Source organism: Cnephaeus nilssonii (assembly GCF_951640355.1).
Source record: "Cnephaeus nilssonii genome assembly, chromosome: 5".
Lineage (NCBI taxonomy): Eukaryota > Metazoa > Chordata > Mammalia > Chiroptera > Vespertilionidae > Cnephaeus > Cnephaeus nilssonii.
The window spans coordinates 22,237,347-22,293,187 of record NC_137076.1 but is presented as its reverse complement, the minus strand read 5'-3'; the positions used below and the strand labels follow the sequence as shown (position 1 = coordinate 22,293,187).

The 55,841-nt window shown below is 54.7% G+C and overlaps 4 protein-coding genes across 10 annotated transcripts; 2 read left to right on the top strand and 2 right to left on the bottom strand.

Moving 5' to 3' along the window:
- Window positions 1-1,625: 1,625 nt before the first annotated feature.
- Window positions 1,626-6,590, top strand: PODNL1 (podocan like 1; the record flags this gene model as incomplete). The annotated part of the gene is given in 10 exon segments (XM_079770831.1): window positions 1,626-1,673; window positions 1,676-1,981; window positions 2,433-2,526; window positions 2,832-2,896; window positions 3,011-3,120; window positions 3,354-3,510; window positions 3,772-3,887; window positions 4,355-5,012; window positions 5,701-5,849; window positions 5,990-6,590. Coding segments are annotated over 10 exon segments (1,854 nt in total). The 3' UTR covers window positions 6,141-6,590.
- A 226-nt stretch (window positions 6,591-6,816) lies between these two features.
- On the bottom strand, window positions 6,817-22,206 carry CC2D1A (coiled-coil and C2 domain containing 1A). 6 transcript variants are annotated; one of them, XM_079772853.1, is made up of 29 exons: window positions 21,912-22,206; window positions 20,240-20,375; window positions 19,134-19,249; window positions 18,977-19,042; window positions 18,566-18,700; window positions 18,237-18,471; window positions 14,752-14,876; window positions 14,374-14,446; window positions 14,134-14,205; window positions 13,900-14,030; window positions 13,748-13,820; window positions 12,934-13,067; window positions 12,454-12,568; window positions 12,200-12,372; window positions 11,352-11,474; window positions 11,207-11,265; window positions 11,000-11,116; window positions 9,739-9,812; window positions 9,606-9,664; window positions 9,436-9,487; window positions 9,252-9,351; window positions 9,074-9,164; window positions 8,634-8,771; window positions 8,481-8,545; window positions 7,846-7,909; window positions 7,623-7,774; window positions 7,472-7,548; window positions 7,343-7,390; window positions 6,817-7,267 (listed from the first exon to the last, which is right to left on the bottom strand). In XM_079772853.1, exons 1-28 carry the CDS (start codon window positions 21,969-21,971, stop codon window positions 7,350-7,352), a joined length of 2,856 nt encoding a protein of 951 aa, XP_079628979.1. In that variant the 5' UTR covers window positions 21,972-22,206; the 3' UTR covers window positions 6,817-7,267; window positions 7,343-7,349. The 6 variants fall into 6 exon arrangements, with proteins under 6 accessions (XP_079628979.1, XP_079628978.1, XP_079628982.1 ...); XM_079772852.1 differs by having other exon boundaries at window positions 7,623-7,749; XM_079772856.1 differs by having other exon boundaries at window positions 8,481-8,542.
- A 162-nt stretch (window positions 22,207-22,368) lies between these two features.
- On the top strand, window positions 22,369-43,024 carry BRME1 (break repair meiotic recombinase recruitment factor 1). 2 transcript variants are annotated; one of them, XM_079772859.1, is made up of 9 exons: window positions 22,369-22,702; window positions 23,263-23,314; window positions 28,879-29,053; window positions 31,255-31,336; window positions 31,576-31,680; window positions 35,302-36,570; window positions 39,988-40,076; window positions 42,079-42,171; window positions 42,477-43,024. In XM_079772859.1, the coding sequence occupies exons 2-9, from the start codon at window positions 23,284-23,286 to the stop codon at window positions 42,625-42,627; spliced, it is 1,995 nt and encodes a 664-aa protein (XP_079628985.1). In that variant the 5' UTR covers window positions 22,369-22,702; window positions 23,263-23,283; the 3' UTR covers window positions 42,628-43,024. The 2 variants fall into 2 exon arrangements, with proteins under 2 accessions (XP_079628985.1, XP_079628986.1); XM_079772860.1 differs by lacking the exons at window positions 39,988-40,076; window positions 42,079-42,171; window positions 42,477-43,024 and adding an exon at window positions 38,743-39,432.
- Window positions 43,025-44,993: 1,969 nt separating this feature from the next.
- On the bottom strand, window positions 44,994-49,030 carry NANOS3 (nanos C2HC-type zinc finger 3). The gene is made up of 2 exons (XM_079772723.1): window positions 47,430-49,030; window positions 44,994-45,306 (listed from the first exon to the last, which is right to left on the bottom strand). The coding sequence occupies exons 1-2, from the start codon at window positions 47,887-47,889 to the stop codon at window positions 45,239-45,241; spliced, it is 528 nt and encodes a 175-aa protein (XP_079628849.1). The 5' UTR covers window positions 47,890-49,030; the 3' UTR covers window positions 44,994-45,238.
- Window positions 49,031-55,841: the final 6,811 nt, after the last annotated feature.

Below are 55,841 nucleotides of genomic sequence, written 5' to 3'. Positions count from 1 at the left end.
CCTAGGAACTTAGGAGAAAGAAAGCAAGGATATATGTGCCTGGGGTAAGGAGGGGGGGAAAGGTGCAGGTGTGTTCCAGAGAAAGGGCGTGGCGCTGGAGGGTGGGGGGAGGCGATGGAGAGTGTAGGACAGAGAGGTGAGCTGGGTCCTCTGGCTGGGGGCTTTTCTCCCCTCTAAAGGCAGAGATCTTAGGGGAGGTCCCAGGGGAGGATCTCAATAGAATATTCATCAGCTTTTCCAGGTTTGTCCTTTCAGGGTCGTGGTCTCTACTGATTGGTCGGAGCCAGGGGAGGGAGGCATTACTCATCGCAGCTGGTCCTGATGTCAGCCACGGTGTCACCTCACTTGGCCTTGCTGCTTTTCTGGGCCTGGGGCTGAGACACAACTGAGGTCTAGATGTTATCCCTCGGGGTTGATGCTTAAGGGGGCGGTTGTGCAAGGGCCCGCATGGGAGCCACATGAGGCCATTCTTTGATCCCTTGTTCCTCCTCCAAGGGGGTCTACCACCTGACTGGCAACATGTCAGGGGAGGACAGGTCAAGGGAAGGTCCAAGTCCCATGACCAGCAATATGAAAGGTCAGGGGTCTACACCGCGGTGCCAGTGGAGGAAAGGTTATCCTGGGGGAGGTCCTTGTTTTCCCAGTTTTGCCCGTTGCCAGGCACCTGGAGGTTTCGCCCTGGTGACCTTCTGCACCTGGCCCATTGTCCTTGCTCTGCTCATGTCTAACTGCCTACCACAGGGCCAGGGGCGTCCTCACCCGGTGGCACACGCTGCTGCTCTGGCATTGAGGGCATGCGATGTGCTGGGACTGTCTCCCCACTTCTTAGGATCTCACTTCACCCTCACACTGTCCTGGGAGGTGAGACCACCTTTCCTCCGCTCTGCAGAGTGGGGAACCGAGCCCCAGAGAGGAGGCTGAGCCCAGGTTCAAGCCCAGGCAGGCTGGCACTGAGTGTACATCCCTAACCACCAGGCTGGTGCCTCCACACGTGTAATTTCCTTTCAGGCAGCGGCGACTGTGGCCATTTTGGGTGAGGAGGGGTGTGACTGCCAGTGAGGCCAGCTGGTGGGGGTGGGGGTGCGCGGGGGGAGAGGAGGAGCCCGGATAGCAGATCTGGCTGAGAGCCTCCAGGTTGGTGTCTGGGTTTAGCAGGCTGAGCCCAGGCCTGCCCTGACCCCTCCCCGCCAGCCTCAGTTCCTTGGGGACACTCCTGCGGCCTGAAGCATCCCCCACTCCTTTGCCTCCACCCCTACTCCTGTGGTCGGCCCAAATACCAGACAGGGTGAATCTAAGCTTTCCCCCAAACATTCCTTGCTCCCGTAGCCCGGCCCAAGCTGGCGGAGGTTACGCAAGCAGAGCTGGGGGTTGGGGGTAGGGAACCAAGGGGACAGGCTGGCCTTTTCTCACCACCCCATCCATCAGCCCACCCACCCTCCCCAAAGCAGGCAAGGGGGCAGGCCAGCTCTCTGGAGCCCCGGGGGAACAGCCTGCAGGGAGGGTGGCCTGTGCCAGGAGATGGGGGGCGGTGGCGGCCACAGCAGAGGCTCCAGGAGGTGACCGCCTGGTTTCCATTAGGAAGCCCTGGTCGGCAGTTCGGGCAAGACATCTGAACTGGGCTGGCTATGGTGAGGTGGGGTGGGGGAAGGTATGAGGGTGAGGCCTGCCTGCCCTGCACCCGCTCTGGGATGCTCCTGTCACCATGGCGACATGGTGCCCAACCTGGCTACACCCTGACCTGTCCCTCCACTCCCAGCGGCTGAGCCTGCTGCTGCTGCTCCTGCTGCTGCTGGGCCCCCCAACTACCCCCGGCATGGAGGACCCTGCTTTCCCCCATATGGGGGAGAGCTCGCAGCCCCTGCCCCGGGCCTGCCCCCTGCGCTGCTCCTGCCCCCGGGCTGACACCGTGGACTGCGATGGCCTGGACCTGTGGGTGTTCCCCCACAACATCACCAGGGAGGCTCAGCACCTCTCCCTGCAGGTGAGGGGGGCACATTACAGGGTGGGGTGAAGTGGGATAAGCATGGGAAATGCTGGAATTGAGTGATGGGTGTGGGGTCCTTATGCAGGGGTGAGGCATTGGGCATGTGGGTATTGGCAATGATGGAAGTTGGCCCTGGTGTTGGAGGTGGAGTACAGATATTGGATGTGGGAGGGGCTGAGAGTTTGGGGGTGTCAGGGGGGTCAAAATCTTGACAGTTATGGGGTTGTCTGGGGTGAAGGTGATGGATGGCAGGAGTCAACTATAGGGGTGGATGGGGGATTAATGTCCTTTTGGTTAAGGGGTGATGAGGCATTTGGGATCAACTATGGGGGTAATGGGGTGTTGGGTTCTCTTGCTTAGGCTGATGGGAAGCTGAGAATCAGGGCTGGGGGCTTTTGTTGAGGGCTCAGGGTCATCCGGGTCAGGGGTGTGAATGCCCCCTCCCCAGAACAACCAGCTCCAGGAGCTCCCCTACAATGAGCTGTCCCGCCTCAGTGATCTTCGAACCCTCAACCTGCACAACAATCTCATCTCCTCTGAGGGTGAGGGGGAACACAGGAGGCTGCCCTCCCTGGCTTGGCCCCAGCAGCCCTCTCCCTCCCCCATGCTGGGTCTGTGGGCAGCTCTGCGGCAGTTCCCAGAACTGCCCTTTGCTGAGCAGGATGGAAACTCAGGGGATGGGGGTGGGGAGGGGGGGGCTGTGGCTTTTGTGGACTGGGAGGGGGTGCCTGGAGGAGCCTCTGCCAGTCCCAGGCCAGGAGCCCTGGGGCAGCCGGGAGCACAGGCTCCCCCTGCCCCCTACCCCCTACCAGGCCTGGGGTCCCCTCAATACCCACTCCGCTCCCAGGCCTGCCCGACGAGGCCTTTGAGTCCCTCACCCAGCTGCAGCATTTCTACGTGGCCCACAACAAGGTGAGCCCCCACCCAACTCCCCACCCCACCCCAGCCAGCCACACAGCAGAGTGCGGAGAGGGAACGGCAGGGGCTGGCAGGTGCCACCAGGACCAGCACACTGTGCTCCCACAGCTCTCGGTGGCCCCCCAGTTTCTGCCTCGTTCCCTCCGAGTAGCGGATCTGGCTGCCAACCAAGTGACGGAGATCTTCCCACTCACCTTTGGGGAGAAGCCGGCGCTCAGGTAGCCCCTGGGGTCTGAGGGAGGTCATGAGCCTGCCCTGGGGGGTCTGGGGGGGGACAGGACCCTGGATGCTCTGTCTGGAGAACTCACTCACACACACACACACACACACACACACACACACACACACACTCACTCTCATGCACACTGAAGGCAGCCCTGAGCTGGGGTGCAGAGTGGGAGTGGTGGGGAGCCTGGGGGCAGGCCGGTGGAAGCAGCCTGGCTCCCCTCAGGTCCGTGTACCTCCACAACAACCACCTGAGCAACGCTGGCCTGCCCCCCGATGCCTTCCACGGCTCTGAGGCTGTCACCACCCTTAGCCTCTCCAACAACCAGCTCAGCTACCTGCCGCCCAGCCTGCCACCCTCTCTGGAGCGGCTCCACCTGCAGGTGCCCCTCCTTCACTTTACCCCCCACCCCCCTGCCCCCGGCCCCCTTCACCTCTCTCCTGGAAGGCCCCTCTGTCCCCTTAAATTTCCAGCTGTCAGCAATATCTTTCTCTGAGTCTCTACCACTGGCACAAGTCAAGTGCTCTGAGCAGCCTTGCTAAAGTCAGCTCCGCCTCTGTCACTCCCTTACTCCAGAGCCTTCCGTGGCTCTCCACTGCCCTCTATTCCGGACCCTAGGTTTCATTCTCTCCTCCCTTCCCAGAACAACCTCATCTCCAAGGTACCCCGAGGAGCCCTGAGCCGCCAGACCCACCTCCGTGAGCTCTACCTCCAACATAACCAGCTGACAGACAGTGGCCTGGATGCCACCACCTTCAGGTGGGGCTTGGGACAAGGTGGGATGGGGTGTAGCTTTGTGCTGGGAGTAGGGGCTGAGGATTCAGAGCCTGGGGCCGCCACCCTCTGTCCTCTCCTCTGTATCACTCCTACCCCCGCGGCCTCATTTGGAGAGCACTCACTGTGCGCCCGCTCAGCCCAGCACCCGGCAGCCACCCTCGCTACCAACTACCGTGTGCTCCCATCTTGTTATCCAACATCACAGCTGCCTCATGCTGATCTGGACTCAGAACTCTGTCCTGGTCACCCCCACCTCTAATCCTCAGGCCAGACCCTGCCTTGATCACCCCAAGTTTACCTCCCACCCAGAACTCTCAACTCACCACCCCCAAGTTGGAATTTCCAGCTGACATCTCAGTACCACTCGTCAGCCCTTCTGCCCTCTACCCAGGATCACCTGGTCCACGAGGCTGGGCACCCAGACCGACGCCAGTCCCCTCTCCCACCAGCAAACTGCACCGCCTCGAGTACCTGGACCTGTCCCACAATCAGCTGGCCGCGGTGCCTGCCGGCCTGCCTCGCACCCTGACTGTGCTGCACCTGGGCCGGAACCGCATCCAGCAGGTGGAGGCAGCCCGGCTTCGTGGGGCGCGGGGACTGCGCTACCTGCTGCTTCAGCACAACCAGCTCGGGGCAGCGGGGCTGCCGGCCGGGGCGCTGCGGCCTCTGCGGGGCCTGCACACGCTGCACGTCTACGGTAATAGGCTGGAGCGTGTGCCCCTGGCGCTGCCCCGCCGCCTGCGGTCCCTGGTGCTGCCCCACAACCACGTGGCTGCACTGGGTGCCCGAGACCTGGCAGCCACGCCACGCCTGGCCGAGCTCAACCTGGCCTACAACCACCTGGCCAGTGCCCGCGTGCACCATCGGGCCTTCCGCCGGCTGCGTGCCCTACGCAGCCTCGACCTGGCCGGCAACCAGCTGACTCGGGTGCCCTCTGGTCTACCCACTGGCCTGCACACCCTGCGGCTACAGCGCAACCAGTTGCGGGCCCTAGAGCCCGAGCCGCTGGCCGGCCTGGACCAGCTGCGAGAGCTCAGCCTGGCACATAACCGACTCCGAGTAGGCGACATTGAGCCCGGCACCTGGCATGAGCTGCAGGCCCTCCAGGTCAGAGGCTGGTTGGTTAGCCACACTGACTGTCCCCAGGGCCCTTCCATCCCCCTGCTTGCCCAGGTCCTCCCCCACAAGGCCCTTGGATGATACCACAAAAAGAGCCCCCCACGGGGGGCGAGCCCTGGGGTAGATAAGACAGATTCAGCTCCCAGGCCTTTGGCGTGCTGTCCCTGCCCCCGGTCCTCTGAGACACCCCCTCCACCGCCTCAGTAAACACTGTGGCCTCTAGCTCCTCACCACTGTTGATCCCAGAGTTTAGAGCCTCTGTGGGTGTCAGGCACTGTTCTAGGTGGGCACAGTGACACAATTCCTGGCCCTGGGATAAACGCCCTGCTTAGGGAGAAAGCAATCAGTAACAAACATAAGTGACAGCGTTAGAAGGGCATGAACATGTGGATTAAGTGCCATCTACATGAATGGCTAATTGAATCAGTGTCTCCCACAGTAGGTGGGAACTTGTCTAAGCCCCTAGCATCTATAGCAGGGCCTGCCCCAGAAAGGACTCCGTTTACCTCTGCCAAGGGGAGGATTTCAGCAGCCTCGAAAAGGGTCCAGGAGAAGGGGCAGGACTGGGCTGGGCATGGAGGGGAGGAGAGTTTGGGAGGAGAGTGGTTTGGGGCTTAGCTGAGCAGTTGACCCAAGGCCTAGAGCCATCACAGGGCGTCTCTGCCCACCTGCCCAGGTGCTGGACCTCAGCCACAACCAGCTGTCCTTCGTGCCTCCCGACCTGCCCGAGGCCCTTGAGGAGCTGCATCTGCAGAGCAACCGCATCAGCCACGTGGGCCCCGAAGCCTTCCTCAGCACACCCAACCTGCGTGCCCTCTTCCTCAGGTGCCCTCAGGCAGCTGGGCAGGTCCACATGGGCAGGGGAGGGCCATGGTGGGCTGTGGGGACCTCAGTAGGCCCTGGGGGTCAGGACGGTTATGGCCCCCTACCCTTGCACCTGCCCTCATGCTTGCCTCTTGGTTCAGGGCCAACAGGCTTCACATGACCAGCATTGCGCCTGAGGCCTTCCTGGGCCTCCCACACCTGTGCGTGGTGGACACGACGGGTAACCCTGAGCAGGTCCTGATCCAGCTGCCAGCCACGGCACCACGGCAGCCACGGGCAGGGGGCCCCTGACCTAAGGGGTTCTGCCGGGCTGTGGACTAAGGAGACAGTGCCCACCTGGGGCCTCAACCCATCTCTCCCAGGCCTCCGGGCTAAGCCCACCTGACCAGTGCTGGCTAGGAAGCTGGGGCACCTCACACAGAGGGAGGGACCGAGGCATGCAGCTCACACATCAGGCGACCCTGCTGGCCAGGTCCTGCACAGATGGAGACAGCAACAATAAAGCCTAATTCTTTCGAGCACTCACCACCAATCAGGTGCCCTTCACGTTGTGGGACAGGAAGGGCTCTCACCATCCCTATATCCAGTGGGGAAACTGAGGCTGTAGGATGCTAAGTGGATCAGGCAATTTGGTCCAGGTCCCGTGGCAGGGCTAGATTTTGAGGCCCTGAGAACCACAAGCACCACCACGTATGGCCTGACCACACCTCTAAACCCAGATATACCCAAGGCCACTGGGCATATCTGGGTTTATACGTGAAGATTAAGTGCATGGTAGGGCAGGCGCCCCCAGGCAGCCACAGCCCCCCTGACAGATGCATGGGCCTTCACATGCAAGAACACATCCTTTGCAGACACTCCTCCTCCCAGGCACCTTCCCTTCTACTACCCCTGGGGCGGGTGTGTGTGGGGGAAGACCCAAAGCGGCCACTGAGGGCAAGAAACAAAGGCAAGATGGAGAGCCGGGTGTGGCCCTGGCTGTTTATTCTGTGTGTCAACCCTGGGGCCTAGCTGGGCCAGGGCACCCCTCTGGGGAGCCAGCCAGGCTCTGGCTGCTCTCAGAGGCTTCTTTGGGTATGGGAGGGCTTAAGGATTAAGGCCGGGGAGGGACAGGAAGTAAAGTGCTTACAGGGGCTCTCAGGGCTTGGTCCAAGCCACTCTTCTACCTCCGGAACAGGCCAGGGGCACAGGCTGGCTGGTAGGCACCATCCCTGATGCCCCTGCCAGGGAGGCTCTGGCCAGGCTGGGTGGGCCCAGCAGGGGATGAGTCCATCCAGAACCGATTGTCCGCTGATTGTCTGCTTGTCTGGTCGGAAGCCGTGGCCATGTCAGCTCCTCCCAGCACCAGGGCCTGAGCCTGCTCCCGGATCTCCAGGGCGGCCAGCCCCGTTGGCCCCTCACCTGCGGAGCCGCTGCAGCTGCAGAAGTCCACAGGGGTCAGGTGGGCCATGGCCACAGCTGCCCACCCCCACCCCAACACTTGAGCTGCTCACCTCATTCTCAACCAGGTTCCGCCTGTAGAGTGCCTCCTTTGCAGCTTCCTGGGGATCCAACGGGTAGTCAGTGGGAAGCCCCTGGCAGCCCCAGTCCCCCAGTCCCCACCCGAACTCCACCCGGCTCACCCTGCTGCCCTCGTTGCCTAGGCGCCGAGCAGCCTCTGTGTAGAACTGCAGCTGATGCTCCAGCTGGGCCATGTATTCTGAGGGTGGGAGGGGGTCAGAATGGGGCCACTGCCACTGCCCCTCCCCCGTGTGCCTGTCCCTGAGCCCCCACCTCGCCGAATGCCTGGGCCCCCCTGCTCCAGCTGTGCCCTCTGCCACTGGCTGCGATGCATGATGTCCTGATACTGCTGGGCCACCTCCGGGGGCACTGGCCGCCGTGCCTGCCTGAGGGCCAGGATCTGAGGAAGTGGGGTACAAAGGGGGCTGAGAGGGCCCTGCTTGAGCCTGCAGACCCCACAATCCTGCCCCTCCAAGCCCAGTGGGTGGGCACTCACCTTCCGCTCCAGACGCTCTTGGTCGAAGGCCAGCACGCTAAGGCTATGCAGGGGCCGGGCAGATCTAAGGGGTGGGGATAGGGATGAGGGTCTACAAGGATCCCTCATCCCTGACTCCATTTATTTGACACGTTGGGTACTGGGGAACAAGCCAGGCCCACCACAATGTTGCTCAGCCTACACCCTAGTGGCAATGATGTACACTCAGGCAACTGTATACACAGGCAACTGCAATGCCTGTGCCAGGCAGTCAGAGAGGGCTTCCTGGAGATGGCAGCCAATGTGGGACCCAAAGGAGTCAGAGCTGGGCAGAGGAATAGGGAACAAGTGTAGAGGTAGAGGTGCTCCGGGCATTGTAACATAGACGCCAAGAGGACCGTGAAAACTAGGCGTAGCCATGAACCAGTAGGAGGAAGTGGGGGAGAGAAGGCGGGATATTTTCACAATGGTCAGATCAAAAAGATCTTAACGATCAAGCTGAGGAGTTTAAACTGGATCCTCCGGAAGAAAGGGAGCCAGGAAAGGTTTTAAAGGGGGGAAGGACATGCTCCAATTTGTGGCTGATGAGATACTGTCCAGGAAGGACTGAGATGGGAAGAGGGTTCTTTCCAGCATGGCCTGGCTCAGCCACCTACCTGTTTCCTGGCTCCCTTGCAGGGGCAGGCATGAGAGGGGCCTTCCCTTTAGGCCCGGCAACCTGCTTCAGAGGACAAAACCAGTGTTGTGAGTCTTGGCTCCCCTTGAACCAAGCCTCCCTCCCTGGGGTTGCTGCTGGGTGGGGGTCTCACTGTGGGCACAGCTGCTGGCACGGGGTCAATGACTAGCCATCTCTCAGTCACTGTCTCTAATTGCTGGGCTGTCAGTGGCTCTCGAATCCGGACCATCACTTCCAGCCGTCCCCCTGTGGGCCGGCGACCATCCAGGACCTGGGTGGGCATAAGGGGAGGCTGCTGGGAAGCAGGCAGTGGCTGGAGTCCCAGGGCTGGGATCAGGGAGAACCAAGGTGATTTCCAAAATATGAGCCCATGGGTGAGACTGAGACACCAACCGGTCATAATGGAACAGGTGTTGGAAGTATTAGGGGCTGGGAGTAAGGAGGTCTTCAACTCCCAGGGGAGGGGCTGGGTCAGCAGAGAGGACCCTTGGGAGGCTCAGGGCAGGGAGCATCTGAGTAATGTTAATGAGTGACATGGCCATAATGGAACATTAAGTTAATGTCACCTCTTACCTCAAGGATCTCCCGGACCTCACATGCCGTCTCCAAGGCATCCAGCTTCAGCTGGGCTGTGCCCAGGACCCGGTCGGTCTTGAACAGGCCCCTATGTATGTGAGGGGACACAGGATGGTTGGCCCAGGGTAGCTTCCCCTCCCTCAGAGCCCATGCAGTGCCTGACCCCCCAGCTCACCCCTTATGGACCACTTCGAACTTGATGCCTTTGGTCTGGATCGCCCTTCGGAAGCCTCGGTGGCTGCGATTGATGCAGAGTTTGAACTGCTCCTTGAACTCTGCTCAGGGAAGGAGGGAGGGGTCAGCTATGGTCTCATGTCATTTCTGCAGAGGGCAGGGGGTACCTGTTGCCCATGAATTACCAGGGGAATCTGTATTCTTGATCACGCTGGTCTTGTCTTTCTGAGCTTCTTCCTGGGACCAGTCAAGAGGCAGGCAAGCTCAGGGCCTGGGGCCTGGCCTGGGACCCCTGCCCAACCCACTTCCCATCCTGATGGGGCTTGAGCCCATCTCTCTTTGGCTCTCCACATACCACATTGGGATAGGGGAAATCGAACCGAACGAAGACATCCAGATCACCAGGGGACAGCCCTGTGGGCAAACAAAGGTCACAGCTGGGCAGAGGTGGTCCCCAGAGCCCTGACCCCTGCCTGGTGCCCCCTCACCTGGAGGTGTGGGCAAGTTGATGCACTTCACGATGAACAGGAGCATGTCATTGCTGCTGAGGTCTGGGAAGATCCTTCCGGGAGGGCAGGTGGGGAGACAGAGGCACCTCAACCTTACTGCCCCCCTACCTTTTCCTTCAGCAGGGGTAGGGAACAAATCCCGCACTGCCTTTAGGGGCGTCTCAGCTCCTGAGCTCCAGTTTTAGAATTAGACAAACTACAGTTCTCTGTCCAATTCCGCCAATGACTAACTTTTGGGTATTTTCTTTAGTTTGCACACATTTATTTAGTACCTACTATGTGCCAGCCAGTGCCCTAACTGCTATAGGCCTTCTCTTCATTTGACATTACTTGAGTACCTACTAAGTACCAGCCAGTGACCTCATGGCTTGGGGACCTTCCCTTCATTTATTAATATTTCTGGAGGCCCTACTATGTGCCAGCCTGTGTTCTTGATCACGCTGGTCTTGATGCTGGGGATACAGAAGTAAATGAGAGAGACCCATCTCTGTGCTCATGGAACCTGAGCTGACTGAGTGGAAAAATGCCCAATGAATAAAGAAATAAAGCAACTCTGCAAAGAATTAAAATAGGGGGAAAACTGAAGTGTGCTCAAGAGGGGCTGATTTAGATAGGGTGGTCAGGGAGGGCCTCTCAGGTGACATCATAGGTGATGCTGAATGTCAAGAAGGTGCTGCATAGAGATGCTACATGGGGAACAGAGTCGGGGCAGGGCACATCACTGGGGTGAAGGCCCTGAGTGGGGACATGCTTGGTGTGTCTGAGGGACCAAAAAGAGGTCTGTGTGGCAGGAGGCGAGCAAACTGGGGACAACAGATAGAAAGGAAGTGACAAGGAGCCAGGCCATGCAGACGTGGGAAAGCCAGGGTAAATGGTGTGGATTTTCCTAGGTGGTTATCCTAGGTGACCCCAGAGGCTGCCCTAACTTCTATAAGTGGGAGCAATTACCCCAACTATCCAGGGTGTAGGAACACTTTACTGAAGCAGGACCAACAACCACCATCCCACGGGCCCCCGGACAGGGCACACCTCTGCACTGTTTCCAAGGGGTGTCACTGTTAACACCCCCTCACTTGCCATTACTTCACTCACACCTCATGCCTGCCTCAGGGCCCTTGAGTGTGCTATGCTCCCACCACCCACCCAAACTCTCCTCCAAAGGCAAGTCCTTCACCAGTTTCTGGGGAGGGCAAACCCCTCCTCAAGGGGGCATCTGGGCCAGGGGCCATTGGGGCCTTACTTGATGACGCTGAAGGTTCTCTGCTCAAAGCGGGCAGAGGGCGTGGGGAGACCCCGGGCGAAGGCCTGCTTCAGAGTCTCCATGCTCCGCTTACAGTCCTCTGCTAGTTTCTCAAATCTGCCATAAGAGGGCTCTGCTCAGGTCCCTGGTCCCAGAGGCAGGCTAGGGGTGCACACATCAGGCAGAGGTGGGCATGGGGGCACTTACTTGCTGGTTTCGGCAATGTTGCCCAGGTGAGTGAACTGGTTAGAATGGTTCAGACACATCTGGTGAGGCAGAAGACAGTGAAGGGAAGGTTGAGGGGCCATGACCTGGGGGGAACCCTGCTGACCCAGGCCAGGGGCCCCCTCACCTCATGCTGCTGCCTTATGAGCTTGGTGAGTTCACCGTAGCGCCGGATAGAATCCTGAGACAGACCAGGGCCAGGCCGCTGGACCAGGGTGAAGTCATCCTTGTTGACGGGGGCAGGTGGCACCTGGGAAAGACAAGGCTCATGGAGAGGGGCCTGCTGGTCAGCAATGAGCAGGCCTGTCCTGATCCCTTTTTGGAGAGGCCTTCCCTGACCACTGCTTTGGCCCCTGCCCCTGCTTTCTTCCCCAAAGAGAAAAGTGATGCTTAGAGAGAGGTGGATAGTCCTGACCAAAGTGGCAGAATCTATTAACTACTTCCCCCAAATCTGATCCATACCCTCTTCCCTAATAATGGGGTTCTGACTGGGTACATGGCCGCCCCGCAAGAGACAAGTCTCAGCTTCCCTTGCAGCTAGGTGCAGCCATCTGACTCAGTTCTGGGCAATGGGAGGTGAGCAGTAGTGATGACAATTCCATGCCACTTCCTTAGAGGAAACTGCTTGGCCTGCAATTTTTCTCCCTCACGACTTCCCATGAACGAGATGCAGACAGATTAGTGGTCCACTTGGACCACGTGCACAAGGACAACCTCCTCAGGTGCAGCAGAAAAACAAAATGGAAAGAACCTGGGCTCTAAAGGGCTTTATCTTTCAGAGCCCAGAGCACCCTGAGTGTTACATGCAAGAAACATAAACATCCGTCTTGTTTAACCAGTCTCTTAGGAAGAGCCTATTTGTTACAGCAGCTTAACCTGCATCCCGACTAATATATTCCAAGTCACATGGCTGCTAATTGGCCATAGCCCAAGAGACGAGCACCTGGGAAGGTCTAGCCGGCCCAGAGGTTTCACCTTGGTGATATCCACAGGCAGCCCGTTGCGTGAGGCCTCCAGCATGGGCTCCAGCCCCTTGGCCTGGCGCAAGTGCATCTTGGCGCCCTCCACATCGTTCTTCTGCTTGGCTCGCAATGCAGCCTGCAAAAGCTGCTTTTTTCGGCCCTCCAGGAAGGCCAACTGCTGCTGGGCTGTGGGCACAGGGGCATCTGCGGGTGCTGCCCAGCCTATGGCCAGGTGACAGGCAGGCAGGGTGGGGAGGGGGCACCTACCTCTGTTGGATGTGCCTTTGGGGGCTGCTTTAGCTGCTGAGGTGGATCCTGGTTGGGGTGCCTTTGAGGGTGGCGCCTTGGGCTGGGCTGTGGGGGCCGCAGGGCTGTTGGGCTGCTGAGGACAGAGAGAAAGTCAGAGCTTTTCCAGCACCTATGATGAGGCTACTCCCCAAGTAGTCAGGGCCTGACACTGACAATAGTGACCAGCTTAATTTCTGTTTCCTCAGCACTAAATACAACATACAGTCCTGTTCTCCTTGAATCTTTGCAACAGCTTTGGAAGATAGGGACTAGGACTATGCCCACTTTATAGATGAGGAGACTGAGGCTCAGAGAACAAAATGACTTGCCCATGGCCACATGATCAGAAAGTGGCAGGGCCAAGAAACGAGGCCAGTTCTTTCTGGCTCAAGATTGGGACTGTCAGGATTTACTTTGCTGTCACTCCCTGCCTCACCCCAAGAACCCAGCCCCTCATACCTTCTTGGGTTCCTCATCCTCTTCGTCTTCTGGGCCTTCATCCTGGTTGGCCAGCTTCATAGCAGTCTCCAGGACCCCCACCAGGCTCGGCTGGGTGGACTCGGAGGCCTCTAGGCCCTGGATAGGGAGAAAGCCTGGGCGGCCAGTCAGGGCCCGGTCAGGAGAGAGAAACCTGTGCCATGATGGTGGAGAGGTGGGTTCCACCCGATCCAAAGGAGCCTTGGGTCTCTGAATCCACTTTAAATGCAGGAAGGAGCTGCTGGTGGTTTGGTATAGACACCAGACCGTGTCAACCTCCCTCGTCTCTTGGCTCCTCTCGCCTGACCCTGGACCTTGACCAGACTCCAACAAGCAAGCACTGTGAGCTGCTGTGCTGGGTGCAAGTGTTGGTCCTGGGCCTGGGGGCCTCCTGGGGGACCAAAGTGCAGAGAGATCATCGTTCTCAGAAGGGATGCTCAGGCAGCTCTGAGAACCCAAAGGAGGCCTCCAACTCACTGGGGCGGTTAATGGGAGGCTGAGTAGGTATCTGTAAAGCCGAGGAGCTGATGACTAGGGAGGAGTGAGTCAAACAAAGAAAAGGAAAGATCAGACAGCAGTGGGCTAGCCAACAGGCTCTTCAAAGAAAACCCCCTGATTTTTAGTGTTGGCCAAGTTCCAAGGTGTAAACACTCCAACTATACTGATTTTAAGCTACCAATTGCCTAACAAGCTTGCCGAATTCCTGAATGTGTAGCAATCAACTTCCTGAGCCTGTACAGTCAGGAGGATTAGCACCTGCAAAGGCTCAGAGGCTGGAGGGAGGGGCAGGGCCTACCTGGGGGCACTGGCAGCTCAGCAACATCCACAGCTCGGCCAGCCTTGTGGGCTCGAATGGCATCTTGGTATTGCTGTGGGGGACACAGGTATTAGGACTCCCTGGGCACGGTCTCCAGGTGCTGCCCACCCACCCACTCAGCCCCCATGCACCTTGACAATGCGCTCATGCATGCGAGCCTTCCGTTGGTCCCCTTTGGTCTTAGCCTGGGCTGCGGCCACGTGGTATCGCTCCATCCGCTGTTCCAGTGCTTCCAGGAGAGTCCTTGGGGGTGGGGGAACCTCTGGGCCCAACGAGGGTGGGAGCGGGGTTAAGAGTGTTGGAAAGGGAGGAAGGGGACTGTCTTGCCCTGGCCCGCCTGCCCGCCCAAAGTCCCAGGAGCCTACCTGGTGTGGACGGCCCCGTGGTGGGAGTCGGAGGTTGCAGTGGCGGTGATGGTGGGTCTTGGGGCAGCTGGTCTGGGGGCAGAGAAGCCCAGTGCAATGAGGGGCTTGCTTGTGGCCGCCCCTACCCCCAGGCTGGTGTGGCCTGAGCGGGTCTCCGAGCCTGACCAAAAGGGGCGGCAATATCAGGAAGTCAGTGGAAGCCTCCAATAGTCCAGGAAGGTGGGCAGGTGGGGTCCTTACCAGGTGGAGGGGGCAAGCGGGACAAATCCACAGGCTCCCCGCGGCTCAGGGCCTCCAAGACAGCATCAAAGCTCTATGAGAAGGAAGGGGGTCAGGAGAGGCTGGAGCTGGAGCCAGGTCCCTATGGGGAGCCTCCATGCCCTGCCAAGTGACAGAGGACTCCCAGTTCTGCCCCTTCCTCTGTCCCATCTTGCTTAAGCCTCTTCTCACACTTAGGACCATTTCACAGAAAGGGTAAACTAATGACACCTAGGGATTGATCAAGCCGGAATGCGAATTTAGGTATGTCTGACTCTAGAGCCCACGTTCTTTGCCGCCATGTAATGTTGGAAGCATCCTGCCCTTTCCATACGACACTGTCGTCCAGTCTGGACACACCTTGGCCACACGGAAGTATCTGGTGGCAGCGGAGGTATCTCCCTTCTGCTTGGCATGAAGGGCGGCCAGCTTGTACTCACGTTGGCGGCTCTGCAACTGAGCCAGGGGGCCAGTGCTGCAGGGACCTGGCAGGGAGAAGAGCATACAGACCATTCTATTCTCACAGCAAAAACTGTTCTTAGGCTCATTTTATAGACGTGAGAACTAAGGCTCAGAGAGGGGATGCTGTCTCCCCAAGGTCACACAGCCTGAAGACTGCATGGTGGGGACTCAGCTTAGGCCTGGCAGGCTCCAAAGCCATTGCTGTTTTGTGCCCCAAATTTTTTGGAAAACTTTATGTACCGTTAAGCATTTTTAAGTTGACATCTAAAATTTTTTCATCTTAAGTTTCAAAAGTGGCCAATGTTGTCATTCCCAGTATCTTGCAAATATTTACATTCGAAAAAGAAAAGCATCGCACCACTCTTTTAAGCCTAACATATTTTAACTACTATGGTGATTTGGAACTCATCAATATTCACTTTTTAATTTTGTTAAACTATGACAGAATACAAATAAGGCAAAATTCACCATCTTAACCATTTTCAAGTATACAGTTCAGTGGCATTAAGTACATCCATTTGTTGTGCAGCCATCACCACCATCCATCCACAGAACAGAACACTTGCATCTTTCCAAACTGAAATTCTATCCCCATTAATCACTAACTCCCCATTCCTCCTCTCCCAAACCCTGGCACCCACCATTCTGTCTCTGAATTTTATTCCTCTAGGAACCTCACATAAGTAGAATCAGACAGTATTTATTCTTATATGAGTGGCTTATTTCATCTCATATAACATCCAAAAGGTTCATCCACATTGTAGCATGTGTCAGAATGTCCTTCCCTTTTATTTATTTTATTTTATTTTTTAAATCCTCACCCGAGGGTATATTTTTTACTGATTTTTAGAGAGAGAGGGAGAGGGAAAAGGAGAGGGGGGGATGGAGAGGGGAGAGGGAGAGAAGGAGAGAGAAACATCGATCGGTTGCCTCCCATATGTGCCCCAACCAGGGATCAAACTTGCAACTTAGGTTTGTGCCTTGACCAAGAATCGAACCTGCCACCTTTTGGTGTATGATATGACACTCCAATCAACCGACCCACCTGGCCAGGGCAAGAATGTCCTTCCTTTTTTTTAAAAATATATTTTATTGATTTTTTACAGAGAGGAAGGAAAAGAGATAGTTAGAAACATCGATGAGAGAGAAACATCGATCAGCTGCCTCCTGCACACCTTCTACTGGGGATGTGCCTGCAACCAAGATACATGCCCTTGACCGGAATCGAACCGGGGACCTTTCAGTCCGCAGGCCGACGCTCCGCTCCATCCACTGAGCCAAACCGGTTAGGGCTGTCCTTCCTTTTTAAGGCTGCATAATACTTCATTGTACAGATATACTATTTAGTTTATCCATCCATCAATAGACACTTGGGTTGCTTCTACCTTTTAATCATGCTACTATGAACATGGGTGTGCAAATATCTCTTCTTGTCTCTGCTTTCACTTCTTCTGAATATATACCAACATTTACTTACAAAACATTTACCAGGGTTCGCTTTTAGCAGTTGGAAATTTCATACTTCTTCTCTTCTTTCTATCCACGTCCCCCACAGAATTTAATCCTAACATTATCTATGTGGGAACTTGAAAGCCTTTTTTGACCTCCCTATCATACATTTGTAACCAAAATACATTTGTATGGTGTGTTGGTAAAGCTGGGAAACAGAGGATTAAACTGCTTTTTAAACAGCAATTTAGTTAGTTTCAAATAACAGGCTCACTATGTTTTCAGAGGAAGTATCTCTAAATTGAAAGTAATAGGTAAGTTGTTGGTATAAAAAAACAAAGCACAAGCCCAGCTGGTGTGGCTCAGTGGTTGAGCGTCGACCTATGAAGCAGGAGGCGGTCACAGTTCGATTCTGGTCGGGGTACATGCCCAGGATGCAGGCTGGATCCCATGTGGGGCATGCAGGAGGCAGCTGATCGATGATGCTCTCTTATCATTGATATTTCTCTCTCTCTCTCTCTTTCCTCTCTGAAATAAAAATATATTTAAAAAACAAACAACAACAAAAAACAAAGCACAACAGATACACCACCCAGTGACCACAAACCCTAGAAGCACCTGGGAAACAGCATTGTACTTCTGCATACTGACAACTGGACCCAGGGCTTTAAGTCTGAGGGCACTCGCCTGAGAAGGTGTATACAGGTTGAACCTAAACACCTTGATATTTGATTGATTTATTACCGCAAGTCTCTCTCAGCATTAAAAAATTTTCTCCTGGGGTTGAATTACTGTTACAATTATATTTAGCACGTAATTGAGGATAGTATAAATACCTCTAGCTTTCTGATAAATACCTTTACAAACCAAGGGTAAAATTTTATTGGCAAGGCACCTCTTGCTGACACAGTAAAGGCTGGGTCCACCTCCTAACATTTAGCTCCTGATTCCCATTCATTCCTTCCCTACTTTATTTTTTCCTCTTTTAAAGTGTAGAGAAACCAGCTTCACACCAAAAAATAGATGGGAAGAGACAGAGTCTTGTTATTGCCACGTCACACCACCATTCTCCGATCCCCGGCCAGCCTATATGCCAAAAACCCCATCGTGAAACATTTGGGGTCATTTCAACCAAGAATTTCAGGTGACAATTTCCAATAGTCCTCCTTCACCAAAAACAATGGCTTAGAGACCAGCCTGGCCGCTAAAGGAATTAAAGACCCCGTGTTCACATTCTCAACCCAGACCATCCTTTTATACCATCGGATTGGTTCCTGTCTGGGAGCGCTTGCCCCTGGAACAGATTCTAGAAGGGAGAGGTTGCGTACTTCTTCCCTGTAGTGGGAGGAGGGCGACCCCAGAGGGGGAGGCTGAGTTTCAGGAGAAAAGACAGACAAGCTGAGTGCTTGAGAGTTATTCACTTAAAACTCTGTATGTGGGCATGTTATTCAGCCCCAAAAATGAATCAAGTTCTGAGACAAGCTGCAATGTTATCCTGAGTGAAAGAAACCAGACAGCAAAGGACAAATAATGTATGGTTCTACTTATATGAAATATCTAGAAGAGGAAAATTCATAGACAGAAAGCAGAATAGAGGTCACTAGGAGCTGGGGAAGGGAAATGGAGATGGGGAGTTAGGGTTTAATGGGAACAGAGTTTCGGTTTGGAAAATAGAGGTGATGGTTGTGTAATGCTACTCAATTACACACACTGAAATATGGTTAAAATGGCACATGGTGCGTTATATATATTTTACTACCACCACACACACACACAAAAAAAGGTATTCACGAACTGCAGAGGCATGCAGACCTTGGAAAGGAAGAATGTTTATAATATCTAACAATCAGTACAGGGCCTAAACCCTCATAGAGGGATCAACCACTGAATACATCCTCCGACAGCCCATGTCAACATCCCTGCTCCCAGCCTACCTGGGGCCAGCTGGGGCTTAGCCAAGCCCAGTGACGAGGCTGGGGCAGTGGAAGGAGGACCCTCTACTGTGACCCTGGGTTCTGGGGCCGGCAGGTTCACAGAGCCTGGCAGGGTGGGTGCAGGAGTGTGGCTAGATGTGGCTGTTGGGCCCTTCCCCACAGCAACGGGAGGTGGGATGTCCTCTTCGTCAATGGCCCTGCCCTTCCGGACGGAGGCCAGCAGGTTTTCCAGTGTCTGGAAGAAAGTGTCAATGTGGGTTTTGGAAGAGCACAGAGCTGAGTGCAGGGGCAGTGGTGGGGTCCCAGCACCCTCCTGTCTGCCCACTCACCTTAAGTCCCCGCTCATAGCGCCGCACCTTGGCACTGTCTCCGGCTTGCCTAGCACTTTCAATCGCTGCCTGGTAGAGGGCCAGCCTCTCCTGCAAGGTGGCCTCCAACCCTGGGCTGGGGGCTGTGGCTTTTGGCTGTGGGAGGGGCCGGGGACACGGTGTGGGTGGGTGGTGACCCAACGTGGCCCACCCTGAAGGTGTTCTTGGTGGAGGGCCTACTGCACACCAGCCATGTCACCCCTGGGCCAGTTGCCCCCACCTCGGAGGGACAGAAATTATCATACCCTTTCCTAGTATAGAGAACTGGGGCTCAGAGGTGTCCCATCATCTGCCTGAAGTCACATGGCTAAGAGGTCACAAGGGAAAGCCTTGAACCCCGGGCTATAGGGAACAGGGTTGTCAGAGATCTACCTGGGCCACAGGAGGGTGGGACTCCAAAGTCTTCTGCTCCTCCCCAAGGACCTCATTAAGCTCCGCCTGCAGGGACACAAGGCCAGAGGCTTGCACGTGTGCCCAACGGATGGGGCAACAATGGGAGGAACCCTCCTGCCCCACGCTGGACACTCACCAGCAGGTCATCATCAGCCTCCACATCCTCCTCGTCTGTCACCTCCTCCTCATCCTCATCCGGGTCTCTCATGCACAAGCTGGCCATCTTCTCAATGGCCTCCATGGGCAGGGGACCTGGCAGCAGGGGGAGGCGCCAGGTGCACCGGGATCCTTCAAGAGTCCCCAGTCTCCCATCCCGGCCACCCACAGCCCCGGAGAATAGGGTAGCAGGCAATGGGGCGGCATGTCTCCCTCCTGGCTCTTCCATGGCACCCACTGCCCTAGATCCAGCAGGCACAATCCCGCTTCCCAGAGACCTCACCGGCCTTATCCCTTCTTTATGAAGCCCGAGTTCAAACTCGGGCTCTGGAACTTTCTCACTGTGGGACACTGGGCAAGTTGGGTGACTCAAACTTTTTGTGGCTCTGTGCACGTCCAAGAATAACGGCAAAAGAGCCGCATGTATTGATTTGGGGTTACAAATAACTTTTAGCCAGTAGGTGAATTCACAATTACAGAATTTGTGATAATGAGGATCAACTGTATTAGCTAAAAAGTGTAAAGGCTACGTCCGCTGTCTGGGCTCCAGCCCCACTTGACCACTTTAGAATCCTCTGCCCAATGCCATCCCCCCAGGGCATTTGCACGTGCTGTGACCCCTCCCAGAAGTGCTCCCCACCTCTTCATGTGGCCCTCCCCATTATGTGTGCCTCCTCCAAGAATCCCCTCCCAGCTCATAGGTGTCTTCCCATACTCTGTGCTTCCCCCATCGCCGTCCCGATCACAGGACAGTGGGTTGGACAACTCACCAGGTCCTGTGTGAAGTGCTTTAAGAACACTTGACGATTAATTCCTGTAAGTGTGGTTTATTCCCATTTATACATGGGGAAACTGAGGCCCACACAGGTGCTGGTACTCTTTAAGTCACAGCCAGTAAGTGGCTGAGCTGGGATTGAACCCTCACTCTGGGTACAGAGTTGATAGCTTAACCTTTAACCCAGACTGTGGTTTCAGGAGGGCAAGGACCTTCTCTATCTCCTTTCCCCCGTCTTCCCAGCACCCAGCTCTGAGCCTGGCCCACAGTGGAGCTCAGGAAATGTTCCAGGGATGGACTGAGAGTCTCACCTTTGCCTCTGAGCTTCTCCAGGGTTTGAGGCTGGCCCCCAACCAAAGCCAAGAACTCAGCCTCCAGTTCCTCATTGTTAACTCCATCCTCAGGGATCATCAGGCCATCCGGGGAGAGATCAACCAGCAGACCCAGCTGTGGGAACAGAAAAGAGTCCAGTCAGACCTTGGGATGTACCACACCTAGCCATGATTACCCAGGGTCCCCTCAGGAGAACCCAGGCCTTGTGGCAAAAGCCATTTCCCTGGGGAGTGTCAGAAATCTGGAACAGGCCCAGAATGCAACAGGTGTCTCAAGATGGCCAGGCCCCCTGGCATAGATCAACATGGGGCAAAGGGCAAGTGGAGAGATCCCGCTCCCTGCTCTGAGTCCACACCCATGATTCGCTGCTTGCAGAAAGCAGTAGGGAAAGCAGGCCCCACACCCTGCCCAAAGCACGGCCACTCTGCACACCTGGGCTTTTCCTTCCAGCATCCTCAGCAGAGGGGGCCATGCAGGAAGCCCTGCCCTAGCCGGTTTGGCTCAGTGGCTAGAGCATCGGCCTGCGGACCGAAAGGTCATGGGTTCGATTTCGGTCAAGGGCACGTACCTCAGTTGCAGGTTTCTCCCTATCCGGGCCCTGGTCGGGGCTCATGCAGGAGGCAACCAACCGATGTTTCTCTCTGTCTTTTCCTCTCTCTTCCACTCTCTCTAAAAATCAATGGAAAAATATCCTCAGGTGAGGATTAAAAAAAAAAAAAAAAAGTAAATAGAAGCCCTGACAGTAACATGACTTTGAAAGTGGGGTCTTTGCTATGTAACAGACCATTTTCCTATCCTGGTTAATGACCCATCATGACATAATATTAGGATGAACTATACAAAATTGCCCTTTCTGTGGATCAAAAATGACCCAATATTGGCAATTATGTATGGATCCTTCTAATACTATTAACAATGACAATAATATTTATTGAGTGCTATGTTCTAGCACTTACCATAAACGATTCCAATGAATTCTCACACCTGTCCTATGACATAGGGGCTCTTAGGGCCTCCATTTTACAGATAAGGAAACTGAGGCTGAGAGCTGTGAGGCCAAGTATCCAATGTGCAAGGGTTAGGAGGGAACTTCAGATTAGCCAGACTCCAACACCTGGGTACTAAGCAATGGCCTGGGCTCCTCCCATCAAAGCTGAGAAAAATCAAACCCTCCAGGTGCTGGGGACAGGGGAGATGGGAGAGCAGGCGAAGGGACCCAGCCACAGTCCTGTGGGCTCATGGCAGCAGTTCTGGATTTGCACTTAGCTCTGGCCAACCTGTTAATCCCCATGACCTTGGCCAGGTGTCTTTACCTTTCTGGGCCTCAGTGTCCTCATCTTTATAATGGGGATAAAAGAGTCTGACCTGGCCTGGCTGGTGGGAGGGTTCAAAGCTGCTCAGGTCAGGGGAGCAGTACCTGTCCTTCTCCCAAGTCGAGGCCTTCCCCTCCCTACTGGGGCTCTGTGGCAACAGGTGGCCCTGAGCCTCGGGCGGGGCGCCATTAGCTGGGGAGCCAGGTCCAGTAGGCCGCACTTTGGGGGTCGAACCTCACTTGGGGGGCGGGGACCGGGACTCACCTGTGGGGTGGAGATCAGGTTCCCTGAGGGGTGGGGAGGGTTCCTTGGGTGGGGCCGCGGGATACAGACTTACCTGGCGGGCAGCGGCGGCGCCTCGGCCCGGGGGTCCCGGGGTTCCCTTCCTCTTGTGCATCTTCCAGGCTAGATGCCCAGGCCACGGCCCCCACGCCTGGCCTTGCCCTGCCTCCTCCCCCGGGGCCTATGGCCGCGCACGCGCCCTTCCAGAGCCCTGCGCCCCTCGCCGGCGCCCCGCGACCGCCGAACCCAGGGTCCTCGGTCCCCGGGGTGGCCACCCTACTTCCGCCTCGTCCCTTGGGCACCGCGGCACCGAAGCGCGGCCACTGGACTTGCGGGGCCCGCCGCATTGAAACTACAACTCCCGAAAGTCAGTGCGTAAGCGCGCGTGCGCGTTGCGGGGCGGTGGGTGGTGCCACTAGTGGTACGGGCAAGAGGCGGGGCGTGAGCGGCAAAAAAAGCAGGCGTCGCGCGGACTGGGCCTCGCAGTGCGCGGGAAAGAAGCAGAGCGCGCTCAGCTGTGAGGGGTGGCAGTGGCCGCAGGGTTCACTTCGTCCCGCGTGGCGGTCTGGGTCTGGGCATTCCTCACATTTCGGTGGCCGTGGTAGGGTTAGTGTGGGCCTAGTTACCAGAAGCCATTCCACAAGCCTCGGGCCTCAGGCCTCCTGGCCCTTCAGCTCCAGACCCTCTTGGAGGGCTGCCCGGCCTCTGAGAGGAACCAAATTATCTTCTATTTTTTCCAAAATATTTCACGCATATAACTTAACCTAGTTGTCCCGCACCAGCTCCAGGCAGACCTTCCCAGTTCCTGATAAGGAGAGAGGTTTCTCAACAACTTCTCTGGCTCAGGTCAGTTTGGGCTTGTCCGGCCCCCAAGGGTGGAAGGAATTGCCCTGCAGTAACTCCCGTCCCCTCAAGGCCCAGGCGCCCCCACCCCCCACCCCCGTTGAAAGCCCCACATCCAGCCCTTGAAGCGCCCCAGATGGCCCCTCTAAAGTCACCTGGTGACTCTGAAGGACTCCCAGTGTCCCCTCCAAAGCCCTCGTGTGTCTCTAGAAGGTTCCCAGAGACCCCAGCCTGGAGGGAGGGAGCTTCACACAGGCTGCCCCAAGACTTCCCACTGAGGTCACCCCAGCCCCATCCACCCCTGAGCTCTCAGGTCTGGGCAGATGGGCAGTACCCTCTCTGCCCTCTGCAGCTTGGAGGAGGTTGGAGTTCTCCCCCAGCCATGCATGGCCCAAGGCTGCTGTGACTCCCACCCTGTGTCCTCTTGGGGCCTAACTGACCCCTCAGGGCAGCCACGTGGGCCAAGATGGGGGATGGGGTGGCTTCTTCCCTCAGGCAGTGTCACCGGGTCTGTATCCAGGGACAGTGAGTGCTTGTAATGATGGAATTTTGCTCATTTTCAGATTTCTCAAGGGAGGGCTAAAATGAGTAAGAGGAAGAAGCTTCGGACTTCAGGTATTTGGATATTCAAGTTGATCTCTTTATTGCGGTTTCTGCCCTTCATAGGAACTGGGGCTTATTAATTGCGGAAATGCTAAAATGACCACGCCAAGTTCCTTTAAAAAAAATAATTTAATACCTGCTAGTGAAAAAAAGTATAAATGGCCGGAGCCAGTTTGGCTCAGTGGATAGAGCGTCCGTCTGTGGACTGAGGGGTCCCAGGTTCGATTCCGGTCAAGGGCATGTACCTTGGTTGCTGGCACATCCCCGTTGGGGGGTGTGCAGGAGGCAGCTGGTCGATGTTTCTAGCTCTCTATCCCTCTCCCTTCCTCTCTGTAGAGAATCAATAAAATATATTTATAAAAAATATAGTATAAATGATGGAAGAGTGCATACAGTGGAAAGGGAAAGCTTTGTGGCGCTTCCTCCAGCCTCTGGTGGGTTCTACAGCTGAGGGGAGGGCCCCTGGCTTTGTGGCACGGGTGCAACCTCCAGGCAAGCCCACTCTCAGAGGCTGTTCCTGAGTGGAGCCTGATGTGTTGCAAGGCCCTCTGGTGTGTGGCTAAGTGCTTCACAGTCAAACCGAAAACCTGTGTTCCGCCCAACTCTGCCGCTCGCCCTGCGGTGGCAGATGACCTGCTGTATGCCTCACTCTCCCCCTTCTGCAAATAGGGGATAATAAGAGCGCCTCTCCTTTTCTTTAGAACAGTGATTCTCAGCCTGGTGGGGGGAGGCATTTACCCTGCAGAGGAAATTGACAATATCTAGAGACATTTTGGGTTTTCACAATTGGTGTGTGTGGGAGGGGTGGTCCTGGCATTTAGCGGGTCTAGGCCAGGATGCTGCTCAAAATCATAGGATGTGCAGGACAGCCCCCACAACACAGAGTGATCCACCCTCAGATGTCAGTAGTGCTAAGGTAGAGAACCATGCCCTAGAGCTCAGATGTGGATTAGTATTTGTTGTTTTGTTTTGTTATCCTTACCCGAGGATATTTTTTCCATTGATTTTTAGAGAGAGTGGAAGGGAGTGAGCAGAGAGAGAGAGAAACATTGATGTGAGAGGGGCACATCCATTGGTTGCCTCCCCCACCCGCCCCTGACTGGGCTGGGGATCGAACCCGCAACCCAAGTATTGCCCTTGACCGGGAATTAAACCTACCACCCTTCAGTGCCAGGCCATGCTCTATCCACTGAGCGACACCAGCCAGGGCTGGATTAGTGTTTGTAATGCACCAAGAAGAGACCCTAGGTAGTACGCAAATATATGCTACTATTATGATTGTCCTTCCAGACTTTATTCCCCTATGTTAACATCCAGCAAAACCACAGGCCAAGGATCAGTCGTATAGTACAGCATTAAAACAACAACAACAACAAAACAGGAAATGCCCTGGCCAGGTAACTCAGTTGATAGGAGTGTTGTCCCCTACACCAAAAAGTTGAGGGTTCAAATCCTGGTTGTGGTTTGATTCCAAGATCAAACTGGGCTGGTACGAGAGGTCACCAATGTTTCTCTCTCTCTTTCTCTCTCCCCCTCCCCCTTCCTCTCTCTCTAAAAATCAAAAACATATATCCTTAGGTGAGGATTTAAAAAAAAAAACAACACAAAAAACAGGCCCTAGCTGGTTTGGTTCAGTGGATAGAGTGTCAGCCTGCAGACTCAAGGGTCCCCGGTTCGATTCTGGTCACGGGCACATGCCTGGGTTGTGGGCTCGATCTCCAGTGTGGGGTGTGCAGGAGGCAGCTAATCGATGATTCTCTCTCATCATTAATGTTTCTGTCTCCCTCTCCCTTCCTCTCTGAAATCAATAAAAATTTAAAACATTTAAAAAAAAAACACAGCAAATGAACCTGAGTACACTACTTCTTCCAAACTTTTCCTTCACATACAAAAATATAGTGTTTTTATTGGGAAATAGAGTCATTACACATTGATATGCAACCTTTTTTTGTTTTTTTAATATATTTTAATGTTTTTTAAATATATTTTATTGATTTTTTTTTAGAGAGGAAGGGAGAGAGATAGAGAGTTAGAAACATCGATGAGAGAGAAACATTGATCAGCTGCCTCCTGCACACCCCCAACTGGGGATGTGCCCGCAAACCAAGGCACATGCCCTTGACTGGAATCGAACCTGGAACCCTTCAGTCTTCAGGCCGACGCTCTATCCACTGAGCCAAACCGGTTAGGGCTAACCTTTGTTTTGTACTTCATGGTATATTGGGACCATCTTCACTTGTCCATATACATATAAAATTTTATCATTAGAAAAGAAACACAAGTATGACATAGCGTAGTTCGATTTCCCTGTCTATTGTCTAAGGCAGGGGTCCTCAAACTACCGCCCGCAGGCCACATGCGGCCCACCGAGGACATTTATCCGGCCCACCGGGTGTTTTTGCCACCGCTGCCTGTCCTGCTTAGCAGCCGACTTAGCAGTGTGCATAGGAATTTGTTCATAGTTGTTTTGTTTTTTTAACTATAGTCCGGCCCTCCAACGGTCTGAGGGACAGTGAACTGGCCCCCTGTTTAAAAAGTTTGAGGACCCCTGGTCTAAGGTAACTCAAACTTCTTAAAAGTTTAGCAATAACCTCTTTGCTTAGTGCTTAATGAACTTAGGGAGTAGCATTCTATTTTTTTCCCCCTCGAAATGTGGGAACGAAAATAAATTATCAACAGATTGAAATATTTTGTGTAGAGATTAGCAATAGGCTGCTTGGGACACAAGAATTTCGCTGGCCTCAGAGGGGGAAGCTGGGGACAGCCAAGCCCACCCACAGCAAGTCATTTGGGGCCTCTCTTGGCCGTGGACCCCCAGCTCATTGAACCCCTGGGTTGGCCCAGCTGTTTCTGTATGCCTTGGACGGGGTGGGGAGAGAGGAAGACAATTCTGGCAGATGGTGAAAGAAGCCCTTTCCCTTCCAACATCTTTTTGGCCTTTGGTGTTGAAAACAAGGTTCTGCCTTAGTTTTTCTTATATTAGTCCTGTGGGGACAGATCACAGGAAGGAAATGGAAGGCTCTTCACTTCTGTTGATATTTTTGCTTCTTATTTGGTATAAATGTCCATTAGATTAGCAAAGCAAGCTAGTGTTTGGGCACCTTTAAAAACCAAATAAATGAAGCTGCTGTATTTTGTGTTTTCTGGCAGACCGCAAGGTAGGAATATGTTTGTGTAAGAAACTCATTGGAGCCTTGCTCTGGGTGCAGCATTGGGGTGGGCACCTGAGAAGAGGCAGATCAAGGATGAGATCGAAAGGTACAGCAGACTTAGTGCCTCCCCTCCACGCCTTCAAGGTCAAGTCAAGGAAAAAAAGAAAAATGCTTCTCATGGAGAGAGCTAATCAAATACACAGCAGTGGGTTATAGTTCTGAATGGGCACACACGAACCATAACAGAATTAGAAGAAATTATAGGAAAGTTGCTATGGTCTAGTGGAGTGCACAGAGTTGAGTGAATGCTGAGGTGGACCCTAGCAATTGGCATTGGGAGAAAGGTGGGGGGGCTTATTAAATGGGTTTATGTCAGTGGGTGTAAGGGGCTGAGGTTGGAAAGGGTCTACGTGACAGAACTCCAGGAAGATCAGGCCTACCTCTGGTTTGTCCTTTTGTCCTCACTGCCTGGTCAGAAGCACGGTACATAGTGGGCACTCAATAAATGCCAAAGTACACTTAAATGTGCAGACTTTGGAGTTGGATGCCTGGATCCCATTCTGGATTCCTTGGCCTTCCGTACCTGTGCTTTCTCATGTGTAAAATGGGCATAACAACAGGACCCTACCTTGAAGTTTTATCATAACACACCCCAGTTCTTAGGACAGTGTCTGGCATGGAGCTCACTAGAGTCAACCCTTATTTTTTGTTCATTGAATAAATGATTCCGTTGGGGCCAGATTTGGGGAGGTTTCACAAGCCAGCCACAATTGGCAATTTATGTGTAAGGGAGTTTCCTTTATCCAACAAGTAGATGTTAATGAATTCCTTTAGGCCCTAACTGGTTTAGCTCAGTGGATAGAGCATTGGCCCGTGGACTGAAGGGTCCCAGGTTCAATTCCAGTCAAGGGCATGTACCTTGGTTGTAAGCTCAATCCCCAGTATGGGGCATGCAGGAGGCAGCTAATCGATGTTTCTGTCTCATCAATGTTTCTAACTCTCTACCCCTCTCCTTCCTCTCTGTGAAAATCAATAAAATGTATATATATATTTTTAAGTACCTTTAGGCTCTAAATTGCTGTCAGTGATGAGGAAGGTGTTGCAGAGATACAAGGAAATAAGTGGCAGTTGAGACATCACGTCCTTAGCACTTAATCACACGGGGTCCAAGTTTTCCCAGGGTGGATAATCTTCAGGCATCACAGAAAACTAGAGTGGTACACAATTTATTTGTGTCTGCATTTCCTGGGAAGTGATCTGTATTTTCTACATGTTTATTCAATCATCTACCAAGTATTTTTTTAATGTTTTTGTTTTAAATATACTTTTATTGATTTCAGAGAGGGAGAGAAAGATAGAAACATCCTACATAATAAAATGGTAATATGTAAATTACCATCACTCCGCTATGCCCACGATTGGGCCAGCAGGAGGCGCAGGGGGCGGGACTCAGGGTGGCCGGGGTAGCTGATTGGGCCAGCAGGACGCTGAGCCATGGCTGCCGGAGGCTTTCGGAAGGCCTGGGGCACCGGCGGACAGCCGGCCGGGTCCCCCGCGATCAAAGGCCAAAGCAGGGACCCGGCCAGCTATCTGCTCCGGCGCAAGGCCTTTCGAAAGCCTCCGCAGCGCCGGAGGCTTTCGGAAGGCCTGGGGCACCCGCGGACAGCCAGCCCGCTGGTGCACCAGGTGCATGATTAAATCATGCACTGGGCCTCTAGTCAATGATAAGAGAGAACACGGGCACACGCCCTTGACCAGAATCAAACCTGGGACCCTTCAGTCCACAGGCCAACACTCTATCCACTGAGCCAAACCGGCTAGGGCCCAAGTATTTATTGATCACTGATGGTGAACTAGATGCTCTTCTGGGCACTTGAGACTCAGCAGAGAGTGAGATATAGACAAAGCCTCTCCTTGCATGGAGCAAGTTGTAGTGGGCAAGACAGAAAGGACCCAGTACATTGATTCTTGCAGAAAAGCTTTGAAGTCAACAAAAACGGCATGGGCCTGAAAGGGAATGCTCTATAGAAAAGTTAGGGAATGGCCCCTCTGCAGGGATGTTTGAGCTGAGACCCAAAGGAGCCAGTACACACCTCTCACCACTTCCCCAGAAAAGCAGTCAGCTGGGTTTTATCTTCTGTGGGTTAGAGCTAAACCAGGCCAACTCAGGATTCAGCCTCAATCATGACCAGTCCACAGGTAAAAGCTTTGGAATCCCATAGCCACATAAGCTCCTACGTCCCACCTAGATAAGGTTCCATCCCATCTCTCACTTTCCAGGCAAGTGTCAGAGCAGTGGTTTCCTGCCCTTGGAACAAGCCTGCTCACACTGCAGCAGTGGCCCTGCCAGGTTTGGTTGTCAGCGATGGAAGTGCATGCTCTTGGCATCCTCTACCCCTTTGTCTTCCTTTATCCCTAAACCAGGAGAAGGAATTCGTCCACCAAAACCCCCAAAGCACCCAAGGCTCAGAGACTCTGACGGGGATCCTCAGAGTTTCCAGTTTGGCCCTTTGTGTCACCCTGAAGAGTCAAAAGGCAGGTCGGGACCTGTTCCCTCTACAGAGCAGAGTGGGGAGGAATCAGGACAGGAGGCCTCCAGGTAGGTGGCTCAGAACAGACTCCTGCTATCAGTATCTAGACTTACTCTGTCTCTGGAGCCTCTGCTGGCACAATTCAAGCCCATTAGCATATCTTCATGCTTCTTCCTGTTCCACTTCCAAAGTTGAAATCATATGAAATTTTGGTTCCAAATTTTGGTCTTTTTTTAAAAAAAGTATATATGTATATCTCCACAATTATTATAATACTAGAGGCCCGGTGCACGAAATTTAGTGCACAGGGGTCGGCGGGGAGGGGGGGGGGAGGCGTCCCTCAGCCCGGCCTGTGCCCTCTCGCAGTCCAAGACCCCTCGGGGGATGTCCACCTGCCGGACATCCCTCTTGCAGTCCGGGACCCCTTGCACCTTACAGGCTCCCGCCACCGCCACTGCACTCGCCAGCCATGAGCCCAGCTTCTGGCTGAGCGGTGCTCCTCCTGTGGCAGTGCGCATCATAGTGACCGGTCGTTCTGCTGTTCTGTCAATTTGCATATTAGGGTTTTATTATATAGGATAAACATAGTCTCACCAATGTTTTTTAAAAGATTTTATTTTTAGCCCCAGCCCGGTGACTCAGTTGGTTGGAACGTCATCCCGTATACCAACAAAGGTTGCAGGTTTGATTCCTGGTCAGGGCACATACCTAGGCTGCGGGTTCAATCCCCTGTCAGGGCATGTATGGGAGGCAACCAATAGATATTTTTTTCTCTCTCTCTCAAATCAATAAAAAACATATCGTCAGATGAGAATGTAAAAAAAATTTATTTTAGAGCACTTTAGTTTATAATAAATTTGAAAGGAAGACAGACATTCCTCACATATCCCTTGCCTCACACATGCATAGCCACCCCCATTATCACCATCACTCACCAGAATGGTACTTAGTATTTTTTTTTAACCAAAGATGAACCCATATTGACATATCATCAACCAAAGTCTATAGTTTACCTTAGTGTTCACTCTTGGTGTACATCCTATGGGTTTGGACAAATGTATAAAGACATGTATCTACCACTATAGTATCATACAGAGTATTTTCACTGCCCTAAAAATCCCCTGAGCTCTGCCTGTTCATCTCTGCCCCTGATCCTGGCAACCACTGGTCTTTTTTTTTTTTTTTTTTTTTTATAATATATTTTTATTGATTTCAGAGAGAAAAGGAGAGGGAGAGAGAAATAGAAACATCAATGGTGAGAGAGAATCATGGATCAGCTGCCTCCTGCACGCCCCCTTCTGGGGACCAAGACTGCAACCTGGGCATATGCCCTTGACCAGAATTGAACCCGGGACCCTTCAGTCCGAAGGCCTACGCTCTATCCACTGAGCCAAGCCGGCTAGGGCACCACTGGTCTTTTTACTTCTCCATAGTTTGCCTTTTCCAGAATGTCATGTAGTTGGAATCATACAATATGTGGCCTTTTCAAATTGGCTTCTTTCACTTAGTAATGTGCATTTAAGTTTCCTCTATGCCTTTTCGTGGCTTGATAGCTCATTTATTTTGTTTTATTTATTTTTTTATCCTCACCCGAGGATATGTTTGTTGATTTGAGAGAGAGAGAGAGAGAGAGAGAGAGAAAGGGAGAGAGAAACATTGATTTGGTTGCCTCCCGTGCACGCCCCTACTGGGGATCAAACCTGTAACCCATATATGTGCCCAAACTGGGAATCAAACCCAAAACCTTTTGGTGCATAGGACAACACTCCAACCAACTGACCCACTTGGCCAGGGCTCAGTTCTTTTTAGTGCTGAATAATATTCCATTTTCTGGTTGTACCACTTCATTTACCCACGGGAGGCCATCACATTTTGGCAATTATGAATACTCCTATTTCTTTTGACACTGTGTTTCTCATATCTACAAATTCCTTTAGAATTTGCCGAGTTGGGGGCAGGAGTATCAGTGCAAATGAGAATTCCTGGTCTTACTTGAGGAGCCAGTTCCTGGGATTATAAGGGTGAAGTGCTGCCACAGCAGGCAGCTTCGATTCTAGATGTGGGACTCAGCACCCTTCTTGGAGTCAAACGTTCCGCAGCACACTGCTCCCCACCATCCCACCCTCTCTCAGCAAGAAGGTGCTCCAGGACCTCCCTTCTAGGAGACTCTGAGCACTACTTTGCCCCTGGGCTTCATTCTCTGTCCCACTAGGTGCCCTGAAAGCCTTGGGTGACTTCAGAACCTCTTGTTTTGTCTTTCTCCACCCAGCTCTCTGGACAAGGAACCTGGAGCTCCTTCCAGGCTCCTCTCACAACCAGAAAAGGAGCCAATCCCCTTTCCTCCTTCCCAGGTGAGCCTGTTTTGTAGCTTCCCCTGTGTGCAAAAAGAAGCCACCTCCCTTAGGCTGGAGTTCCTGCCTCTATTCATCCTCGTGGCCAATGGGCTGGTTCGCCCTGGGGATAGAGGGCAAAGGCCAGGTTTGAGACTACAAGAAGGAAACCGGTTTTGCTATTTGTTTGTTTTCTTTCTTAGACCGCATTCCTCCCTTATATTTATTGCTGCTTTGTTCTTGTTGTATCTGGTTCACAGAACTCAGACAGGAGGTTTGTCCCCCAGTTTGCAAAACCCAGGAAGACAGTGACAAGACTAGCAGCTGCGAGGGAAGAGGACCTTGGGAGTGGGGCCTTTAGCTCGGTAAGACCCTAAAATCATCAGGCTGAGCCCCATAGATGGGCAGCTTCTTGGCCAAGCCTTGGCAGCTGAGTTTAACTTTGGGGTGTTTTTTTTTGGCAATGGCTAGATCTGCACCTCTCCACACCCCATTTTCAGCACATTGCACTACCCATGTCTCTGGACTGCAGGTGCTATGCAGGCAGCTCCCAGGCCTGTGAGAAACACTCAGGACAGCTGTGCCTATATCAGAGTGCTGGAGGCAAGAGCCCTCTTGCCCACATTGCGTGAGAATTAGAAAACTCAGAAAGGCAATCCTGACTGGTTGCTTAGTTGGTTGGAGTGTCGCCCCAAACACCAAAAGGTTGCGGGTTCAATTCCCAGTCAGGGCACATACCTAGTTTGTGGGTTCATCCCCTGTCAGGGTGCATGCCATGCGGGAGGCAAGTGATCATGTTTTCCCTCTCTCTCTCTCTAAAAATCAATAAAAACATATCCTCTGGTGAGGATTTAAAAAAAAAGAAAAGAAAAGAAAACTCAGAAAGGCAGCCCATGTTCTGTCCCTGAACCCCTTTGCTTCTCAGTAGCTTTTGGGCAAGTTGGGGCGGGGGGGGGGGGGTCTCACAGTGTGCTTTCTTGTCCTTGCCACTGTGAGCTCCAGCGCTGACAATGTCTGGTAACACACGCCCCAGAACAAGTGAGTGGTGGGAATGCCAGCAGCTGCGTTTTTCATCAGCCTTAGTTGGGAACACCCTTGATAGCTTTCAACTGGTGAATGGTTGAACAAACCATGGTCTGTCCACACCGCGAACACAACTCAGCAATAAAAAAAGGAGCAAACTAGTGACACAGGCAACCGCATGGATGGATCTGCAGAGCATTACATGGAGTAGGACTAGCCAATCCCAAAAGGTTATTTCCTAGAGGGTTCCATTTACAGAACATTACTGAAATGACAAAATCTTAGACATGTAGGGTGGACTCGTGGTTGCCAGCAATTGGAGACGGGGGAGGGGCAGGGAGGTCACAACATGGGAGAGAGGTGAGTGTGGCTGCAAATGGCAGTGCCAGGAATCTTTGTTTTGCAACTTTTCAATATCTTAACTCTCAGAGTGGATACACAGCCTCTACCAGTGAGAGAACCGTATAGAACTTAATACACATACACGAATGGGAGAGCTGAATAGGGTGGGGGACTTCATCAATTTCAGCACCCTGGGTGTGATACTGTACTTTGGTTATGTAAGATGTTACCATTGGGGCAAACCGGGTGAGGAGCACAAAGGATCTTTTCACATTATTTCTCACAACTGCACAAGAATTTGCAATGATCTTACAAAAAGTTTAATAAAAAAAAAAGTAGGAGTGATAGCTTTGCCATTGATGCTGGAAAGGCTGCATGTAACTCAGCAGTCTGGTGGCCGGTGGCTTCACTGAAGCCCTATAGACATGCTGTGACCTTCAGTGGTCTGACATTTGCAATGCACACCCTCTCCTAGAAATGTTGGCCCTGATGTGCAGGAAGGTTATTGAGAAGGTGTCTCCTCCCCAGCACTGATAACTACAAAAGAAGTGGGGGAGCAGCTGCTCTCTGTAGGCACCCTGGATGCAAACCTCAGTCCCTAGGTATTGAATTTATTTGCAGTTCAGTTTGAAGGGAGAGATGATGGCATGGGTGTGAAAGGAAGGGAGATATTGGGTTGACTCCATTGTTTGGGGCTGCATAGCTTGAAGGATGGAGTTGCTGCTAGTTGAGACAGGGAGACTCTGAGGGGATGCTCGGGAGCTGGTGTTGGTTGTGTCACATTGGAGGTGACCAGGAAATGCCAGGTGGGAATGTCAGATATGTGCATCTACAGTCAGGGGCGACCTGGGCTGCGGTGACTCCACAGGTTTAGGCCTGAGCACCTAGAAGGATCAAGTTGCCATCTACCTAAGGACGGTACTCCATCTGTGTCCCAGCTGGAACCATACTCTCTCTGAGCTCTGGTCCTCTCCTCCCACCTTTTAAACAGTTTATCTGAAAATAATTAGAGATTTATAGGAAGTTGCAAAAAACAGTATGGATCTATTGATGGATGGATGAATGGGATAAAAAAAATGTGGCATATCCACTCAATGGAATATTATTCACCCTTACAAAGGAAGGATATACTGCTGCATGCTACAACACAGATGAACCTGGGGACATTATGCTAACAAAATAAGCCAGTCACAAAGCAACAAATGTCATACAATTCCACTTACATAAGGTCCGTAGATTATTCAAACTTATAACCACAGTAGTGTGGGGGTCATGAGGGGCTGGAGAGAGGGGGGGGAATGGGGACCTAGTGTCTAATGGGGATAGAGCTTCAGTTGTACAAGATGAAGAGTTCTGGGGATGGGTGATGATGATGGTTGCACACGAGTGTGAATTTACTTAATGCCACTGAACTATGCACTTAAAAATGGGTAAGATAGTGCCCTAGCTGGTTTTGCTCAGTGGCTAGAGCATTGACCCCGCTGACTGAAGGGTCCCAGGTTCAATTCCGGTCAAGGGCACATACCTCAGTTGCAGGCTTGATCCCCGGCCCTGATCGGGGCTCATGTGGGAGGCAACTAATTGATGTGTCTCTCTAATATTGGTGTTTCTCTCTCTGTCTTTCTCTCCCTCCCTTCCACTCTCTCTAAAAATCAATGAAAAAATATCCTCAGGAGATGATTAACAACAACAAAAAATGGTTAAGATGGTGAATCTTCCATTGTGTGCATCATACCACAATTTAACAACAAAACAGCAGAGAAGTCCTGTGTTTCCTCCCCTAGCTTCCTCCGTGGTGACTCTTACATAAGTATGCTTCATTTCCAGTCCAGGCAGTTGGCATTAGTGTCATCCACAGACCCCCTTGAGTTTTATATCCTAGATCTCCACATGCCTGGTGGGGAGAAGGGGTTACCCTCCAGCCCCTGGCACAAAGCTCTGCCTTGTACTAGTGCAGTAGTCCCCCCTTTCCTGTGCATTCACTTTCCGTGGTTTTAGTTAACCTGTGGTCAACCACTGTCCAAAAAATATTAAATAGAGAATCCAGAAATCAACAATTCTTAAGTTTTAAATTGCATGCCGTCCTGAGAATTGTGATGAAATCTCACACTGTCCTGCCTGGGACATGAATCGTCCCTTTATCCAGTGGCTCCACCCTGCTTATGCTCCGTTCCCATTAGTCACTTAGTAGCCGTTTGCGTTATCAGATTGACTGCTGTGGTATCACAGTGTTTGTATTCAAGTAACCTGTATTTTACTCAGTAATGGCCTCAAATCCATTCATATAACTTTTATTACAGTATACTGTTATAATTGTCCTATTTTATTATCAATTATTGTTGTTAATCTCTTATTGTGCCTAATTTAAAATATAACTTTATCATAGGCATGTACTTATAGAAAAAAACATAGTATATATAGGGTTCCGTACTATCTGCAGTTTCAGGCATCCACTGGGGGTCTTGGAACGTATCCCCCACGGATAAGAGGGAACTGCTGTACTGATCCCTTCAGTGGTCCGTACAGCGTCTGAGACTTTATACAGATGCAGTAACAACTAGAAAAATCTTCAGAGTGGTTGGTTATTGAAGGCCTGAGGCTGAGTCTTTCTCTCTACACAGGAGACACCACCAGAGTTCAGTGCCCAGCGGGCAGGAAACCAGGCATGGCAGGAGTCCCCAGAGCTCACTGTCTCGGAGGCCTGGGAGCCAGGAGACCAGACGCAGGCAGATGGCACCCACTCCGAGCACAGTGTCCAAAACTCTGTAACACCTGTGTCCAGCCGGGGGGATTCTCAGCCTGAGGTCTCCAATGACATTTCTTCAGAATGGGGGATGGTGCCCTTGGTTTCAGAGAGTGCCAGCCAGGACTATCTATTGGAGCAAGGGACCAACTTGCCAGATGCTGGAAGCACAGAGGGGGGTAGGATTCCAGGTGATCTCAGCCAGAAAGGGCATCTGCCAAGCAGTGGTGCTGAGGAGAGGGAGCCAGACCGAGGAGTCCCACAGGAGGAAGGTGTCCAAGGGGGAACAGGGACTGACCAGGAGAAAGGAGACAGCGTCCTAGGCTTGGTCACTCAGGGCTCAGAGCCTGGATCTGCAGCCCAGGCCCCACCCGACCCCCTGCAGATACTCAGCAGGGTTGGCAGGGAAGCAGGAGGGAGCCGTAGCAGCCCCAGACACTCCTCCCTTAGGATCAGTGTCATCACAGATGTGGTCACAGACCCCACCAAGTCAGAACAGAGGGCTCTGGAGTTGACTGGGCCAGATGAGAAGGCTAACACCCAGGCACCTGCCTCTCCCAGCGGGAAGGCCCCTGATGGAGACCATAGTGGGGCCCTGCTCACAGGCCCACCTCTCGCTGGGGAGACCACAGGAAGCAGAGGAGAGGCAGGGTGGGAGGCCGAGGCCCCTGGTGATGTCTCCAAGGGCCCTGCAGCCTCCCTGGTCCTGGCTCATGAGACCCAAGAGCCCTCAATAGGGGCTGGATATTCCAGTCCTGTAGCCTCGGAAATGGGCCCAGTTGTTGGTCAGACACAGGTGCCAGACCTAGATCAAGAAGGGCTGGGAGGTGTGTGTACGCTGTCTTTGTTGTCACAGCCCTCAGGTGAAAAGGCAGCTGAATTAGGTAGCCAGAGCCATGAACAAGACCTTGGGGGGTTCAGTCTGTCCCTTGGAGCCTCTGTTCCACTGCTGCACAGAGAAACAGTGGGTGGTCCTCCCCGGGATGCTGGGGCCCACCAGGGCAGCCCAGATGCCCCCGCAAGCCTGGCAGGCCAGCCCAAGCATCCTGACCCTGCAGACCAGGCCGCCTTGGAACTCGACTTCCTGCCAGACAGCCAGATACAGGATGCCCTGGAAGCCCTCAACTTTGAAGCCCCACCTGAGCAGGTAAGAGCTTCCTTAAGTTACAGCCAGACCATCCCAGATCAGGTGCCAGTGTCCATAGGCTCTCGTCCAAAAACTGCCCAATGGTGGGGGAAGATGGGGCGTGTGGTAGTCTGTCTATATGGCAGACGAGTCTGGGGGTCTGAGTTGCAACTTCAGGGGGTGTGTGGAGTCTGATTTTCCAGAAAGAAAGACCTGATTTTCCATGAGGGGCCTGTGCCAAACATATGTATGGAATTTTGACTTTATGCTGGAATTTGTAGGAACTTTGCTTCCTTCAGGGGGATGCCTGCATGACAGGCAGTGGGAAAGCTGCCCAATGAGCCTCTGCCAGCCCTGGTGTTCACCTGTCAGCGCAGGTGGCAGCCTTGCTTGAGCCCCGCTCCCAGGGAAGGCTCCATGTCCCTGGCTGGTGGCACACCTGTGCCTGGGCTAAGTGCTTTGCAGTGGTGCTCTGGGAGGTAGGTGGTTCTCGGTTCTCTTTCCACACACTGGGTTGGGCACCTGCCAGAGGTGGCACAGCCAGGAGGGGAGGAGGCTGGGCCTGCATCCAGATTGTCCTGATTCTATAGCTATGCCTCAGCCACCCCATCCCAGAATGTGGAGTCCAACTCCCTTTACAAACGGTGGCCTGCTTTTTCAGCTGTCCCTGTTAAGATTGTGTTGTTGTTTTTTCCAAAAGTTTATCCAATACATGCTTGTCAAGAGCCTGTGTGTGCCAGGCATGAAAACAACAGGTGTGGTCCCTGCCCCCCTGAGGTTTTCAGTAGCACTGTTCCCCCCTACGTCTCCCAGAGTGTGCATTTTTTAAAAATATATATTTTTTTATTGATTGCAGAGAGGAAGGGAGAGAGAGATAGAAATATCAATGATGAGAGAGAATCATTTATTGGCTGCCTTCTGCATGCCCCACATTGGGGATTGAGCCCGAAACCCAGGCATGTGCCTCTGATCGGAATCGAACCTGGGACCCTTAGGCCACAGGCCGACACTCTATCCACTGAGCCAAACCAGCTAGGGCCAGCATGAGCATTTTTGTACCCTATCATTTTGGAACTTAAAGAGTCTTCATGTGACACAGCTCCAAAACAAACACAGGATCTCACCTGGTGCCCAGCTGGAGAAAGCCAGCTGTTCTGCGTGCGAAGGGAGCGTGACTGGGTTGAGCGAATGTGGTCTCCACTGCATTTTGGCCCTCCACAATGTTCACCTGTGAGGTGATTTCAGCCCTGGCCCTCCCTGGGCCGTCCGGGCCCTGGCTCCTCATGCACCTGTCTCATGATCACCAGATGAGCAAGATCATGGAAAGTAGGTCACAGTGCAGAGTTAGAACACGATCTCCTGGGAAGAGCTGAAATTTTAGAATTGGAGCCTTGTTTCTTGAAAAGTGCAACTCCACACTCGGAAGGAAACACCATTTAAGTTACTCCCAGTCTCTGGCCTCTTGGGCAGTGGCTAAGGGAGAAAGCTGGGGAAGCAGTCGGGACATTTGGTGGCATCCAGCAGGCAAAAGAGCAAGCCCTTCAGACAGGCTGCCAGTGACTGTGCACTAGAAAACACCGGGAGTGCCCTAACCGGTTTGGCTCAGTGGATAGAGCGTCAGCCTGCGGACTGAAGGGTCCCAGGTTCGATTCCAGTCAAGGGCATGTACCTTGGTTGCGGGCACATCCCCAGTAGGAGGTGTGCAGGAGGCAGCTGATCGGTGTTTCTCTCTCATCGATGTTTCTAACTATCCCTCTCCCTTCCTCTCTATAAAAAATCAATAAAATATATTTAAAAAAGAAAAGAAAAGAAAACACCGGGAGTCAGCAGTGTGGGGGACCTGGGCAGACAGCCAGGTGGTCAGACCTGACAGGTCCCCCAGGGGAGTAGGCACTGCCTTGACAAGGCTGCCAACGCCCAGACGAGTTTCGTTTAGATATTGGGCGTTCCTGACAAGTTGGGGTGACCCAGGCACAAGCAAATTCTCATGGGAAGATTCTGATAGCCCTTGGCAGGAAGGCCAGGTGGGCAGGGACATTTAGGTACAGCAGATGGGTGGAGAGCAGCCTCACCGGGCACGGTGGTGAGCGCCGCTTCAGGTGAAGCCACTCAGACTCAAAGGTTACACAGCGGTGACTGACCGGTTTCAAACCCAGGTCCCCTCACAGGAAAACGTGTTTTCTTCTAAAACAGCTCCTTTGGGACATGATACTCACCGCAGAGCTGTGGAGTCTCCGTACACCGTTACAAAGCTGATTCCCAGGTCCCTTTCAGGGGCCTACAGCTCTGACCCTGGCACATGCAGGAACACTTTTGTCATGACAAACATGTACACAGTCCTGGTGGGAGAGAGCATGTTCCCACGGCCAGGAACAGTGAGTGCAGGGAGTTTGGTGAATATGTGACACTGGATGGTCTTTTAAGTCAGAGTTGCCTACATGAAATAGCCAGATGCTGGGAGACACTGTATTGTTGTCTACAGCAGAGATCCCAGCCGGCAGCCTGGTGTCCAGGGCCAGCTCGTTCTGGTGGTGGGGACTGTCCTGTGCACTGTAGCATGTTGAGTAGCATCTCAGGCCTCCACCCAGATGCCAGTAGCACCTTCTTCCCCAGTTGTGACAACCAAGAATGTCCCCTGACATTGTGAAGTGTCTCCTGGGGATGGAGTCATCCCCAGGTGAGAACCACTGGCTACAGGCAGTTTTTCAGGTACTTCTTTGCTAGAGTAGCTCAACCCTTCACCCCGTCCCCACCCCATCAGGGGAGAGGATGTCCCTAGAACAGGCCCCTTTTCAACCCCAGGACTTCGGTCTCCTTAAAAGAGACCCTGGGCAAGCCGCTGCCCGCCCCCCCCCTTCGCTCCCCCGGCCTCTTTCCTCTTTCCATGGGACACATGTCACCCGTGATTGAGCCTGACATTTTCCACAAAAATTAAACCACTGTCGACATTTAGAGACTTAAGCTTCTCTGGGTTATTTGGCTCTCTCCCCTATTAATTATGAATTTTTCCTTTGCAATAGATTTGCACAATCGTTTCCTGACATAAAATGTGTGGCTTATCTGGCTGACCTCTTCCCCTCGACACTGATGCCCACCTTGTTACAGTCACTACACCTAGGGGTCCTCTCTGTACCTTTCCAGATACTGCAGGATGCAGAGAATGTGGGGATGGAGCCACCCCCAGGCATAGGGCAGCTTTTGGGAGGTGCAGGCCCAGGAGAGGACAGCAGGGTCGGGCCCAGTGGTTACCCTGTCTGCTCTCTTTCTGAGGGGTGATGGCAAGAGCAGCCCAGCTGGTGGCGCCCCCATCTAACCACTTTTCCTCCAGGAGTTCCAGCCTCGGAGTCCCTGCCGTGGCCAAGGGGCACTGAGACGTTTCCTGTGTGACTGTCCTGTCCTGTGCAGGGCTAACTGGTCACACGTGTGCTCTCTTTCCAGTTGTTTCCTGCAGCGAGTGGGGTGGGCCCTTGCTGGCCTGACACCAGCCTAAGTACTGAAGGAGGCCCCCTCATCGAGTCCCAGCCAAGGTAGGCCAGGTGGGAGGCCACCCCAGGACCCTCATCTAGGGGGAAGGGGGTCCTCCCTTTAGAGGGAGAGTCACTGCTTTCCTGGCACTGAGCTGCCATGATCCCCCACCCCCAGCCCTGTGAGCTCCCATTTTGCTGATGAAGGGGCCTGACTCCCCCTCACTGGGCCTCGCTTTCCTCAATCCAATAAGGGAGCTGAGCCCTGTCCTTCAAACTGAGTGTGTCCCTGGCTCCCCGCAGGTGGAGAACTGGTCACCAGCCATCTGCACCCAAACAAGCATCTCTCCCTGGGACCCCTGGGGTGGTGCCCTGGTTCTGTGGGTTGTTTGAATTCAGTGTGTGCATTTTTCTGGAGAAAAGGTCCAGAACTTTCCCTGAATCTCCTCGGAGTGGGACAGCTAAGAACCACTGACCTAGCCAATCTTGGGCGGTCCCAGTTCTGGCCCGGGGTGGGCCCTCCAGGGTCTGACCTGGCTTGTGTCCTCACTTCCCACTTGGCTCTGTGCCCCAGGGCAGCCACTTTCTCTCCCTTCGGCAGGCAGGCCGCTGGGTGCACTGTCCCTCCACCTGAGGAGTGTGCGTGTGGGGGACGAGGGTGTCCTCTCCCCTTACTCCAGAGGCTCTCACAGTCTGTCATCTCCCTGCAGTCCTTTCTCCCGGCCCTGCCAGGGCAAGCACTGGGTGGCCATCCTCTCCTGTTACAGGCCTCTCTGCAGAGGCGGTGCCTTATCAATTATTTATGGCCAAGCTTGTGTCTGTCTAGCAAGAGTGGAGGAGGGGCTAGGGGTGCAGCCCTTGGCCAGTTTTTCTGTCCCTCCTCCTCCTCCTCCTCCTTCTCTTCCTCCTCCTCCTCCTCCAAGGATAAGGTAGCATGTTTTTGCCCTCTTCCCTTGCATAAGCTTTGTCACTAGTACCTGTTGTACTAGTGACACACACACATGCACATACCCCCTGCACAAGTACCAGAGGCCATTCAGTCAAAATGGCCCCACCCATTGTTTGAGCAAAGAGGAGGGAGAATCATGTCTCAATCTGATGTCCTTGCTGGGCGATGTGACCCCACACCCACATGGACATCTGGAAGACCCCCAGGGCAGGGCCTGGGGTGATGGCCCATGGTGAGTAAGACACAAAAGAAGCTAAGGCCCAGGTCAGCCAGCCATCTTGGGTGACCACGGCAGGTGGAGCAGAACAGAGATCCCGTAGTGAAAGACCAGGAGGTGCTGCCATGCCAGGGTCTGGTATGATTTGGGGAGAGCTGTTGGCTGGAGGCCAGGAGGACGACCCTCTGCCAGCACCCTCAGGCCACAGGTTAGATACAGTGGCTGCTGTGGCACATCCACCCCTCCCATAGAGGTTAACGCCATCCAGTGTCAGCTCTTCCAGGAACTGCTCTGGGCACTGGGCAGGCAGCGTGGGACAGGACAAAACATGAAGCCACCATTACTGCACGTTGGGTGGGGCAGGCAGGGTGAGAGACAGACGAGCAAATTAGATAAGCAGGTGGCAGAGTGTTAGGGAGAAAAAGTCAGTGGGGAAGAGGTTAAAATTTTAACTCGGTGATCAGGGAAGTATTCCCCAACCCCCTCAAGAAGGAGACATCTGGGAGAGAACATTCCAGAGCCCTAAGAAGTGCTCAGGGAAAGGCCAGGAATTCATCTTGTGGCTGGAGGGAGGGCAGGGATGAGAGGGAGGAGATGGGGTCTGGAGGGGCCAGCAGATGGTGCAGTGACCATTTTCACAGCCCTCCACCCCATACTGCATGGGAGACAAGCTGTAGGGGCAGGAGCTGGGGGTCTGGGGAGACTCTGGTGGGGAGAGGTGGCTGGATTCTGGGTGTGCTTTTGGCAATCGATCCAGCTGGGTTGGCCATCAGATCTCTGCCCACAGTAGCTTAATATCTGGGAAAGCAGACAGCTGAAGGCCAAGGGAAAGCCCCCCAGAATGGTGTTTGGTGGAGCTGCCTGCTGAGGTCAGGCCTCTTATCTTCCTTTCCCTCCAGTACCCACAAGGGGATCAAGCCCTGTGAAGCCACCAGGATGGAGGATGCAACAGATACCATGCGCGGCCTCATTATTGAACTCTCCAACCTGAAGTAAGAGGGGATGGATAGGACAGGCAGTGGGATGGGAAAGCCAATGGGGCAGCAAGGAGGAGGCCCCCCACAGCTGCCCAGACCTCCCATCAAAGGGCCTCCAAAAAGTATCATTCCTCCTGGGCTCTCACCTTTACAGAATTGTTAGGTTCTAGAGAGGGCCTGGGACAGTCAGCGGTCCACTCTGTAACAGGTTGATTCTGATTGTGCATGTGTGTCTGTGAGAGTGTGAGCCTCTTGAGAATGTGCGAGCAGGAGTGTGGTGTCCTGCTCTGCCTCATAGTCAAGCCAGCATTTTCCTGCAGCCGGCTGATCATGAATGCCCACCGGGACCTGGAAGCATTCAAGCGCCTCAACTACCGGAAGGCAAAGCCTGCAGGGAAAGCCCCCATGCCCTACACATCAAAGCGGGCTGGGGCTCTCCCTCCAGGGGACCAGCCCTGGAGGGATTTGTAGATGCTTCCAAATGGGAAGCTGGGGGACTGTGTGTGCAGGGCTTACCCCTCCCATGGACGTATGTTTTGTTCAAACCCTGGCCCCCAGAAGTGCCTGATGTTCCTGCCACAGAGCTGTCAACAATCCCCTGCAGATCCCGGAAAGCCTTCAGTCCCTGAGGTTGCTCCTGGTATTTTGTTACCCCTGATACTTTGTTACCCCAAGATGCTCCAGCGAGTCCTAGTGGGCCCCAGAAACTGCCCTTCAGCCGACCTGGAAGTCAGCCTCCCCTGAGAAACCCTGGAGGCCCCACTGGAGTCCACAGCGGCCCTCTGGAGTCTGTATGGGGAGGGAACCTGCTCCCCCAGAGGCTGAGGCTGCAGGGGGAGGTGGCGGCGGGCTGGGGCCGCAGGAGCAGGGCCCAGAGCCACTCAGATGTTTATCTGGGTTTGCAAATTTTGGCTCCTTAGCTGAGGTTATGGCAGGTTCAGAATTTGTTTCTTTCCTGGAGGAAAAAGGGCCCCCTTTGTTGGTTGTGCGTTTGTCTTTCTCTGGATTTCCATTTTATTTATTTTGGGAAGAGCGTTAATAAATGATTCCCTAGCAAGGCCCCAAGATCTGTTGTTTGAAGGTTGAAGCCTTTGGGTTCCTTGATATTTGGCCCACACACCTAACTGCCTCTTTCCCCTTTTGCTTCTCATCCTCCCTAGGAAGGAAAGTAGGGCTATTGCTGGGACACAGGTCAGGGTGACCCCACGAGTTCCCAAGTGTGTGGGATTCCCTGGGAGCGGGTGGCTGTGGGTGCCCCGTTGAGGCACCCACACCAGCATCTGTGAGGCAGTGAGCCCACAGGACTCACCTGGAGAGGTGTTTTTTCCCAGTGCTCAGTGGCCCTGTCTGTTCATGAGACAAGCTGCTTTGAAGCCCCAGACCGGAAGGAGGCAGTCCTGGGGGTTGTTATTAAACAGGATGTCGCGGAGGGGTCACTGCAAACCTCATCCCCCATAAGCCTGACCACAGCCCCCAAGGTAGCATCAGAAGCAGCCCCAGACACTTTCATCAAACCCACTTCTCAAAAAAAAGCTATTTCTATTAAATTGGTCACCACCAGGTGGACCAGACCTGTCCCTTTGTTAGTGGCTCCGCCAGTGACTCCCACACCCAGACTCCTAGGGCCATGGCAGAGCACCCTTCCCACTGCCTTTGTACACCCTGGGAGACTCCATTCAGGAGGGGGGCAAGTCAGATCAGGGTCCCCTTTCACCTCTCCTTCCTGGACCCTGCCAGGACATGCCGGTTTGTCCAGTGTGCCCAAGCCCCAGGAGCTCTGCCCTTGGCAGTACGCAGCCGCTGGCAGTGCCTGGGATGTCGTGTCCCCAACTCAATGTGAAGTCCCTTTGGGCTGCCCTCTGGTTTTTTTGTCCTCCATTCTCCCCCTCCAAGCCTAGGCAGCAAGCTGTCTTCAAGGGCAGGCTCCCATCCCAGACTCTCCTTCTGGGTGGCCCCAGTTGAAGGGCAAGAGTGGACCTGCAAAGTCCAAATCCTGCCTCCACCCATCCCTGGGAGAAAGACCGTGTGGGTTGGGGATGGAGGCCAGTACCTTGACTTAGGGAAATGTGGATGGACACTTGCCACCTGCCAGGGAAACAACCTCTGGTGATGGAGGAGACAGTCAGGGGTAGGTGTTCCTCTGAGCACCCCCTTCCCAGGAGAACTGGATCACAATCCCTGGGTGGGGAGGGCTCTGTATCTCCTACCCTTGCCCAAGCAGATCCAAATTGCCTCCACAGTACCCTGGGCAAGGCCTCAGCTGGCTGACCCCCCAGGACACAGTCAACATAGTCCCATTCTTGCCCCCACCCAGCAGGGCTTGGTACATTGACTCCATGGCCCCAAGTCACTGGGGCATTGTGTTGTGATGTAAAGATTCACTGAAGGCCTCCGTGGGGAGGACAATGGGGGTGAGGGAGGCTTGGTCTAATTGTCTTTCCATTTCTCCCCTCATATCAGGCCCTCACCCCCAGCATGTGAGATTCCACCTATTTGGCATGTCAATATGTGAGGGGTGGCTGAAAGGGAATTTGAAAACATCAGAAAAAGTGCCAAATATGCCAGCAGCAGAAGTCGTGCCCAGAAGTGCCAGGAAAGGAGCCACCTCTCTAAGCCCCACAGCCACCCTATGGTGCCCACTCCCATTTCTCTGCCCCCCGCCCCCCCAGCCTCAGGGTGAACTGAAATCCAAATAGCAGTCGGGAAAGTGGGAATCACGGGAACATGTGCAGGCGAACAGCCAGGAGAGAAAAGAGGTGCCCCAGCCCCTCCGAAGCTGTTCCCACTACCCTGCCTCAAGACCAGCCTCATCTGACCACGGATCCATTCATAGCATTTATTGAGAGCTGACTGGGCGCCCAGTGTTGGGGAGGGAGGGCAGGCAGGTTGTCCGGGGGCCACCTCCTTCCTCACAGGGCTCTTCCGGTCATGTTTCCAGGCGCTGCTCCCATTCAAGCCCCAGGCTGGGGGAGGGGTTCAGGGGAGGGTCCTTGCCAGATGCATCTTCCCTGAAATTCAGCCTTCAAGGAGTCCCCAGGCTAGGGGACGGCAGCATCCCGGACGTCCTCCCCGCACCTGCCTTCTAGGCAGAATTGGAGGGGCAGCAGGAAGAGGGCGAAGGTCCAGACGACTTCCTGGCACCTTTGGAACCTGAGTTCAAAAGCGGAGGGGGGAGGAGAAAAACAATAATAAGCGATGATTCATGTGGCCAAAGTACCAGTTCCACCTACAGGGCTGCCAAGGCTCTGGCGCCACCCAGAGGCTATTTGTGGAACAGCACCCAAATCACATTCCTGGACCAAGTCAAACCCAGGTGAGACCCAGAAACGGACACAGCGCAAAAACCCCAACTCCGTCCTGCGGTGCTGCCCCCTTGTGGCCGTAGGGCGGGGACCCCGATTTGTAATACCTAGAGTGTTACCAGGGAGGCCGGCATCCCGCAGTCCTTTTGCGCCAAGGGATGTCTCCCTCACCCTTCACTCCATACCCTGGGAGGTGAGTGTTCCCCCTCTCTCAGAATTAGGGGGAAAAGGAAGATTCTGAGACCATCATCTCATGTGTCCCCTCAGCTTCCTGCGCCTCCAAGTTGGACCTCACTGAACCTCACAGGGATACTGTCTTCTCCTGGAGGCAAGCTCACTCTTTTAAAATGTTCACTTCGCAGCTGCGGGGACAGGGTGGGATCCTCCTTCCAGCTCACCACACTCAGGAGCTCAGTCTGATGGGGGGCAGTCCCCACCTGCAGTACCCAAGTAGCGACACTGCCCCATCAGAACCCCTTCCTGTGCCCTGGCCAGTGTGGCTTGGTTGGTTGGAGGGTCCTCACATACACCAAAGGGTGGTGGGTTCCATTCCTGGTCAGGGCACATACCCAGGTTGTGGGTCTGACCCCCAGTCGGGGTGTGTGCAGGAGGCAGCCAGTCCATGTTTCTCTTTCACATGTTTCTTTTTGTCTCTCTCACTCTACCTTCCTCTCTCTAAAATCAATAATTAAACAAAAACAACCCCCTCCTCTGTTGGCTGACTACCCCAGAAAGTCGCTGAAATGGATTTGTCCTTTAAAACACCACCGGAGCTGAGGTCTTTTGCATCTATTCTGATAACTGCTGTGTTTTAAGCCCAAGCTACTCAAAGCCTGCATGGTCTGTGGCCTGGCAGTGTGGCCACCTCCTGGGGAGCTGGTGAGAAATGCAGCTGCTCAGGCCTCACCCAAACAAACTTGTGAAGTGTGACCCCATTTGATGAGAAAGATCAGAGTGGTGGGCCATGCAGGTGAGGAGACTGGGCTTGGACCTCAGGGAGACTCCAGTGCAGCTCGCGCCTAAGCTACAGCCCCAGATGCTCTTAGGGGGGCTGCTCCCACACAGCAGACTCCCCTCCAACCTGACATTTCCCTGGCACTGGGCCATTCCCTCTTGCCTGCCTTGGACACCTCTGCCTGGAGAACCAGCCGCTTTCACCACTCTCAGATCCATCCCTGGGTCCACCCGCTTAGCCACACTCTTAACACGCACACCTGGTCTTGCCACTTCTGTGGGTTCCTGCTGCCCAAGTCCAAGCTCTTTCCTGTGACCCACAAGGCCCTATAGGCCCTTCGGCTTGTCCCCAAATCTCCGACACCTCCCCCTCCACCACACAATCACACACTCTCCATCCCTAAGTTCCTGGACAAGCCCCAATGCCTGGGCCACACTTCCAGCTCTCCACCAAACTGAATTAGGCTTCCTGAAGTCACTTCCTCCAGGAAGCCCTCCTGAATCCCCTTATCTGGACCAGGTACTTTCTCTAGACTCCCCCATTCAGCGCCTATCACCCTGCGTTTTAACTGCTGCTCTTCCATCTCTCTTGTCCACCACTAGCCCAGCCCAGCACTTGGCATAGAACAGGCACACAAACTATTAGCAAATGAGTGAGAAATAAGGAAGCTCGGGTTCAGAGAGCCTGAGCAACTTCTCTCCTCAGAGCCACGCAATGTCAGGCCCTTGCTGTACCTATCCCCAGATCCCACTGCTCGCTAATCCCCATGGCTTCCATGCCAGGTCGCCTGTGCCTGGGAAAGGATGGCATTCCCCCAAGGGCCCAGAGAGGGAGAGTCCCTGTCCCAAGACTGCAGAGCAAAGTCAAGCCCCAGCTGACCCACACTGGGCGACACTCCTAGAATACTGTCCTAAGGTTTCTACGCAGATTCTCTACCCCAACCCTTTGAGGTGGGCACTGGGGTTAATCCCACTTAACAAAGGCATGCCCCCTTCACAGTGGATTTCCCCAGCCACCTGCACTGGCTCCTCCTCCTCCTCTACGGTGACTGGCGTCCTGTGTCCTCGCCTTGTCAGACCGGGCCAGCTTCTTGCCTGCAGAGTTGCGGGTGGTGTAGCTGTAGACGGAGGTGTAGCCTTGGCCGGTGAGTGGGCAGAAGCGGCGGGTGTGGGCTCGATCTCTAGTGGCACCGCACTGGGGGCACACGTAGTCTCGAAGGATGGGGCACAGCACCCGGCCCGCCTCGTCCTTGAGCACGTGGGACTGGTAGATGGCCCGGGACTCGCCGTTGTGTTTGCAGAAAGAGCACAGGCGTTCTGGAGCTGGTGAGGGTTCCGGGCTGGACCTCTGATCCCCTGGTCCTGGCACTGGTTCTGGCTGGGGGTCCAGCCTGGTCTCAGGCTCTTCCTCCCCACGCAGAGCCCCCACCAGACGTGCCAAACCCAGGTAATCTGTCCACAGGTCGAAGGTCCCCATGGCTGGGCAATATGTGCCAGACGTTGGGGCAGAGAGAGAAGAAACCCTGCCTGCCCCAAGCTCGTCCTTCTCCGCTTCCTCCCTGCCCCTCCCTTCCCCTCTCTGGAGCCTAGGAGTCTGGGCTGTCAGTTCCCTCCTTATACCTCCAAGGGGTTGTGAAGGGGGAGGAACAGCCTGTGGGAGACTTCTTATTGTCACAGGGGGGCTGGCTGCTGCTCCCGGTAAATGCACCTGCCAAGGAGATGTGCGGGCCTCTGGGTGGGGCAAAGGGCGGGGGGAGACAGGACACAGTCTGCAAGGGGCACCTGCAATTTAGAGCCTGAGGGTGTTTGGAGGGCTACCCCCAACCCCTCCTGTGAGGAGGCCTGCCACCCTGCCCCACAGGATTTTGGGTGGGAGGGTGGGTAGTGTTGGGGGCCCTGCCTCAAGATAAGCATTGATGTAACCTGTAACTTAGTAATTGCTTTCTTCCTTCCCCTGGGTTGGGGGAAGGGCCAGGTGCCCTGGGCCTTTTGGGAATGAGGGGGGGCAGGGGGGAGACGGGGACACCTGAAGATTCTCCAAATGTCCCTGGAAGGGGGATGGTATCTGGCTCTCGGCCCCCAGCTCTGGTCTGCCTTAGGGTGTTTTCACACCTATTGTCCCCCACTTAATGGATGAACAAACTGAGGTATGAAGCCACCTGCCCCTAGGGCTATTCACAAAGACTAACACAAAAGTCTGCCTTCCCCCATCTACGTATTGGAGCCCCCAAGGCTAGGTGCTGGCCAGGCGGCCTGTTCTGTCCCTGGGGTGGTGAGGGGTGAAATGGGGAGGTTGGGCTAATGGGAGGACCCCCAGCACTCGCCAGAGTCTTGATCTTCCCTTCCTCCAGTGAGACCTCAGTCAGTCTCAGGAGGATGGAGTGTGCCCGGGAGTTACGCAGGTGGGGCACAGACATGCAGGGGGGGTGATCGGCCAGCACCAAGGTGCTGGGTGGGCGATGGAGAGTGTGGGCGAGGAGGGTGAGAAAGCTGAGCCCGGGATTTGGACACAGAGAAGAGGGCCCCATTCACTTATTCTTTCAAGAACCGTTTACGGAGCCCTCAGGGAGCAGAGCTCACCAGCCCCTTCCAGAAGGGTTTTTAGCTGTCCAGCCCCTCCAACCCTCCAGGATTTCTTCCCCAAATCCAGCTTGTGTCCATTAGGACCCCAGACACCAGCCCTCCCAAGTGTTGAGAGGCTGGGGTCAGGGTAAGGTACAGGCTGAGCAATTTGGGGGGAACCCATGGTGGGTCTTGTCCCCCAGCCCACTCCCCTCAGGCTGTGTGGCCCAGCCACAGTGACATTCATCCCTCGGTGGGTCTGGCCTCCGTCCTCACAACCCACCGACAACAATGAATGTTGATTGTGACTTTCTCTGTGGCCTAAAGGAGGGGATGTGATCAGGTAGGACCCAGCCCCCCAGATCTGGAAGGTGGGGGTCACGATGGCTGGACGGCACTTCCAGGCCTCGGGGTCCACTCAACGGTCGATGGTTTGCCTGAGCTGCCCAAACTCACCGACAGGTTGAATGTTCCCCCAAGCCCTTGGCAACTTCTTGGTGGTGGTGGTGGTGGTGGTGGTGGTGTGTCCCAGAGTCAGAGGGTGAGGTGCAAGGAACCAGAGAGGTGACGGAGGGAGGGACCTATTGCCTCATTAAGTAAGCAAACAGTTCCATGACGTGGAAAAGCATGACATTAATATAACTAGTTGTAACAGTAGATGTTTATGTCGTTTTGCCACATGGATGCAGCCATACTGGGTGCTGGGCTCCCTGCTTCATGCATGTGCTCAAATCATCCTCAAAAGGGCCCTAGGAAGGTGCAGGTGTGGCCCATTTGTCTGTGTGGAAGACTGAGGCCAGAGGGCACTACTCCGAGTGGCCCCAATAGGTGTCTGGCTGCCTTGCATGGGGGGGGGGGGGAAGGAGGAGCATCATTCCACAGAGAGATAAACAAGTCATTTTAATACAATGTATACCTTCCTCAAGGAAGTTTCTGGGCACAATTGTTGATGAATCACAACAACCCCTGGGGGTCATCAGCCTTCACTTTGCAAATGCGGGGCCCACAGTGGGGCTGCTGCCAGGCCCAGCCTTTGGTCCACTTGCCCACTGGACAGGGGAGAAGCAAGAGGATGTCAGGGGGTGCCGGGGGCCCTTCTGCAGGGTCTCAAGGCATCTGAACTCAGGCCCTTGGTGATGTAACCGTGCAAGGTCGCTCACCCTCCAACCTCAAAGTACACTGCGGGCAAACAGCTACTTGGACTCCAACTGCAGCAAGATGCTGCCCCCTCCTCATCCCCCCCCCCCCCCCCCAGTAAAAGGGCTTCCAGTCCTTCCCTCCAGGGGCCGCGCACAGTTGGGTGCCCATCCCCTGGGTGGGGGGGGTCGCAGGAGCAGTCTCTAGGAATGGCCGCCACCTGGGTCTACAGACTGCGAGGACGACCTGGAGAGGTTTCTTCACATTTCCAGCCCCCTCCCATTTCACTCAGGGGAATGTGGAGCCCCAAAGGGGCCTTGGCATAACCCTCAGGAGGATCAGGGACCCCGAGTATGCTGAGTTTGAATAAACCCTAAAATGTCCCTGATGTAGTTGACCTGAGCCAGCACAGCCCCTCAAACCCCTCTCTCGAGACCCCACCCAGATCCTTCCCCAGGAGACCCGCCCCTCTAAAGCCACCAACCCCTGGCCCCTCCGCAAGACCCGCCTCCTTACAGCCCCCACATATTGCCAGTCCCTAGGTCCCTCCTTCTAAAGCCCGCCCATATCGATTCCCATGGAGCCCCCACCAAACTCAACCCCGTGAAACCTGCCCCCTAAGCAGGTCCTCAAAGAGCCCAGCTCCCCTAAAGGCCTCTGCGCCTAACCCTTGTGGCACCCCACATTTTGTCGGCCCCAGGAGGGGCCAAGGTCACAGAGGCCCGCCCATAGGACGCTCCTCTAGAACCCTCCTGCCTAGACTCCCATGGACCCTGACCCTAGGAATCCCCAAGGCCGCCCCCTTGGAGCCCAACCCCCTTAAGTTCTGCCCCGACAGGACCTGCCCCTAAACTGGAGCCCCTCGGAGCCCGACCCCCGCAAGACTCGCCCAGGAAATTTCCCCAACTCATGAAGCCCTTTCCCCTAAGCCGGGCCTCCCGTCCCAGGCCGGGGTCCAATCTTGTTCGCACCCCTGTCGGGAGCGCTAGGTAGGGCGGCCTCCCAGTGGCCCATCCGCCCAGCCATCAGGGCCCCGGGGGGGGGGGGGGGGGGGGGCCGCGGCCCGGACTCCTCCCCTTTTCTCCTGCCTTGGGGCTGGAGGATGGGTTGGAAGGGCAGAGATATAATAATAATAATAATAATAATAATAATAATAATAATTCTTTACATACATCACCCTATTATTAGGATACTCGTTTTATCGATGAGGAAGGTGATGCTCTGAGAGTTTGGTAACAACTTTTGAGGTTCCTTGGTGACCATAAAGCTAGAATGCGAGGTCATCAGACGGGGGGCACTCTGACCACACTGAGGGTCCCCCTGAGACACCCTGTGCCTTCTCTCCCCTAGCTTCCCGGAGGGCACTGGTCTTTTATTTTTTAAGTAAAATTGTTGGATTTTTAATTGATTTGAGAGCAAGAGAAACATCGATTTATTGTTCCACTTATGCATTCACTGGTTGCTTCTTGTTTGTGCCCTGAAGGGAGATGGAACCCACAACCTTGGCTTATCAGAAGGACGCTCTAGGGCGCTGATCTTGACCTACCAAAGAAGGAGGTCCCTGCAAGGGGTTTCCCCCAAATCGGCCAGGACAGGCTGGTCCCGGCAATCAGGAAGGCGGGGCTGGGTAGGTGGGCGTGGCCCCGGGCCGAGGGGCGGGGCCGGAGGAGCTCAGCCGCGCCCCGTCCTGTGGGGAGGAGTTAGCTGGGGCCTTCCCCGGGTCGGTCTCCCTTTGTCTGCGGTGGTCTGCGAAGCTTCCCGCCCTCGCCCTCCGTGTCTGTCTGGGTCTGCCTGTGCCCCTGGCCGGCCTGTATTTGACTGGGTCTCCCGCTCTCCGAGTGCTAGTGCTCCTATTCCTGGCTGTCTGGGTCCGCCTGTGGTTGTCTGGCCCTTTCCACCTGATCTGTGTGTAGGCCTGCCCCCCTCAAGGTCTGCGTCTCACTGTCTGGACTTGGACCTTGGGGGGGGGGGGGGGGCGGACTGTTCCTCTGCCAAGTGTCCTGAGACCTTCTGGAGGGCCCATTGGGCTTCCATCTGACTTTGAAGCCCAGCAGGGTGGGGGGCGGTCTCCTCCCACTCCCAGCCATAGGCCCTGGTGCAAGGCAGGGGTGCCCTTCCCAGCCCTTTTGACCCTCATTCCTCTTCTTCCTGGGACCCCAGCCCTGCCACACCTGGAGGGGGGCTGGGAATGAGTGGGGCGAGGGGAGCCTTCCAGAAGCCACACTGGCCCAAGGCCCGCCCCCACCCCCACTCTGAGCTCCAGGAAGGCAGGGCAGCTGGTGCAGGTCTGGGGGTCAGGGTCTGAGGTGAGAGGGTGATGGATGGAGGCAGCTCTGCCATCAAGCTGAAGAAGGGGGAGTGTCTCAGTATGTATGTCATGCATGTGTTCCTGCACGTGTGTCCCTGTGTGCATTTGTCCTTGTGTGTGTGCATGGACCTGTGGGGAACATGGGGGAGGAGGTAGCCAGGGCCTGGCAGACAAAGAGCCCCTTATGAGGGTACGGTGACAGCACACACGGGGGTTCCCAAGTGGGTTCCGGTTGATGGCCCAGACTGTCTAGACGGCGGGCAGGGGGCTCCTCTTTTCCTTCATAGCTGCAGGGTCTCTCAGGTTCCCATTCTGCCATCGCCATGCCAGCCCCTGGCTTCCTCTGGCTGCTCAAGGCCTTTTCATGCGGGGCCCTCAGACAAAGGGCTCGTCTGTCTCACCCAGACCTGGGGGTGGGCAGAGGGCCAGGAGCCCAACCTTTTTCCCAAGCCCACCAGGGCTGGGGTAGGCAAGAAGCCTCTTCTCCGGGGTTAGGGCCTGGGGCCGGTTGATGGGAAATTTAGATGCTTCTGTGACTCAGGGTGCAGGGCAACCCTGTGTCTAGGTCAGGTGGGTTCCACCTGAAAACACAGGCAGCAGCTGCCTATGGGCCTGTTACTGGGGAGCTGCACTGGTTTGGGGGTCCTAGCTATTCAGGTGGGCAATTCTGGATGTCCATGGGTGTCTGTAAATCCAAGTGGGTGTGGATGATAATGAGCAGCTGTCTCTTGTGCCAGTTGTGTGTATATCAGTGTGTGTGTTGGTGCCCCTGTGGGCTTATTTGTGTATGGATGTCAGTGTAACTGAGTGCATGTCAGGCTAGTTGTGGGTAATTAATTGCAGGTAGATGTGTGAGCAAGTGTATGTGGGTGTCTGGCATATGTCAGTGTCACTGAGGGTGACTGTAGTTTGGGTGTTATCCAATTGTTGGGTCCCCTGCCTCCCTTACTAAAATGTCAGCTCCAAGAGGCAGGGATTTTGATCTCTCGTATGCCCAGCACTAGAATGGTGCCTGGTACATAACAGATGCTCAATAAACAAGCATTGGATTTACGGCCACCCAGGTGACTGGATTTCTGAGTGTCCCTGTGTCATTTTCCCTGTGGATCTGTGTGTGTCATTGTGCATATGTTATTTTCTCTGTGTGTATTATTGCAGGTGTCCAGGTGTATAATCAAGTGTATGGGTGTAGGTATTATTGGAAGGTTCATATCTGTTTGTGGGTGACAGTGTCATAATGGGTATCTAGAAGGATCGTTTTACCATGCGCAACCATGTGTCAGCATGTGCTGCTGTGTTATATGTGTGTCTGTCTGGATTAATATAACCTGATATCAGCATCTGTACAGGCCTGGTACCATCTGTGTGTGTGTGTGTGTGTGTGTCAGGTTGCCTGGATGACTGGGTGGCTGTGGGTGTGTCCTTGCTTGGGCAGGCACATGCATGTCCATGTCTAAGTGTCTATCTGTACTTTGTCCGGGTGTTTAACATACCTGTGGTTGATCTGAGTAATGGGGATGCTGAATGTCTGTATGTCCTGGGTGACAGCGGTGGGTGCCCATCCCATGTCTGTGTGTGTGGTAGAGAACTGTGTTATATGCAAGGCCGTGTCTGTGCCATGGCCACCGTCAGTGTTTTCACAGGACGTCCCCGTCACTGTGGGTGATGTGTGCGCCCAGGTGGCAGTGTTATTGTGGGTGATGTGCATGTGCATGTGTTTATCAGCGTTCCTGCAGGTGATTTGAGTAATGAGGATGCTGTATGTCCGCGTGTAGTGTGTGAATTTGGGATTCTTCATCAGTGATTTGGAACTATAACTGTGGCCCCGTAAATGCGTCTGTGAGCTGTCCAGGGCAGTGGGGCATCGGTGGGAAAGGAGGTGGGGGACTGAAGAGTAAGTGGGGTGTGTGGGGGTACCTCACAGCTCCCATCAGTCCATGAGAGGTCTTCTCCATTCCTCCACCCCCACCATGCCTTCTAGGGCAGTTCCCTGTGAAAGGGTCCCTGTCGCTTTAAAAGGACTCCCCAGCAGTGGGATTCGGGGCCATTTTTCCTTTTTAGGGCCAGTTTTGGAGGGCGTGTTCCTGTTGGCAAACCTTGGCCCCAGTAAATACCCTGCAGCCACCTCCGGTAATGACAGACTGGCAGGGAGCACGAGGAGGGCGCCGCTGCAGCCCCGCCGTGGCCGCAGCCAGGCCCGAGCAGGGCCCCCGCGGGGATCGGTCTCCGCAGGGCCCCGCAGGCCCGCGCGCCCATGAACTTGGCCCGGGCGCCCTCCGGAACGCGCGCGCTGGGACGGAGCCTCTACCAGCCCTGCATTTGCGAGATCCCCACGCGCTCCGCGTCCCCAGGAACAAAGCTCGCCCCCGCCCTGTCTCCGGGCCTCCGGGCGGTCAGGTGTCAGGCGGACCGAGGTCCCTACGCCCCTCATCGTGCGTCCCCGCCCCTCGGGGGCATCTCGGCCGGCCCTCCCCCCACCGCGGGCGACCCCGGCTCGGGGGCTTGAAGGCCTCTGCCCTTGGGGGGTCCAGTCCTCTCCGAGCCCCCTGCTCGGGGAAGGCAAGAAGAAGAGACGCCGCTGGGGCCTCCCCGCCCCCCTTCCCCGCCAGCCGCAACAATGGAGGGCCGGGCCGCAGAGGCCGGGACCCCCGCCCCGGGCCGGCAGCAGGTGCGCGAGGGGGCTGCGGCCCGGTCCCACCTCCTCCCCGCCCCGCCGCGCCCCGAACCCGCAGGCAGCCCCCGGCCCGCCCGGTGCCCGCGCTCACCTCGCTTTGGGCCGCCGCCGCGTGTCCCCTCTTGTTTCCAAAACCCGCCCGGAAAAGCCCCCCCGAGCCAAGACTCCGGCACGGGAAATTGCATTTCGGCGGCTCCGGGGCTGGGCGGGGGCTTCCCAGGCCGCGGGCAGGGGGAGGCGTTCGCGGGGCTCCGGCGCCGGCTCGAACCCGCGGCCACCGCCTCCCGCCGGCCCGCCCGCCAGTCTGTCTCGGTGACGTGCCCGCGCTCCCCGCCGCCGCCGCCCCCGCCCTCCGCTCTGCACCGCGTCGGGCGGTGGGTCCACCAGCCGTGGCCGCGTGCGCTCAGAGTCTTCCCGCCAGGCGCACCGGGACTCCCGCGGGGATGCCCACGGGGCGCCAGGACGCAGCTCCTGGGGCCCGCGCAGGGGACACGGGGGCGCGAACGGGCACAGGGAAGGACCCGGAGCACATGGGCCTCTAAAGCGAATGGGGAGCACACGCGCACAAAGGCACGCAGACCTCAAACACAGGGAAGGGCGTGCAAGGGGCTGTGAGACACACACTCACGGGAGGGCGTGGCGGGACATGCAGGGGCACTGAGGCTCTGATTACACGGGAATGTCCATAAAACCAAGCTACACACATAAGGGCAAACATACACATGCAAGGGGGCGGGCAGGAGGAAGG

What these genes read in the sequence shown, in the direction of transcription:
- BRME1 (XM_079772859.1), top strand. Translation starts at nt 23,284, where the DNA reads ATGAGTAAGAGGAAGAAGCTTCGGACTTCAG. An exon ending in TCAGGACAGGAGGCCTCCAG is followed by an intron (nt 29,054 to 31,254) that starts GTAGGTGGCTCA and finishes TTCTCCACCCAG; the next exon opens with CTCTCTGGACAAGGAACCTG. An exon ending in CTCATCGAGTCCCAGCCAAG is followed by an intron (nt 40,077 to 42,078) that starts GTAGGCCAGGTG and finishes CTTTCCCTCCAG; the next exon opens with TACCCACAAGGGGATCAAGC.
- CC2D1A (XM_079772852.1), bottom strand. Translation starts at nt 21,971, where the DNA reads ATGCACAAGAGGAAGGGAACCCCGGGACCCCCGGGCCGAGGCGCCGCC. An exon ending in CACGGGGCCGTCCACACCAG is followed by an intron (nt 14,031 to 14,133) that starts GTAGGCTCCTGG and finishes CGTTGGGCCCAG; the next exon opens with AGGTTCCCCCACCCCCAAGG. An exon ending in TTCGAAGTGGTCCATAAGGG is followed by an intron (nt 9,165 to 9,251) that starts GTGAGCTGGGGG and finishes TCACATACATAG; the next exon opens with GGGCCTGTTCAAGACCGACC.
- NANOS3 (XM_079772723.1), bottom strand. Translation starts at nt 47,889, where the DNA reads ATGGGGACCTTCGACCTGTGGACAGATTACCTGGGTTTGGCACGTCTG. An exon ending in AGGAGGAGGAGCCAGTGCAG is followed by an intron (nt 45,307 to 47,429) that starts GTGGCTGGGGAA and finishes TTTTGAACTCAG; the next exon opens with GTTCCAAAGGTGCCAGGAAG.